At 43.3% G+C, this 71,542-nt stretch overlaps 6 non-coding genes across 6 annotated transcripts; all 6 read right to left on the bottom strand.

The window, feature by feature from the left end:
- Window positions 1-12,468: 12,468 nt before the first annotated feature.
- On the bottom strand, window positions 12,469-12,542 carry TRNAI-AAU (transfer RNA isoleucine (anticodon AAU)). Its single transcript has one exon. It is a non-coding gene; the product is annotated as a tRNA-Ile (tRNA).
- A 3,592-nt stretch (window positions 12,543-16,134) lies between these two features.
- Window positions 16,135-16,208, bottom strand: TRNAI-AAU (transfer RNA isoleucine (anticodon AAU)). Its single transcript has one exon. It is a non-coding gene; the product is annotated as a tRNA-Ile (tRNA).
- Window positions 16,209-41,786: 25,578 nt separating this feature from the next.
- Window positions 41,787-41,860, bottom strand: TRNAI-AAU (transfer RNA isoleucine (anticodon AAU)). The gene has a single exon. It is a non-coding gene; the product is annotated as a tRNA-Ile (tRNA).
- A 3,575-nt stretch (window positions 41,861-45,435) lies between these two features.
- TRNAI-AAU (transfer RNA isoleucine (anticodon AAU)) lies at window positions 45,436-45,509 on the bottom strand. Its single transcript has one exon. It is a non-coding gene; the product is annotated as a tRNA-Ile (tRNA).
- Window positions 45,510-49,103: 3,594 nt separating this feature from the next.
- TRNAI-AAU (transfer RNA isoleucine (anticodon AAU)) lies at window positions 49,104-49,177 on the bottom strand. Its single transcript has one exon. It is a non-coding gene; the product is annotated as a tRNA-Ile (tRNA).
- A 14,590-nt stretch (window positions 49,178-63,767) lies between these two features.
- TRNAI-AAU (transfer RNA isoleucine (anticodon AAU)) lies at window positions 63,768-63,841 on the bottom strand. The gene has a single exon. It is a non-coding gene; the product is annotated as a tRNA-Ile (tRNA).
- Between the last annotated feature and the right edge of the window lie 7,701 nt (window positions 63,842-71,542).

Raw genomic sequence — 71,542 nt, 5'->3', positions numbered from 1 at the left:
CAATTGGGGAGCTGGGAGCCTTAAAATGCTGTCCTCTCTTCATTTGATACTTTGGAAGATGGGGTAACTTTAAGGCCTAGCCTTACCTTTGCTGCAAAGGTTAAGTCTATTTTTGATAGATCTTAGGAAATAATTCTTCCTTCTTTCATTCCCTCTCCTTCCTCTCCGGAGGAACATTTGCTGAATACACTTGATGTTTAAAGAGCTCTTTTCATTTATGTCACCAGGCCTCTGCAGTTCAGGAAAACCGACTCCTTGTTTGTGACTTTTGGACAGCCTGGAAAAGACAAGAAGGTGACTTTTATGACTCTGAGTAGGTGGATTAAGTTGTCAATTTTTCTGGCTTTGCAAGGCTTTTTAGAATATCTTCCAGTTCAGGGATGGTCTACGAGAGGAATGGCCACCTCCTGGGTTGAATTCCAGTGAGTAATAATCTAGGAAATTCCTAGGGTGGCTACTTGGTCCTCAGAGCATACATTTGTCAAGCATTATGGCTTAATAATTTTTCTGTTTTGCATTTGAGTACCAATGTTTTGAACTCTAAATTACCCTTAGTCCATCTTGTCTTTGTCACAAACATTACATCCTGCCCACCTTCCCATCAGTCCTTTGGCAAAGGCTTGGCACCCAGGTTGGGTGCATGGGGCTAGCATTTAAGGATCTTCCTGTTCTTTCTTCCTGTTGGAAGGTGACATCACCTTACTTTGTAATGACTGTCACAAGGACGCAATGGCCTAAGGCTAATGAAGATTACCAATAAGTAACCAACGCATCACCACTCTTTCTGAATGTGCGTGGCTCATTCCGCAGGACTTGTTCTTTGAATAATTCCTGGATTTTCAGAAGCCCTTTGATGGCAGCACCCCCACACTGAAAATTGTTTCAGCACCACTGTACAAGGGTCAGTTGTCATGCTCATCTGCGGCGTAAATTTGCATTGAAGTAGTCTAACTCCCCAGGCCTTGTCTTTTGCTCAATTTGCCTTTGTGAGTTTTCTCTCAATCACTGTCTACTTCCTTTGATCTTTCTTTCTTCTTTCACTTCACCTTCGCCTTCAGTGTATCTTTCGGCCCTCTTAAGAGACACACACCCTTGTAGCCACTTCTATACTTCGTTCACCTAATTATTTTCCTATCCTTTCCCCTGTAATGTTGCCGATCCTAGCTATAGCATCACTATCCAGAATCTGTTCTCCTGAGTTATGTTCCTCTTATCCCCACGCATCTAATAATCAGCTCTTGGTCTCCCTCCACCTCTCACGAGACATAGTCTGACGCAGTGTCTCCATCTTGGAGAGACAATCCCTTGCACTTGTGTTGTTCTACTGGCGCTGCCTGCTTGAGCTTTGGTCAGCAGTGGCAAAAGAAGGACTAATGGAAAGTGAACGTATACTGGAGCAACAGAGTGTATGGATTTATAAGAGCTTGATTAAATGATAAAAAAAGAGTTTAGTTGAGAGAAAAAATGCAACCTGGCCTGAACGGGGATCGAACCCGCGACCTTGGCATTATTAGCACCACGCTCTAACCAACTGAGCTAACCGACCATGAGTACTACAGATATCCTTTTTCCATGAAATGCAGATAGATAGAAGAGTTGGTCTTACTATCGCAATTCCTTCATACTTTTCTCCTTCCGCCCCCTGTCTGGATTACAATAACAAGAGCTGTGGAGTGCTGCACGCCAGCCTCAGTGCCTCTTCTTTCACTCAATCTCACTGTGTGCTGTGATATCTTTGTAACATCGCTTGTTGCCGGAAAAAAAGGAAAGGATGGATAGTATTTTTATTCTTTTACAACAAAACCCAAAATGCATCGGCTTGCTTGCTCATTAAGTTTACAAGGCCAGCTGCTTTTGAGATATTATAATTATAGTGGTTATTCGGCGTTGGAGGTAAGAGAGTTTTTTTTAGGTCTGGCCGTTCCTTCTGCTTCAAATTACTTGAGCTCATGTCAACAAAGTAACAACAAAACATAGCCAACGGTTCGTTGCTCAAGCCTTCCCTACTGCGCCTTCCCATGTCTCTCCTGCCGACCACAGTGCAGGAAATCTGAGTTTGCATTTGCGCGAAGAGACGTACAACACAAGAAGGCGCGCTTTCGTGCGCAGGGCACCACCCGGCCTGTGCATTCCTCACTGTCGTGAGATCAGTTTACTCAGCAGAGCATGACGCTGCAATTGGTTAGTAGGGCAGGCCTGACCAGAATAGTATATTTGGGGTCATGTATTTGATTGCTTTTTTAAAACAGTAACAGAACTTAACTGCAATGTTTAAATAGGTCTAGACATATTTAAACATTGTCAATTTAATAGAAGAATTGTGGACAATTCAGAGGGGAGGCACCAATGTTTTTTTCCCCATTGGGTGGATGCGGCATTAAAGAGTTTGAAGACCACTGGTCTAAGTGGACACTAATACACCTGGATGCTCCTGAATTCCTCGCAACAGATGCCAGCAAACCTGGCTGGAGAGCTACTGTGTTTGACTGATCCTGTCGATTCAAGTGGTCTTTCCTAGAGAGTCGGAGGTCATGGAAATAGATGGAGTTGATGGCAATCTTCAAGGCTTTGAAGTTTTCCCATCATCATCTGTCTAAAAAAAATGTGCTAGTAAAGACAGAGAATAAGGTAGCTGTCTTTTACATTAACCAACAGTGAAGCATGCATTCAAAATCCCTCAATGCAATAGCAGAACAATTGGGTTATTGGGCAGAGATCAACCTGTTGCACACGTCGGCAGTACACATCAAGGGCACCGACAATGTGATGGCAGACAGCTGGAGGTTTCCAAATTTGCTGGAGTTGACGTTATCCAGGTCGTTGTTTTGAGAGATATGCCGAGAGTTTGTGAAACTCTTTCTGGATCTCTTTTCAAACAAGGACAATGCTCATCTTTGTCGATTCTGATCCAGGCTTCCGGAACAAGGAGCCTAGGTAGTGGACGTATTGGTGATAAAGTGGCTGAGAAGTCTCCTTTATACATTCCCCCACTTTTTATTGATCCAGATGGTTCTCTTAAAGTCTCAGCAGGGGGGAGGGAATTTTATTCTTGTGGGCCCTTATTGGCCAGAGATGTCATGGTTTCCTCTTCTGAACCCCTGGCTCTTCTACCTCCTTGGGTACTGCTCAAGTGTGTCTCTCTCAGAACGTCGTCCCTGACCTTCTTGCTCCAACTCACTCTATCGCTTTGGAGGTTGAGAAGTCTGGACTGCTAGCAAAGGGTCTTTCCTCTTCCTTAGTGGACTTAATTCAGCACTCCAGCAGGCCTTCTACTTCGAAGTCTTACTCAAAGAACTGGAAGTCTTTTGAGACGTGATGTTCTGCTCATGATCTTTTGGCACCTACCTGTAGTTTGTCTGCTATTTTGCATTTTCTTCTGAATGGGTTTCACTTGAATCTCTTTCCACTCTGAAAGCTCATTGCTTTGCGATAAAGGTTTTTATGGACTTTTCTGCACCTTCGTCGATGTTACAGTCTTTGGTGTCTAGACTGTTCTGATCTTTTGTCAATTAAAAGACCAGTTGAAAAATCCTTTTCTCCAACTCAGAATCTTCCTACTCTTTTATAGGCTTTGCAATTTTATCTCTTTGAGGATCTGGATACTGTAGACATAAAGATTGTTTCCTATAAAGTTATTTTCCTATTTCCTATCACCTTGCTGAGAACAATTGGTGAGCTGGGAGCCTTAAAATGCTGTCCTCTCTTCATTTGATACTTTGGAAGATGGGGTAACTTTAAGGCCTAGCCTTACCTTTGCTGCAAAGGTTAAGTCTATTTTTGATAGATCTTAGGCAATAATTCTTCCTTCTTTCATTCCCTCTCCTTCCTCTCAGGAGGAACATTTTCTGAATACACTTGATGTTTAAAGAGCTCTTTTCATTTATGTCACCAGGCCTCTGCAGTTCAGGAAAACCGACTCCTTGTTTGTGACTTTTGGACAGCCTGGAAAAGACAGGAAGGTGACTTTTATGACTCTGAGTAGGTGGATTAAGTTGTCAATTTTTCTGGCTTTGCAAGGCTTTTTAGAATATCTTCCAGTTCAGGGATGGACTACGAGAGGAAAGGCCACCTCCAGGGTTGAATTCCAGTGAGTAACAATCTAGGAAATTCCTAGGGTGGCTACTTGGTCCTCAGATCATACATTTGTAAAGCATTAGGGCTTAATAATTTTTCTGTTTTGCATTTGAGTACCAATGTTTTGAACTCTGCATTACCCTTAGTCCATCTTGTCTTTGTCACAAACATTACATCCTGCCCACCTTCCCATCAGTCCTTTGGCAAGGGCTTGGCACCCAGGTTGGGTGCATGGGGCTAGCATTTAAGGATCCTCCTGTTCTTTCTTCCTGTTGGAAGGTGACATCACCTTACTTTGTAATGACTGTCACAAGGACGCAATGGACTAAGGCTAATGAAGATTACCAATAAGTAACCAACGCATCACCATTCTTTCTGAATGTGCGTGGCTCATTCCGCAGGACTTGTTCTTTGTATGATTCCTGGATTTTCAGAAGCCCTTTGATGGCAGCACCCCCACACTGAAAATTGTTTCAGCACCACTGTACAAGGGTCAGTTGTCATGCTCATCTGCGGCGTAAATTTGCATTGAAGTAGTCTAACTCCCGAGGCCTTGTCTTTTGCTCAATTTGCCTTTGTGAGTTTTTTCTCAATCACTGTCGACTTCCTTTGATCTTTCTTTCTTCTTTTACTTCACCTTCGCCTTCAGTGTATCTTTCGGCCCTCTTAAGAGACACACCCCCTTGTAGCCACTTCTATACTTCTGTCACCTAATTATTTTCCTATCCTTTCCCCTGTAACGTTGCAGATCCTAGCTATAGCATCACTATCCAGAATCTGTTCACCTGAGTTATGTTCCTCTTATCCCCACGCATCTAATAATCAGCTCTTGGTCTCCCTCCACCTCTCACGAGACATAGTCTGAGGCAGGGTCTCCATCTTGGATAGACAATCCCTTGCACTTGTCTTGTTCTACTGGCGCTGCCGGCTTGAGCTTTGGTCAGTAGTGGCAAAAGAAGGACTAATGGAAAGTGAACGTATACTGGAGCAACAGAGTGTATGGATTTATAAGAGCTTGATTAAATGATAAAAAAAGAGTTTAGTTGAGAGAAAAAATGCAACCTGGCCTGAACGGGGATCGAACCCGCGACCTTGGCATTATTAGCACCACGCTCTAACCAACTGAGCTAACCGACCATGAGTACTACAGATATCCTTTTTCCATGAAATGCAGATAGATAGAAGAGTTGGTCTTACTATCGCAATTCCTTCATACTTTTCTCCATCCGCCCCCTGTCTGGATTACAATAACAAGAGCTGTGGAGTGCTGCACGCCAGCCTCAGTGCCTCTTCTTTCACTCAATCTCACTGTGTGCTGTGATATCTTTGTAACATCGCTTGTTGCCGGAAAAAAAGGAAAGGATGGATAGTATTTTTATTCTTTTACAACAAAACCCAAAATGCATCGGCTTGTTTGGTCATTAAGATTACAAGGCCAGCTGCTTTTGAGATATTATAATTATAGTGGTTATTCGGCGTTGGAGGTAAGAGAGTTTTTTTTAGGTCTGGCCGTTCCTTCTGCTTCAAATTACTTGAGCTCATGTCAACAAAGCAACAACAAAACATAGCCAACGGTTCGTTGCTCAAGCCTTCCCTACTGCACCTTCCCATGTCTCTCCTGCAAGCCACAGTGCAGGAAATCTGAGTTTGCATTTGCGCGAAGAGACGTACAACACAAGAAGGCGCGCTTTTGAGCGCCGGGCACCACCCGGCCTGTGCATTCCTCACTGTCGTGAGATCAGTTTACTCAGCAGAGCATGACGCTGCAATTGGTTAGTAGGGCAGGCCTGACCAGAATAGTATATTTGGGGTCATGTATTTGATTGCATTTTTAAAACAGTAACAGAACTTAACTGCAATGTTTAAATAGGTCTAGACATATTTAAACAGTGTCAATTTAATAGAAGAATTGTGGACAATTCAGAGGGGAGGCACCAATGTTTTTTTTTCCCATTGGGTGGATGCGGCATTAAAGAGTTTGAAGTCCACTGGTCTAAGTGGATACTAATACACCTGGATGCTCCTGAATTCCTCGCAACAGATGCCAGCAAACCTGGCTGGAGAGCTACTGTGTTGGACTGATCCTGTCGATTCAAGTGGTCTTTCCTAGAGAGTCGGATGTCATGGAAATAGATGGAGTTGATGGTAATCTTCAGGGCTTTGAAGTTTTCCCATCATCATCTGTCACAAAAAAATGTGCTAGTAAAGACAGAGAATAAGGTAGCTGTCTTTTACATTAACCAACTGTGAAGCATGCATTCAAAATCCCTCAATGCAATAGCAGAACAATTGGGTTATTGGGCAGAGATCAACCTGTTTCACACGTCGGCAGTACACATCAAGGGCACCGACAATCTGATGGCAGACAGCTGGAGGTTTCCAAATTTGCTGGAGTTGACGTTATCCAGGTCGTTGTTTTGAAAGATATGCCGAGAGTTTGTGAAACCCTTTCTGCATCTCTTTTCAAACAAGGACAATGCTCATCTTTGTCGATTCTGATCCAGGGTTCCGGAACAAGGAGCCTAGGTAGTGGACGTATTGGTGATAAAGTGGCTGAGAAATCTCCTTTATACATTCCCCCACTTTTTATTGATCCAGATGGTTCTCTTCAAGTCTCAGCAGGGGCGAGGGAACTTTATTCTTGTGGGCCCTTATTGGCCAGAGATGTCATGGTTTCCTCTTCTGAACCCTGGCTCTTCTACCTCATTGGGCACTGCTCAAGTGTGTCTCTCTCAGAACGTCGTCCCTGACCTTCTTCCTCCAACTCACTCTATCGCTTTGGAGGTTGAGAAGTCTGGACTGCTAGCAAAGGGTCTTTCCTCTTCCTTAGTGGAGTTAATTCAGCACTCCAGCAGGCCTTCTACTTCGATGTCTTACTCAAAGAACTGGAAGTCTTTTGAGACGTGATGTTCTGCTCATGATCTTTTGGCACCTAGCTGTAGTTTGTCTGCTAATTTGCATTTTCTTCTGAATGGGTTTCACTTGAATCTCTTTCCACTCTGAAAGCTCATTGCTTTGCGATAAAGGTTTTTAGGGACTTTTCTGTACCTTCGAAGATGTTACAATCTTTGGTGTGTAGACTGTTCTGATCTTTTGTCAATTGTAAGACCAGTTGAAAAATCCCTTTTCTCCAACTCAGAATCTTCCTACTCTTTTATAGGCTTTGCAATTTTATCTCTTTGAGGATCTGGATACTGTAGACATAAAGATTGTTTCCTATAAAGTTATTTTCCTATTTTCTATCACCTTGCTGAGAACAATTGGGGAGCTGGGAGCCTTAAAATGCTGTCCTCTCTTCATTTGATACTTTGGAAGATGGGGTAACTTTAAGGCCTAACCTTACCTTTGCTGCAAAGGTTAAGTCTATTTTTGATAGATCTTAGGAAATAATTCTTCCTTCTTTCATTCCCTCTCCTTCCTCTCCGGAGGAACATTTGCTAAATACACTTGATGTTTAAAGATCTCTTTTCATTTATGTCACCAGGCCTCTGCAGTTCAGGAAAACCGACTCCTTGTTTGTGACTTTTGGACAGCCTGGAAAAGACAAGAAGGTGACTTTTATGACTCTGAGTAGGTGGATTAAGTTGTCCATTTTTCTGGCTTTGCAAGGCTTTTTAGAATATCTTCCAGTTCAGGGATGGTCTACGAGAGGAATGGCCACCTCCTGGGTTGAATTCCAGTGAGTAACAATCTAGGAAATTCCTAGGGTGGCTACTTGGTCCTCAGAGCATACATTTGTCAAGCATTATGGCTTAATAATTTTTCTGTTTTGCATTTGAGTACCAATGTTTTGAACTCTGCATTACCCTTAGTCCATCTTGTCTTTGTCACAAACATTACATCCTGCCCACCTTCCCATCAGTCCTTTGGCAAGGGCTTGGCACCCAGGTTGGGTACATGGGGCTAGCATTTAAGGATCCTCCTGTTCTTTCTTCCTGTTGGAAGGTGACATCACCTTACTTTGTAATGACTGTCACAAGGACGCAATGGACTAAGGCTAATGAAGATTACCAATAAGTAACCAACGCATCACCACTCTTTCTGAATGTGCGTGGCTCATTCCGCAGGACTTGTTCTTTGTATAATTCCTGGATTTTCAGAAGCCCTTTGATGGCAGCACCCCCACACTGAAAAATGTTTCAGCACCACTGTACAAGGGTCAGTTGTCATGCTCATCTGCGGCGTAAATTTGCATTGAAGAAGTCTAACTCCCCAGGCCTTGTCTTTTGCTCAATTTGCCTTTGTGAGTTTTCTCTCAATCACTGTCGACTTCCTTTGATCTTTCTTTCTTCTTTCACTTCACCTTCGCCTTCAGTGTATCTTTCGTCCCTCTTAAGAGACACACCCCCTTGTAGCCACTTCTATACTTCTGTCACCTAATTATTTTCCTATCCTTTGCCCTGTAACGTTGCTGATCCTAGCTATAGCATCACTATCGAGAATCTGTTCACCTGAGTTATGTTCCTCTTATCCCCACGCATCTAATAATCAGCTCTTGGTCTCCCTCCACCTCTCACGAGACATAGTCTGAGGCAGTGTTTCCATCTTGGAGAAACAATCCCTTGCACTTGTGTTGTTCTACTTTCGCTGCCGGCTTGAGCTTTGGTCAGCAGTGGCAAAAGAAGGACTAATGGAAAGTGAACGTATACTGGAGCAACAGAGTGTATGGATTTATAAGAGCTTGATTAAATGATAAAAAAAGAGTTTAGTTGAGAGAAAAAATGCAACCTGGCCCGTACGGGGATCGAACCCCCGACCTTGGCGTTATTAGCACCACCCTCTAACCAACTGAGCTAACCAGCCATGAGTACTAAATATATCCTTTTTCCATGTAATGCAGATAGATAGAAGAGTTGGTCTCACTATCGCAATTCTTTCATACTTTTCTCCTTCCGCCCCCTGTCTGGATTACAATAACAAGAGCTGTGGAGTGCTGCACGCCAGCCTCAGTGCCTCTTCTTTCACTCAATCTCACTGTGTGCTGTGATATCTTTGTAACATCGCTTGATGCCGGAAAAAAAGGAAAGGATGGACAGTATTTTTATTCTTTTACAACAGAACCCAAAATGCATCGGCTTGCTTGCTCATTAAGTTTACAAGGCCAGCTGCTTTTGGGATATTATAATTATAGTGGTTATTCGGCGTTGGAGGTAAGAGAGTTTTTTTTAGGTCTGGCCGTTCCTTCTGCTTCAAATTACTTGAGCTCATGTCAACAAAGTAACAACAAAACATAGCCAACGGTTCGTTGCTCAAGCCTTCCCTACTGCGCCTTCCAATGTCTCTCCTGATGACCACAGTGCAGGAAATCTGAGTTTGCATTTGCGCGAAGAGACGTACAACACAAGAAGGCAAGCTTTTGTGTGCCGGGCACCACCCGGCCTGTGCATTCCTCACTGTCGTGAGATCAGTTTACTCAGCAGAGCATGACAGTGCAATTGGTTAGTAGGGCAGGCCTGACCAGAATAGTATATTTGGGGTCATGTATTTGATTGCATTTTTAAAACAGTAACAGAACTTAACTGCAATGTTTAAATATGTCTAGACATATTTAAACAGTGTCAATTTAATAGAAGAATTGTGGACAATTCAGAGGGGAGGCACCAATGTTTTTTTTTCCCATTGGGTGGATGCGGCATTAAAGAGTTTGAAGACCACTGGTCTAAGTGGACACTAATACACCTGGATGCTCCTGAATTCCTCGCAACAGATGCCAGCAAACCTGGCTGGAGAGCTACTGTGTTGCACTGATCCTGTCGATTCAAGTGGTCTTTCCTAGAGAGTCGGAGGTCATGGAAATAGATGGAGTTGATGGTAATTTTCAGGGCTTTGAAGTTTTCCCATCATCATCTGTCTCAAAAAAATGTGCTAGTAAAGACAGAGAATAAGGTAGCTGTCTTTTACATTAATCAACAGTGAAGCATGCATTCAAAATCCCTCAATGCAATAGCAGAACAATTGGGTTATTGGGCAGAGATCAACCTGTTGCACACGTCGGCAGTACACATCAAGGGCACCGACAATGTGATGGCAGACAGCTGGAGGTTTCCAAATTTGCTGGAGTTGACGTTATCCAGGTCGTTGTTTTGAGAGATATGCCGAGAGTTTGTGGAACCCTTTCTGGATCTCTTTTCAAACAAGGACAATGCTCATCTTTGTCGATTCTGATCCAGGCTTCCGGAACAAGGAGCCTAGGTAGTGGACGTATTGGTGATAAAGTGGCTGAGAAGTCTCCTTTATACATTCCCCCACTTTTTATTGATCCAGATGGTTCTCTTCAAGTCTCAGCAGGGGCGAGGGAACTTTATTCTTGTGGGCCCTTATTGGCAAGAGATGTCATGGTTTCCTATTCTGAACCCTGGCTCTTCTACCTCATTGGGTACTGCTCAAGTGTGTCTCTCTCAGAACGTCGTCCCTGACCTTCTTGCTCCAACTCACTCTATCGCTTTGGAGGTTGAGAAGTCTGGACTGCTAGCAAAGGGTCTTTCCTCTTCCTTAGTGGAGTTAATTCAGCACTCCAGCAGGCCTTCTACTTCGAAGTCTTACTCAAAGAACTGGAAGTCTTTTGAGATGTGATGTTCTGCTCATGATCTTTTGGCACCTACCTGTAGTTTGTCTGCTATTTTGCATTTTCTTCTGAATGGGTTTCACTTGAATCTCTTTCCACTCTGAAAGCTCATTGCTTTGCGAAAAAGGTTTTTAGGGACTTTTCTGTACCTTCGTCGATGTTACAGTCTATGGTGTCTAGACTGTTCTGATCTTTTGTCAATTGTAAGACCAGTTGAAAAATCCCTTTCTCCAACTCAGAATCTTCCTACTCTTTTATAGGCTTTGCAATTTTATCTCTTTGAGGATCTGGATACTGTAGACATAAAGATTGTTTCCTATAAAGTTATTTTCCTATTTCCTATCACCTTGCTGAGAACAATTGGGGAGCTGGGAGCCTCAAAATGCTGTCCTCTCTTCATTTGATACTTTGGAAGATGGGGTAACTTTAAGGCCTAGCCTTACCTTTGCTGCAAAGGTTAAGTCTATTTTTGATAGATCTTAGGAAATAATTCTTCCTTCTTTCATTCCCTCTCCTTCCTCTCCGGAGGAACATTTTCTGAATACACTTGATGTTTAAAGAGCTCTTTTCATTTATGTCACCAGGCCTCTGCAGTTCAGGAAAACCGACTCCTTGTTTGTGACTTTTGGACAGCCTGGAAAAGACAAGAAGGTGACTTTTATGACTCTGAGTAGGTGGATTAAGTTGTCCATTTTTCTGGCTTTGCAAGGCTTTTTAGAATATCTTCCAGTTGAGGGATGGTCTACGAGAGGAATGGCCACCTCCTGGGTTGAATTCCAGTGAGTAACAATCTAGGAAATTCCTAGGGTGGCTACTTGGTACTCAGAGCATACATTTGTCAAGCATTATGGCTTAATAATTTTTCTGTTTTGCATTTGAGTACCAATGTTTTGAACTCTGCATTACCCTTAGTCCATCTTGTCTTTGTCACAAACATTACATCCTGCCCACCTTCCCATCAGTCCTTTGGCAAGGGCTTGGCACCCAGGTTGGGTGCATGGGGCTAGCATTTAAGGATCCTCCTGTTCTTTCTTCCTGTTGGAAGGTGACATCACCTTACTTTGTAATGACTGTCACAAGGACGCAATGGACTAAGGCTAATGAAGATTACCAATAAGTAACCAACGCATCACCATTCTTTCTGAATGTGCGTGGCTCATTCCGCAGGACTTGTTCTTTGTATGATTCCTGGATTTTCAGAAGCCCTTTGATGGCAGCACCCCCACACTGAAAATTGTTTCAGCACCACTGTACAAGGGTCAGTTGTCATGCTCATCTGCGGCGTAAATTTGCATTGAAGTAGTCTAACTCCCCAGGCTTTGTCTTTTGCTCAATTTGCCTTTGTGAGTTTTCTCTCAATCACTGTCGACTTCCTTTGATCTTTCTTTCTTCTTTTACTTCACCTTCGCCTTCAGTGTATCTTTCGGCCCTCTTAAGAGACACACCCCCTTGTAGCCACTTCTATACTTCTGTCACCTAATTATTTTCCTATCCTTTCCCCTGTAACGTTGCTGATCCTAGCTATAGCATCACTATCCAGAATCTGTTCACCTGAGTTATGTTCCACTTATCCCCACGCATCTAATAATCAGCTCTTGGTCTCCCTCCACCTCTCACGAGACATAGTCTGAGGCAGTGTCTCCATCTTGGAGAGACAATCCCTTGCACTTGTGTTGTTCTACTGGCACTGCCGGCTTGAGCTTTGGTCATCAGTGGCAAAAGAAGGACTAATGGAAAGTGAACGTATACTGGAGCAACAGAGTGTATGGTTTTATAAGAGCTTGATTAAATGAGAAAAAAAGAGTTTAGTTGAGAGAAAAAATGCAACGTGGCCCGTACAGGGATTGAACCCACGACCTTGGCGTTATTAGCACCACGCTCTAACCAACTGAGCTAACCGGCCATAAGTACTAAATATATCCTTTTTCCATGTAATGCAGATAGATAGAAGAGTTGGTCTCACTATCGCAATTCCTTCATACTTTTCTCCTTCCGCCCCCTGTCTGGATTTCAATAACAAGAGCTGTGGAGTGCTGCACGCCAGCCTCAGTGCCTCGTCTTTCACTCAATCTCACTGTGTGCTGTGATATCTTTGTAACATCGCTTGTTGCCGGCAAAAAAGGAAAGGATGGATAGTATTTTTATTCTTTTACAACAAAACCCAAAATGCATCGGCTTGCTTGCTCATTAAGTTTACAAGGCCAGCTGCTTTTGAGATATTATAATTATAGTGGTTATTTGGCGTTGGAGGTAAGAGAGTTTTTTTTAGGTCTGGTCGTTCCTTCTGCTTCAAATTACTTGAGCTCCTGTCAACAAAGTAACAACAAAACATAGCCAACTGTTCGTTGCTCAAGCCTTCCCTACTGCGCCTTCCCATGTCTCTCCTACCGACCACAGTGCAAGAAATCTGAGTTTGCATTTGCGCGAAGAGACGAACAACACAAGAAGGCGCGCTTTTGTGCGCCGGGCACCACCCGGCCTGTGCATTCCTCACTGTCGTGAGATCAGTTTACTCAGCAGAGCATGACGCTGCAATTGGTTAGTAGGGCAGGCCTGACCAGAATAGTATATTTGGGGTCATGTATTTGATTGCATTTTTAAAACAGTAACAGAACTTAACTGCAATATTTAAATAGGTCTAGACATATTTAAACAGTGTCAATTTAATAGAAGAATTGTGGACAATTCAGAGGGGAGGCACCAATGTTTTTTTTTCCCATTGGGTGGATGCGGCATTAAAGAGTTTGAAGACCACTGGTCTAAGTGGACACTAATATACCTGGATGCTCCTGAATCCTCGCAACAGATGCCAGCAAACCTGGCTGTCGAGCTACTGTGTTGGACTGATCCTGTCGATTCAAGTGGTCTTTCCTAGAGAGTCGGAGGTCATGGAAATAGATGGAGTTGATGGTAATCTTCAGGGCTTTGAAGTTTTCCCATCATCATCTGTCTCAAAAAAATGTGCTAGTAAAGACAGAGAATAAGGTAGCTGTCTTTTACATTAACCAACAGTGAAGCATGCATTCAAAATCCCTCAATGCAATAGCAGAACAATTGGGTTATTGGGCAGAGATCAACCTGTTGCACACGTCGGCAGTACACATCAAGGGCACCGACAATGTGATGGCAGACAGCTGGAGGTTTCCAAATTTGCTGGAGTTGAAGTTATCCAGGTCGTTGTTTTGAGAGATATGCCGAGAGTTTGTGAAACCCTTTCTTGATCTCTTTTCAAACAAGGACAATGCTCATCTTTGTCGATTCTGATCCAGGCTTCCGGAACAAGGAGCCTAGGTAGTGGACGTATTGGTGATAAAGTGGCTGAGAAGTCTCCTTTATACATTCCCCCACTTTTTATTGATCCAGATGGTTCTCTTCAAGTCTCAGCAGGGGGGAGGGAACTTTATTCTTGTGGGCCCTTATTGGCCAAAGATGTCATGGTTTCCTCTTCTGAACCCCTGGCTCTTCTACCTCCTTGAGTACTGCTCAAGTGTGTCTCTCTCAGAACGTCGTCCCTGACCTTCTTGCTCCAACTCACTCTATCGCTTTGGAGGTTGAGAAGTCTGGACTGCTAGCAAAGGGTCTTTCCTCTTCCTTAGTGGAGTTAATTCAGCACTCCAGCAGGCCTTCTACTTCAAAGTCTTACTCAAGGAACTGGAAGTCTTTTGAGACGTGATGTTCTGCTCATGATCTTTTGGCACCTCCCTGTAGTTTGTCTGCTATTTTGCATTTTCTTCTGAATGGGTTTCACTTGAATCTCTTTCCACTCTGAAAGCTCATTGCTTTGCAATAAAGGTTTTTAGGGACTTTTCTGTACCTTCGTCGATGTTACAATCTTTGGTGTCTAGACTGTTCTGATCTTTTGTCAATTGTAAGACCAGTTGAAAAATCCCTTTTCCCCAACTCAGAATCTTCCTACTCTTTTATAGGCTTTGCAATTTTATCTCTTTGAGGATCTGGATACTGTAGACATAAAGATTGTTTCCTATAAAGTTATTTTCCTATTTCCTATTACCTTGCTGAGAACAATTGGGGAGCTGGGAGCCTTAAAATGCTGTCCTCTCTTCATTTGATACTTTGGAAGATGGGGTAACTTTAAGGCCTAGCCTTACCTTTGCTGCAAAGGTTAAGTCTATTTTTGATAGATCTTAGGAAATAATTCTTCCTTCTTTCATTCCCTCTCCTTCTTCTCCGGAGGAACATTTGCTGAATACACTTGATGTTTAAAGAGCTCTTTTCATTTATGTCACCAGGCCTCTGCAGTTCAGGAAAACCGACTCCTTGTTTGTGACTTTTGGACAGCCTGGAAAAGACAAGAAGGTGACTTTTATGACTCTGAGTAGGTGGATTAAGTTGTCCATTTTTCTGGCTTTGCAAGGCTTTTTAGAATATCTTCCAGTTCAGGGATGGTCTACGAGAGGAATGGCCACCTCCTGGGTTGAATTCCAGTGAGTAACAATCTAGGAAATTCCTAGGGTGGCTACTTGGTCCTCAGAGCATACATTTGTCAAGCATTATGGCTTAATAATTTTTCTGTTTTGCATTTGAGTACCAATGTTTTGAACTCTGCATTACCCTTAGTCCATCTTGTATTTGTCACAAACATTACATCCTGCCCACCTTCCCATCAGTCCTTTGGCAAGGGCTTGGCACCCAGGTTGGGTGCATGGGGCTAGCATTTAAGGATCCTCCTGTTCTTTCTTCCTGTTGGAAGGTGACATCACCTTACTTTGTAATGACTGTCACAAGGACGCAATGGACTAAGGCTAATGAAGATTACCAATAAGTAACCAACGCATCACCATTCTTTCTGAATGTGCGTGGCTCATTCCGCAGGACTTGTTCTTTGTATGATTCCTGGATTTTCAGAAGCCCTTTGATGGCAGCACCCCCACACTGAAAATTGTTTCAGCACCACTTTACAAGGGTCAGTTGTCATGCTCATCTGCGGCGTAAATTTGCATTGAATTAGTCTAACTCCCCAGGCCTTGTCTTTTGCTCAATTTGCCTTTGTGAGTTTTCTCTCAATCACTGTCGACTTCCTTTAATCTTTCTTTCTTCTTTTACTTCACCTTCGCCTTCAGTGTATCTTTCGGCCCTCTTAAGAGACACACCCCCTTGTAGCCACTTCCATACTTCTGTCACCTAAATATTTTCCTATCCTTTCCCCTGTAACGTTGCTGATCCTAGCTATAGCATCACTATCCAGAATCTGTTCACCTGAGTTATGTTCCTCTTATCCCCACGCATCTAATAATCAGCTCTTGGTCTCCCTCCACCTCTCACGAGACATAGTCTGAGGCAGTGTCTCCATCTTGGAGAGACAATCCCTTGCACTTGTGTTGTTCTACTGGCACTGCCGGCTTGAGCTTTGGTCAGCAGTGGCAAAAGAAGGACTAATGGAAAGTGAACGTATACTGGAGCAACAGAGTGTATGGATTTAAAAGAGCTTGATTAAATGAGAAAAAAAGAGTTTAGTTGAGAGAAAAAATGCAACCTGGCCCGTACGGGGATTGAACCCGCGACCTTGGCGTTATTAGCACCACACTCTAACCAACTGAGCTAACCGGCCATGAGTACTAAAGATATCCTTTTTCCATGTAATGCAGATAGATAGAAGAGTTGGTCTCCCTATTGCAATTCCTTCATACTTTTCTCCTTCCGCCCCCTGTCTGGATTTCAATAACAAGAGCTGTGGAGTGCTGCATGCCAGCCTCAGTGCCTCTTCTTTCACTCAATCTCACTGTGTGCTGTGATATCTTTGTAACATCGATTGTTGCCGGAAAAAAAGGAAAGGATGGATAGTATTTTTATTCTTTTACAACAAAACCCAAAATGCATCGGCTTGCTTGCTCATTAAGTTTACAAGGCCAGCTGCTTTTGAGATATTATAATTATAGTGGTTATTCGGCGTTGGAGGTAAGAGAGTTTTTTTTAGGTCTGGCCGTTCCTTCTGCTTCAAATTACTTGAGCTCATGTCAACAAAGTAACAACAAAACATAGCCAACGGTTCGTTGCTCAAGCCTTCCCTACTGCGCCTTCCCATGTCTCTCCTGCCGACCACAGTGCAGGAAATCTGAGTTTGCATTTGCGCGAAGAGACGTACAACACAAGAAGGCGCGCTTTTGTGCGCCGGGCACCACCCGGCCTGTGCATTCCTCACTGTCGTGAGATCAGTTTACTCAGCAGAGCATGACGCTGCAATTGATTAGTAGGGCAGGCCTGACCAGAATAGTATATTTGGGGTCATGTATTTGATAGCATTTTTAAAACAGTAACAGAACTTAACTGCAATGTTTAAATAGGTCTAGACATATTTAAACAGTGTCAATTTAATAGAAGAATTGTGGACAATTCAGAGGGGAGGCACCAATGTTTTTTTTTTCCCATTGGGTGGATGCGGCATTAAAGAGTTTGAAGACCACTGGTCTAAGTGGACACTAACATACCTGGATGCTCCTGAATCCTCGCAACAGATGGCAGCAAACCTGGCTGGAGAGCTACTGTGTTGGACTGATCCTGTCGATTCAAGTGGTCTTTCCTAGAGAGTCGGAGGTCATGGAAATAGATGGAGTTGATGGTAATCTTCAGGGCTTTGAAGTTTTCCCATCATCATCTGTCTCAAAAAAATGTGCTAGTAAAGACAGAGAATAAGGTAGCTGTCTTTTACATTAACCAACAGTGAAGCATGCATTCAAAATCCCTCAATGCAATAGCAGAACAATTGGGTTATTGGGCAGAAATCAACCTATTGCACACGTCGGCAGTACACATCAAGGGCACCGACAATGTGATGGCAGACAGCTGGATGTTTCCAAATTTGCTGGAGTTGACGTTATCCAGGTCGTTGTTTTGAGAGATATGCCGAGAGTTTGTGAAACCCTTTCTGGATCTCTTTTCAAACAAGGACAATGCTCATCTTTGTCGATTCTGATCCAGGCTTCCGGAACAAGGAGCCTAGGTAGTGGACGTATTGGTGATAAAGTGGCTGAGAAGTCTCCTTTATACATTCCCCCCCTTTTTATTGATCCAGATGGTTCTCTTCAAGTCTCAGCAGGGGGAGGGAACTTTATTCTTGTGGGCCCTTATTGGCCAGAGATGTCATGGTTTCCTCTTCTGAACCCCTGGCTCTTCTACCTCCTTGAGTACTGCTCAAGTGTGTCTCTCTCAGAACGTCGTCCCTGACCTTCTTGCTCCAACTCACTCTATCGCTTTGGAGGTTGAGAAGTCTGGACTGCTAGCAAAGGGTCTTTCCTCTTCCTTAGTGGAGTTAATTCAGCACTCCAGCAGGCCTTCTACTTCGAAGTCTTACTCAAAGAACTGGAAGTCTTTTGAGACGTGATGTTCTGCTCATGATCTTTTGGCACCTACCTGTAGTTTGTCTGCTAATTTGCATTTTCTTCTGAATGGGTTTCAGTTGAATCTCTTTCCACTCTGAAAGCTCATTGCTTTGCGATAAAGGTTTTTAGGGACTTTTCTGTACCTTCGTCGATGTTACAATCTTTGGTGTCTAGACTGTTCTGATCTTTTGTCAATTGTAAGACCACTTGAAAAATCCCTTTTCTCCAACTCAGAATCTTCCTACTCTTTTATAGGCTTTGCAATTTTATCTCTTTGAGGATCTGGACACTGTAGACATAAAGATTGTTTCCTATAAAGTTATTTTCCTATTTCCTATCACCTTCCTGAGAACAATTAGGGAGCTGGGAGCCTTAAAATGCTGTCCTCTCTTCAGTTGATACTTTGGAAGATGGGGTAACTTTAAAGCCTTACCTTTGCTGCAAAGGTTAAGTCTATTTTTGATAGAACTTAGGAAATAATTCTTCCTTCTTTCATTCCCTCTCCTTCCTCTCCGGAGGAACATTTGCTGAATACACTTGATGTTTAAAGATCTCTTTTCATTTATGTCACCAGGCCTCTGCAGTTCAGGAAAACCGACTCCTTGTTTGTGAATTTTGGACAGCCTGGAAAAGACAAGAAGGTGACTTTTATGACTCTGAGTAGGTGGATTAAGTTGTCAATTTGTCTGACTTTGCAATGCTTTTTAGAATATCTTCCAGTTCAGGGATGGTCTACGAGAGGAATGGCCATCTCCTGGGTTGAATTCCAGTGAGTAACAATCTAGAAAATTCCTAGGGTGGCTACTTGGTCCTCAGAGCATACATTTGTCAAGCATTATGGCTTAATAATTTTTCTGTTTTGCATTTGAGTACCAATGTTTTGAACTCTGCATTACCCTTAGTCCATCTTGTCTTTGTCACAAACATTACATCCTGCCCACCTTCCCATCAGTCCTTTGGCAAGGGCTTGGCACCCAGGTTGGGTGCATGGGGCTAGCATTTAAGGATCCTCCTGTTCTTTCTTCCTGTTGGAAGGTGACATCACCTTACTTTGTAATGACTGTCACAAGGACGCAATGGACTAAGGCTAATGAAGATTACAAATAAGTAACCAACGCATCACCATTCTTTCTGAATGTGCGTGGCTCATTCCGCAGGACTTGTTCTTTGTATGATTCCTGGATTTTCAGAAGCCCCTTGATGGCAGCACCCCCACACTGAAAATTGTTTCAGCACCACTGTACAAGGGTCAGTTGTCATGCTAATCTGCGGCGTAAATTTGCATTGAAGTAGTCTAACTCCCCAGGCTTTGTCTTTTGCTCAATTTGCCTTTGTGAGTTTTCTCTCAATCACTGTCGACTTCCTTTGATCTTTCTTTCTTCTTTTACTTCACCATCGCCTTCAGTGTATCTTTCGGCCCTCTTAAGAGACACACCCCCTTGTAGCCACTTCTATACTTCTGTCACCTAATTATTTTCCTATCCTTTCCCCTGTAACGTTGCTGATCCTAGCTATAGCATCACTATCCAGAATCTGTTCACCTGAGTTATGTTCCTCTTATCCCCACGCATCTAATAATCAGCTCTTGGTCTCCCTCCACCTCTCACGAGACATAGTCTGAGGCAGTGTCTCCATCTTGGAGAGACAATCCCTTGCACTTGTGTTGTTCTACTGGCACTGCCGGCTTGAGCTTTGGTCAGCAGTGGCAAAAGAAGGACTAATGGAAAGTGAACGTATACTGGAGCAACATAGTGTATGGATTTATAAGAGCTTGATTAAATGAGAAAAAAAGAGTTTAGTTGAGAGACAAAATGCAACCTGGCCCGTACGGGGATCCAACCCGCGACCTTGGCGTTATTAGCACCACGCTCTAAACAACTGAGCTAACCGGCCATGAGTCCTAAAGATATCCTTTTTCCATGTAATGCAGATAGATAGAAGAGTTGGTCTCCCTATTGCAATTCCTTCATACTTTTCTCCTTCCGCCCCCTGTCTGGATTTCAATAACAAGAGCTGTGGAGTGCTGCACGCCAGCCTCAGTGCCTCTTCTTTCACTCAATCTCACTGTGTGCTGTGATATCTTTGTAACATCGCTTGTTGCCGGAAAAAAAGGAAAGGATGGATAGTATTTTTATTCTTTTACAACAAAACCCATAATGCATTGGCTTGCTTGCTCATTAGGTTTACAAGGCCAGCTGCTTTTGAGATATTATAATTATAGTGGTTATTCGGCGTTGGAGGTAAGAGAGTTTTTTTTAGGTCTGGCCGTTCCTTCTGCTTCAAATTACTTGAGCTCATGTCAACAAAGTAACAACAAAACATAGCCAACGGTTCGTTGCTCAAGCCTTCCCTACTGCGCCTTCCCATGTCTCTCCTGCCGACCACAGTGCAGGAAATCTGAGTTTGCATTTGCGCGAAGAGACGTACAACACAAGAAGGCGCGCTTTTGTGCGCCGGGCACCACCCGGCCTGTGCATTCCTCACTGTCGTGAGATCAGTTTACTCAGCAGAGCATGATGCTGCAATTGGTTAGTAGGGCAGGCCTGACCAGAATAGTATATTTGGGGTCATGTATTTGATTGCATTTTTAAAACAGTAACAGAACTTAACTGCAATGTTTAAATAGGTCTAGACATATTTAAACAGTGTCAATTTAATAGAAGAATTGTGGACAATACAGAGAGGGAGGCACCAATGTTTTTTTTTCCCATTGGGTGGATGCGGCATTAAAGAGTTTGAAGACCACTGGTCTAAGTGGACACTAATATACCTGGATGCTCCTGAAATCTCGCAACAGATGGCAGCAAACCTGGCTGGAGAGCTACTGTGTTGGACTGATCCTGTCGATTCAAGTGGTCTTTCCTAGAGAGTCGGAGGTCATGGAAATAGATGGAGTTGATGGTAATCTTCAGGGCTTTGAAGTTTTCCCATCATCATCTGTCTCAAAAAAATGTGCTAGTAAAGACAGAGAATAAGGTAGCTGTCTTTTACATTAACCAACAGTGAAGCATGCATTCAAAATCCCTCAATGCAATAGCAGAACAATTGGGTTATTGGGCAGAGATCAACCTGTTGCACACGTCGGCAGTACACATCAAGGGCACCGACAATGTGATGGCAGACAGCTGGAGGTTTCCAAATTTGCTGGAGTTGACGTTATCCAGGTCGTTGTTTTGAGAGATATGCCGAGAGTTTGTGAAACCCTTTCTGGATCTCTTTTCAAACAAGGACAATGCTCATCTTTGTCGATTCTGATCCAGGCTTCCGGAACAAGGAGCCTAGGTAGTGAACGTATTGGTGATAAAGTGGCTGAGAAGTCTCCTTTATACATTCCCCCACTTTTTATTGATCTAGATGGTTCTCTTCAAGTCTCAGCAGGGGGAGGGAACTTTATTCTTGTGGGCCCTTATTGGCCAGAGATGTCATGGTTTCCTCTTCTGAACCCCTGGCTCTTCTACCTCCTTGAGTACTGCTCAAGTGTGTCTCTCTCAGAACGTCGTCCCTGACCTTCTTGCTCCAACTCACTCTATCGCTTTGGAGGTTGAGAAGTCTGGACTGCTAGCAAAGGGTCATTCCTCTTCCTTAGTGGAGTTAATTCAGCACTCCAGCAGGCCTTCTACTTCGAAGTCTTACTCAAAGAACTGGAAGTCTTTTGAGACGTGATGTTCTGCTCATGATCTTTTGGCACCTACCTGTAGTTTGTCTGCTATTTTGCATTTTCTTCTGAATAGGTTTCAGTTGAATCTCTTTCCACTCTGAAAGCTCATTGCTTTGCGATAAAGGTTTTTAGGGACTTTTCTGTACCTTCGTCGATGTTACAATCTTTGGTGTCTAGACTGTTCTGATCTTTTGTCAATTGTAAGACCAGTTGAAAAATCCCTTTTCTCCAACTCAGAATCTTCCTACTCTTTTATAGGCTTTGCAATTTTATCTCTTTGAGGATCTGGACACTGTAGACATAAAGATTGTTTCCTATAAAGTTATTTTCCTATTTCCTATCACCTTCCTGAGAACAATTGGGGAGCTGGGAGCCTTAAATTGCTGTCCTCTCTTCAGTTGATACTTTGGAAGATGGGGTAACTTTAAGGCCTAGCCTTACCTTTGCTGCAAAGGTTAAGTCTATTTTTGATAGATCTTATGAAATAATTCTTCCTTCTTTCATTCCCTCTCCTTCCTCTCCGGAGGAACATTTGCTGAATACACGATGTTTAAAGATCTCTTTTCATTTATGTCACCAGGCCTCTGCAGTTCAGGAAAACCGACTCCTTGTTTGTGACTTTTGGACAGCCTGGAAAAGACAAGAAGGTGACTTTTATGACTCTGAGTAGGTGGATTAAGTTGTCAATTTTTCTGGCTTTGCAAGGCTTTTTAGAATATCTTCCAGTTCAGGGATGGTCTACGAGAGGAATGGCCACCTCCTGGGTTGAATTCCAGTGAGTAACAATCTAGGAAATTCCTAGGGTGGCTACTTGGTCCTCAGAGCATACATTTGTCAAGCATTATGGCTTAATAATTTTTCTGTTTTGCATTTGAGTACCAATGTTTTGAACTCTGCATTACCCTTAGTCCATCTTGTCTTTGTCACAAACATTACATCCTGCCCACCTTCCCATCAGTCCTTTGGCAAGGGCTTGGCACCCAGGTTGGGTGCATGGGGCTAGCATTTAAGGATCCTCCTGTTCTTTCTTCCTGTTGGAAGGTGACATCACCTTACTTTGTAATGACTGTCACAAGGACGCAATGGACTAAGGCTAATGAAGATTACCAATAAGTAACCAAAGCATCACCATTCTTTCTGAATGTGCGTGGCTCATTCCGCAGGACTTGTTCTTTGTATGATTCCTGGATTTTCAGAAGCCCTTTGATGGCAGCACCCCCACACTGAAAATTGTTTCAGCACCACTGTACAAGGGTCAGTTGTCATGCTCATCTGCGGCGTAAATTTGCATTGAAGTAGTCTAACTCCCCAGGCTTTGTCTTTTGCTCAATTTGCCTTTGTGAGTTTTCTCTCAATCACTGTCGACTTCCTTTGATCTTTCTTTCTTCTTTCACTTCACCTTCGCCTTCAGTGTATCTTTCGGCCCTCTTAAGAGACACACCCCCTTGTAGCCACTTCTATACTTCTGTCACCTAAATATTTTCCTATCCTTTCCCCTGTAACGTTGCTGATCCTAGCTATAGCATCACTATCCAGAATCTGTTCACCTGAGTTATGTTCCTCTTATCCCCACGCATCTAATAATCAGCTCTTGGTCTCCCTCCACCTCTCACGAGACATAGTCTGAGGCAGTGTCTCCATCTTGGAGAGACAATCCCTTGCACTTGTGTTGTTCTACTGGCACTGCCGGCTTGAGCTTTGGTCAGCAGTGGCAAAAGAAGGACTAATGGAAAGTGAACGTATACTGGAGCAACAGAGTGTATGGATTTATAAGAGCTTGATTAAATGAGAAAAAAGAGTTTAGAGAGAGAAAAAATGCAACCTGGCCCGTACGGGGATTGAACCCGCGACCGTGGCGTTATTAGCACCACGCTCTTAACAACTGAGCTAACCTGCCATGAGTACTAAATCTTTCCTTTTTCCATGTAATGCAGATAGATAGAAGAGTTGGTCTCACTATCGCAATTCCTTCATACTTTTCTCCTTCCGCCCCCTGTCTGGATTTCAATAACAAGAGCTGTGGAGTGCTGCACGCCAGCCTCAGTGCCTCTTCTTTCACTCAATCTCACTGTGTGCTGTGATATCTTTTTAACATCGCTTGTTGCCGGAAAAAAAGGAAAGGATGGATAGTATTTTTATTCTTTTACAACAAAACCCAAAATGCATCGGCTTGCTTGCTCATTAAGTTTACAAGGCCAGCTGCTTTTGAGATATTATAATTATAGTGGTTATTCGGCGTTGGAGGTAAGAGAGTTTTTTTTAGGTCTGGCCGTTCCTTCTGCTTCAAATTACTTGAGCTCATGTCAACAAAGTAACAACAAAACATAGCCAACGGTTCGTTGCTCAAGCCTTCCCTACTGCGCCTTCCCATGTCTCTCCTGCCGACCACAGTGCAGGAAATCTGAGTTTGCATTTGCGCGAAGAGACGTACAACACAAGAAGGCGCGCTTTTGTGCGCCGGGCACCACCCGGCCTGTGCATTCCTCACTGTCGTGAGATAAGTTTACTCAGCAGAGCATGATGCTGCAATTGGTTAGTAGGGCAGGCCTGACCAGAATAGTATATTTGGGGTCATGTATTTGATTGCATTTTTAAAACAGTAACATAACTTAACTGCAATGTTTAAATAGGTCTAGACATATTTAAACAGTGTCAATTTAATAGAAGAATTGTGGACAATTCAGAGGGGAGGCACCAATGTTTTTTTTCCCCATAGGGTGGATGCGGCATTAAAGAGTTTGAAGACCACTGGTCTAAGTGGACACTAATATACCTGGATGCTCCTGAATCCTCGCAACAGATGGCAGCAAACCTGGCTGGAGAGCTACTGTGTTGGACTGATCCTGTCGATTCAAGTGGTCTTTCCTAGAGAGTCGGAGGTCATGGAAATAGATGGAGTTGATGGTAATCTTCAGGGCTTTGAAGTTTTCCCATCATCATCTGTCTCAAAAAAATGTGCTAGTAAAGACAGAGAATAAGGTAGCTGTCTTTTACATTAACCAACAGTGAAGCATGCATTCAAAATCCCTCAATGCAATAGCAGAACAATTGGGTTATTGGGCAGAGATCAACCTGTTGCACACGTCGGCAGTACACATCAAGGGCACCGACAATGTGATGGCAGACAGCTGGAGGTTTTCCAATTTTGCTGGAGTTGACGTTATCTAGGTCGTTGTTTTGAGAGATATGCCGAGAGTTTGTGAAACCCTTTCTGGATCTCTTTTCAAACAAGGACAATGCTCATCTTTGTCGATTCTGATCCAGGCTTCCGGAACCAGGAGCCTAGGTAGTGGACGTATTGGTGATAAAGTGGCTGAGAAGTCTCCTTTATACATTCCCCCACTTTTTATTGATCCAGATGGATCTCTTCAAGTCTCAGCAGGGGGGAGGGAACTTTATTCTTGTGGGCCCTTATTGGCCAGAGATGTCATGGTTTCCTCTTCTGAACCCCTGGCTCTTCTACCTCCTTGAGTACTGCTCACGTGTGTCTCTCTCAGAACGTCGTCCCTGACCTTCTTGCTCCAACTCACTCTATCGCTTTGGAGGTTGAGAAGTCTGGACTGCTAGCAAAGGGTCTTTCCTCTTCCTTAGTGGAGTTAATTCAGCACTCCAGCAGGCCTTCTACTTCGAAGTCTTACTCAAAGAACTGGAAGTCTTTTGAGACGTGATGTTCTGCTCATGATTTTTTGGCACCTACCTGTAGTTTTTCTGCTATTTTGCATTTCCTTCCGAATGGGTTTCAGTTGAATCTCTTTCCACTCTGAAAGCTCATTGCTTTGCGATAAAGGTTTTTCAGGGACTTTTCTGTACCTTCGTCGATATTACAATCTTTGGTGTCTAGACTGTTCTGATCTTTTGTCAATTGTAAGACCAGTTGAAAAATCCCATTTCTCCAACTCAGAATCTTCCTACTCTTTTATAGGCTTTGCAATTTTATCTCTTTGAGGATCTGGACACTGTAGACATAAAGATTGTTTCCTATAAAGTTATTTTCCTATTTCCTATCACCTTCCTGAGAACAATTGGGGAGCTGGGAGCCTTAAAATGCTGTCCTCTCTTCAGTTGATACTTTGGAAGATGGGGTAACTTTAAGGCCTAGCCTTACCTTTCCTGCAAAGGTTAAGTCTATTTTTGATAGATCTTAGGAAATAATTCTTCCTTCTTTCATTCCCTCTCTTTCCTCTCCGGAGGAACATTTGCTGAATACACTTGATGTTTAAAGAGCTCTTTTCATTTATGTCACCAGGCCTCTGCAGTTCAGGAAAACCGACTCCTTGTTTGTGACTTTTGGACAGCCTGGAAAAGACAAGAAGGTGACTTTTATGACTCTGAGTAGGTGGATTAAGTTGTCAATTTTTCTGGCTTTGCAAGGCTTTTTAGAATATCTTCCAGTTCAGGGATGGTCTACGAGAGGAATGGCCACCTCCTGGGTTGAATTCCAGTGAGTAACAATCTAGGAAATTCCTAGGGTGGCTACTTGGTCCTCAGAGCATACATTTGTCAAGCATTATGGCTTAATAATTTTTCTGTTTTGCATTTGAGTACCAATGTTTTGAACTCTGCATTACCCTTAGTCCATCTTGTCTTTGTCACAAACATTACATCCTGCCCACCTTCCCATCAGTCCTTTGGCAAGGGCTTGGCACCCAGGTTGGGTGCATGGGGCTAGCATTTAAGGATCCTCCTGTTCTTTCTTCCTGTTGGAAGGTGACATCACCTTACTTTGTAATGACTGTCACAAGGACGCAATGGACTAAGGCTAATGAAGATTACCAATAAGTAACCAAAGCATCACCATTCTTTCTGAATGTGCGTGGCTCATTACGCAGGACTTGTTCTTTGTATGATTCCTGGATTTTCAGAAGCCCTTTGATGGCAGCACCCCCACACTGAAAATTGTTTCAGCACCACTGTACAAGGGTCAGTTGTCATGCTCATCTGCGGCGTAAATTTGCATTGAAGTAGTCTAACTCCCCAGGCTTTGTCTTTTGCTCAATTTGCCTTTGTGAGTTTTCTCTCAATCACTGTCGACTTCCTTTGATCTTTCTTTCTTCTTTCACTTCACCTTCGCCTTCAGTGTATCTTTCGGCCCTCTTAAGAGACACACCCCCTTGTAGCCACTTCTATACTTCTGTCACCTAATTATTTTCCTATCCTTTCCCCTGTAACGTTGCTGATCCTAGCTATAGCATCACTATCCAGAATCTGTTCACCTGAGTTATGTTCCACTTATCCCCACGCATCTAATAATCAGCTCTTGGCCTCCCTCCACCTCTCACGAGACATAGTCTGAGGCAGTGTCTCCATCTTGGAGAGACAATCCCTTGCACTTGTGTTGTTCTACTGGCACTGCCGGCTTGAGCTTTGGTCAGCAGTGGCAAAAGAAGGACTAATGGAAAGTGAACGTATACTGGAGCAACAGAGTGTATGGATTTATAAGAGCTTGATTAAATGAGAAAAAAAGAGTTTAGTTGAGAGAAAAAATGCAACCTGGCCCGTACAGGGATTGAACCCGCGACCTTGGCGTTATTAGCACCGCGCTCTAACCAACTGAGCTACCCGGCCATGAGTACTAAATATATCCTTTTTCCATATAATGCAGATAGATAGAAGAGTTGGTCTCACTATCGCAATTCCTTCATACTTTTCTCCTTCCGCCTCCTGTCTGGATTTCAATAACAAGAGTTGTGGAGTGCTGCACGCCAGCCTCAGTGCCTCGTCTTTCACTCAATCTCACTGTGTGCTGTGATATCTTTGTAACATCGCTTGTTGCCGGAAAAAAAGGAAAGGATGGATAGTATTTTTATTCTTTTACAACAAAACCCATAATGCATTGGCTTGCTTGCTCATTAGGTTTACAAGGCCAGCTGCTTTTGAGATATTATAATTATAGTGGTTATTCGGCGTTGGAGGTAAGAGAGTTTTTTTTAGGTCTGGCCGTTCCTTCTGCTTCAAATTACTTGAGCTCATGTCAACAAAGTAACAACAAAACATAGCCAACGGTTCGTTGCTCAAGCCTTCCCTACTGCGCCTTCCCATGTCTCTCCTGCCGACCACAGTGCAGGAAATCTGAGTTTGCATTTGCGCGAAGAGACGTTCAACACAAGAAGGCGCGCTTTTGTGCGCCGGGCACCACCCGGCCTGTGCATTCCTCACTGTCGTGAGATCAGTTTACTCAGCAGAGCATGATGCTGCAATTGGTTAGTAGGGCAGGCCTGACCAGAATAGTATATTTGGGGTCATGTATTTGATTGCATTTTTAAAACAGTAACAGAACTTAACTGCAATGTTTAAATAGGTCTAGACATATTTAAACAGTGTCAATTTAATAGAAGAATTGTGGACAATTCAGAGAGGGAGGCACCAATGTTTTTTTTTTCCCATTGGGTGGATGCGGCATTAAAGAGTTTGAAGACCACTGGTCTAAGTGGACACTAATATACCTGGATGCTCCTGAAATCTCGCAACAGATGGCAGCAAACCTGGCTGGAGAGCTACTGTGTTGGACTGATCCTGTCGATTCAAGTGGTCTTTCCTAGAGAGTCGGAGGTCATGGAAATAGATGGAGTTGATGGTAATCTTCAGGGCTTTGAAGTTTTCCCATCATCATCTGTCTCAAAAAAATGTGCTAGTAAAGACAGAGAATAAGGTAGCTGTCTTTTACATTAACCAACAGTGAAGCATGCATTCAAAATCCCTCAATGCAATAGCAGAACAATTGGGTTATTGGGCAGAGATCAACCTGTTGCACACGTCGGCAGTACACATCAAGGGCACCGACAATGTGATGGCAGACAGCTGGAGGTTTCCAAATTTGCTGGAGTTGACGTTATCCAGGTCGTTGTTTTGAGAGATATGCCGAGAGTTTGTGAAACCCTTTCTGGATCTCTTTTCAAACAAGGACAATGCTCATCTTTGTCGATTCTGATCCAGGCTTCCGGAACAAGGAGCCTAGGTAGTGAACGTATTGGTGATAAAGTGGCTGAGAAGTCTCCTTTATACATTCCCCCACTTTTTATTGATCTAGATGGTTCTCTTCAAGTCTCAGCAGGGGGAGGGAACTTTATTCTTGTGGGCCCTTATTGGCCAGAGATGTCATGGTTTCCTCTTCTGAACCCCTGGCTCTTCTACCTCCTTGAGTACTGCTCAAGTGTGTCTCTCTCAGAACGTCGTCCCTGACCTTCTTGCTCCAACTCACTCTATCGCTTTGGAGGTTGAGAAGTCTGGACTGCTAGCAAAGGGTCTTTCCTCTTCCTTAGTGGAGTTAATTCAGCACTCCAGCAGGCCTTCTACTTCGAAGTCTTACTCAAAGAACTGGAAGTCTTTTGAGACGTGATGTTCTGCTCATGATCTTTTGGCACCTACCTGTAGTTTGTCTGCTATTTTGCATTTTCTTCTGAATAGGTTTCAGTTGAATCTCTTTCCACTCTGAAAGCTCATTGCTTTGCGATAAAGGTTTTTAGGGACTTTTCTGTACCTTCGTCGATGTTACAATCTTTGGTGTCTAGACTGTTCTGATCTTTTGTCAATTGTAAGACCAGTTGAAAAATCCCTTTTCTCCAACTCAGAATCTTCCTACTCTTTTATAGGCTTTGCAATTTTATCTCTTTGAGGATCTGGACACTGTAGACATAAAGATTGTTTCCTATAAAGTTATTTTCCTATTTCCTATCACCTTCCTGAGAACAATTGGGGAGCTGGGAGCCTTAAATTGCTGTCCTCTCTTCAGTTGATACTTTGGAAGATGGGGTAACTTTAAGGCCTAGCCTTACCTTTGCTGCAAAGGTTAAGTCTATTTTTGATAGATCTTATGAAATAATTCTTCCTTCTTTCATTCCCTCTCCTTCCTCTCCGGAGGAACATTTGCTGAATACACGATGTTTAAAGATCTCTTTTCATTTATGTCACCAGGCCTCTGCAGTTCAGGAAAACCGACTCCTTGTTTGTGACTTTTGGACAGCCTGGAAAAGACAAGAAGGTGACTTTTATGACTCTGAGTAGGTGGATTAAGTTGTCAATTTTTCTGGCTTTGCAAGGCTTTTTAGAATATCTTCCAGTTCAGGGATGGTCTACGAGAGGAATGGCCACCTCCTGGGTTGAATTCCAGTGAGTAACAATCTAGGAAATTCCTAGGGTGGCTACTTGGTCCTCAGAGCATACATTTGTCAAGCATTATGGCTTAATAATTTTTCTGTTTTGCATTTGAGTACCAATGTTTTGAACTCTGCATTACCCTTAGTCCATCTTGTCTTTGTCACAAACATTACATCCTGCCCACCTTCCCATCAGTCCTTTGGCAAGGGCTTGGCACCCAGGTTGGGTGCATGGGGCTAGCATTTAAGGATCCTCCTGTTCTTTCTTCCTGTTGGAAGGTGACATCACCTTACTTTGTAATGACTGTCACAAGGACGCAATGGACTAAGGCTAATGAAGATTACCAATAAGTAACCAAAGCATCACCATTCTTTCTGAATGTGCGTGGCTCATTCCGCAGGACTTGTTCTTTGTATGATTCCTGGATTTTCAGAAGCCCTTTGATGGCAGCACCCCCACACTGAAAATTGTTTCAGCACCACTGTACAAGGGTCAGTTGTCATGCTCATCTGCGGCGTAAATTTGCATTGAAGTAGTCTAACTCCCCAGGCTTTGTCTTTTGCTCAATTTGCCTTTGTGAGTTTTCTCTCAATCACTGTCGACTTCCTTGATCTTTCTTTCTTCTTTCACTTCACCTTCGCCTTCAGTGTATCTTTCGGCCCTCTTAAGAGACACACCCCCTTGTAGCCACTTCTATACTTCTGTCACCTAAATATTTTCCTATCCTTTCCCCTGTAACGTTGCTGATCCTAGCTATAGCATCACTATCCAGAATCTGTTCACCTGAGTTATGTTCCTCTTATCCCCACGCATCTAATAATCAGCTCTTGGTCTCCCTCCACCTCTCACGAGACATAGTCTGAGGCAGTGTCTCCATCTTGGAGAGACAATCCCTTGCACTTGTGTTGTTCTACTGGCACTGCCGGCTTGAGCTTTGGTCAGCAGTGGCAAAAGAAGGACTAATGGAAAGTGAACGTATACTGGAGCAACAGAGTGTATGGATTTATAAGAGCTTGATTAAATGAGAAAAAAGAGTTTAGAGAGAGAAAAAATGCAACCTGGCCTGTACGGGGATTGAACCCGCGACCGTGGCGTTATTAGCACCACACTCTAAACAACTGAGCTAACCGGCCATGAGTACTAAATCTTTCCTTTTTCCATGTAATGCAGATAGATAGAAGAGTTGGTCTCACTATCGCAATTCCTTCATACTTTTCTCCTTCCGCCCCCTGTCTGGATTTCAATAACAAGAGCTGTGGAGTGCTGCACGCCAGCCTCAGTGCCTCTTCTTTCACTCAATCTCACTGTGTGCTGTGATATCTTTTTAACATCGCTTGTTGCCGGAAAAAAAGGAAAGGATGGATAGTATTTTTATTCTTTTACAACAAAACCCAAAATGCATCGGCTTGCTTGCTCATTAAGTTTACAAGGCCAGCTGCTTTTGAGATATTATAATTATAGTGGTTATTCGGCGTTGGAGGTAAGAGAGTTTTTTTTAGGTCTGGCCGTTCCTTCTGCTTCAAATTACTTGAGCTCATGTCAACAAAGTAACAACAAAACATAGCCAACGGTTCGTTGCTCAAGCCTTCCCTACTGCGCCTTCCCATGTCTCTCCTGCCGACCACAGTGCAGGAAATCTGAGTTTGCATTTGCGCGAAGAGACGTACAACACAAGAAGGCGCGCTTTTGTGCGCCGGGCACCACCCGGCCTGTGCATTCCTCACTGTCGTGAGATAAGTTTACTCAGCAGAGCATGACGCTGCAATTGGTTAGTAGGGCAGGCCTGACCAGAATAGTATATTTGGGGTCATGTATTTGATTGCATTTTTAAAACAGTAACATAACTTAACTGCAATGTTTAAATAGGTCTAGACATATTTAAACAGTGTCAATTTAATAGAAGAATTGTGGACAATTCAGAGGGGAGGCACCAATGTTTTTTTTCCCCATTGGGTGGATGCGGCATTAAAGAGTTTGAAGACCACTGGTCTAAGTGGACACTAATATACCTGGATGCTCCTGAATCCTCGCAACAGATGGCAGCAAACCTGGCTGGAGAGCTACTGTGTTGGACTGATCCTGTCGATTCAAGTGGTCTTTCCTAGAGAGTCGGAGGTCATGGAAATAGATGGAGTTGATGGTAATCTTCAGGGCTTTGAAGTTTTCCCATCATCATCTGTCTCAAAAAAATGTGCTAGTAAAGACAGAGAATAAGGTAGCTGTCTTTTACATTAACCAACAGTGAAGCATGCATTCAAAATCCCTCAATGCAATAGCAGAACAATTGGGTTATTGGGCAGAGATCAACCTGTTGCACACGTCGGCAGTACACATCAAGGGCACCGACAATGTGATGGCAGACAGCTGGAGGTTTTCCAATTTTGCTGGAGTTGACGTTATCTAGGTCGTTGTTTTGAGAGATATGCCGAGAGTTTGTGAAACCCTTTCTGGATCTCTTTTCAAACAAGGACAATGCTCATCTTTGTCGATTCTGATCCAGGCTTCCGGAACCAGGAGCCTAGGTAGTGGACGTATTGGTGATAAAGTGGCTGAGAAGTCTCCTTTATACATTCCCCCACTTTTTATTGATCCAGATGGATCTCTTCAAGTCTCAGCAGGGGGGAGGGAACTTTATTCTTGTGGGCCCTTATTGGCCAGAGATGTCATGGTTTCCTCTTCTGAACCCCTGGCTCTTCTACCTCCTTGAGAACTGCTCACGTGTGTCTCTCTCAGAACGTCGTCCCTGACCTTCTTGCTCCAACTCACTCTATCGCTTTGGAGGTTGAGAAGTCTGGACTGCTAGCAAAGGGTCTTTCCTCTTCCTTAGTGGAGTTAATTCAGCACTCCAGCAGGCCTTCTACTTCGAAGTCTTACTCAAAGAACTGGAAGTCTTTTGAGACGTGATGTTCTGCTCATGATTTTTTGGCACCTACCTGTAGTTTTTCTGCTATTTTGCATTTTCTTCCGAATGGGTTTCAGTTGAATCTCTTTCCACTCTGAAAGCTCATTGCTTTGCGATAAAGGTTTTTCAGGGACTTTTCTGTACCTTCGTCGATATTACAATCTTTGGTGTCTAGACTGTTCTGATCTTTTGTCAATTGTAAGACCAGTTGAAAAATCCCATTTCTCCAACTCAGAATCTTCCTACTCTTTTATAGGCTTTGCAATTTTATCTCTTTGAGGATCTGGACACTGTAGACATAAAGATTGTTTCCTATAAAGTTATTTTCCTATTTCCTATCACCTTCCTGAGAACAATTGGGGAGCTGGGAGCCTTAAAATGCTGTCCTCTCTTCAGTTGATACTTTGGAAGATGGGGTAACTTTAAGGCCTAGCCTTACCTTTCCTGCAAAGGTTAAGTCTATTTTTGATAGATCTTAGGAAATAATTCTTCCTTCTTTCATTCCCTCTCTTTCCTCTCCGGAGGAACATTTGCTGAATACACTTGATGTTTAAAGAGCTCTTTTCATTTATGTCACCAGGCCTCTGCAGTTCAGGAAAACCGACTCCTTGTTTGTGACTTTTGGACAGCCTGGAAAAGACAAGAAGGTGACTTTTATGACTCTGAGTAGGTGGATTAAGTTGTCAATTTTTCTGGCTTTGCAAGGCTTTTTAGAATATCTTCCAGTTCAGGGATGGTCTACGAGAGGAATGGCCACCTCCTGGGTTGAATTCCAGTGAGTAACAATCTAGGAAATTCCTAGGGTGGCTACTTGGTCCTCAGAGCATACATTTGTCAAGCATTATGGCTTAATAATTTTTCTGTTTTGCATTTGAGTACCAATGTTTTGAACTCTGCATTACCCTTAGTCCATCTTGTCTTTGTCACAAACATTACATCCTGCCCACCTTCCCATCAGTCCTTTGGCAAGGGCTTGGCACCCAGGTTGGGTGCATGGGGCTAGCATTTAAGGATCCTCCTGTTCTTTCTTCCTGTTGGAAGGTGACATCACCTTACTTTGTAATGACTGTCACAAGGACGCAATGGACTAAGGCTAATGAAGATTACCAATAAGTAACCAAAGCATCACCATTCTTTCTGAATGTGCGTGGCTCATTACGCAGGACTTGTTCTTTGTATGATTCCTGGATTTTCAGAAGCCCTTTGATGGCAGCACCCCCACACTGAAAATTGTTTCAGCACCACTGTACAAGGGTCAGTTGTCATGCTCATCTGCGGCGTAAATTTGCATTGAAGTAGTCTAACTCCCCAGGCTTTGTCTTTTGCTCAATTTGCCTTTGTGAGTTTTCTCTCAATCACTGTCGACTTCCTTTGATCTTTCTTTCTTCTTTCACTTCACCTTCGCCTTCAGTGTATCTTTCGGCCCTCTTAAGAGACACACCCCCTTGTAGCCACTTCTATACTTCTGTCACCTAATTATTTTCCTATCCTTTCCCCTGTAACGTTGCTGATCCTAGCTATAGCATCACTATCCAGAATCTGTTCACCTGAGTTATGTTCCACTTATCCCCACGCATCTAATAATCAGCTCTTGGCCTCCCTCCACCTCTCACGAGACATAGTCTGAGGCAGTGTCTCCATCTTGGAGAGACAATCCCTTGCACTTGTGTTGTTCTACTGGCACTGCCGGCTTGAGCTTTGGTCAGCAGTGGCAAAAGAAGGACTAATGGAAAGTGAACGTATACTGGAGCAACAGAGTGTATGGATTTATAAGAGCTTGATTAAATGAGAAAAAAAGAGTCTAGTTGAGAGAAAAAATGCAACCTGGCCCGTACAGGGATTGAACCCGCGACCTTGGCGTTATTAGCACCGCGCTCTAACCAACTGAGCTACCCGGACATGAGTACTAAATATATCCTTTTTCCATATAATGCAGATAGATAGAAGAGTTGGTCTCACTATCGCAATTCCTTCATACTTTTCTCCTTCCGCCTCCTGTCTGGATTTCAATAACAAGAGTTGTGGAGTGCTGCACGCCAGCCTCAGTGCCTCGTCTTTCACTCAATCTCACTGTGTGCTGTGATATCTTTGTAACATCGCTTGTTGCCGGAAAAAAAGGAAAGGATGGATAGTATTTTTATTCTTTTACAACAAAACCCAAAATGCATCGGCTTGCTTGCTCATTAAGTTTACAAGGCCAGCTGCTTTTGAGATATTATAATTATAGTGGTTATTTGGCGTTGGAGGTAAGAGAGTTTTTTTTAGGTCTGGTCGTTCCTTCTGCTTCAAATTACTTGAGCTCCTGTCAACAAAGTAACAACAAAACATAGCCAACGGTTCGTTGCTCAAGCCTTCCCTACTGCGCCTTCCCATGTCTCTCCTGCCGACCACAGTGCAGGAAATCTGAGTTTGCATTTGCGCGAAGAGACGTACAACACAAGGAGGCGCGCTTTTGTGCGCCGGGCACCACCCTGCCTGTGCATTCCTCACTGTCGTGAGATCAGTTTACTCAGCAGAGCATGACGCTGCAATTGGTTAGTAGGGCAGGCCTGACCAGAATAGTATATTTGGGGTCATGTATTTGATTGCATTTTTAAAACAGTAACAGAACTTAACTGCAATGTTTAAATAGGTCTAGACATATTTAAACAGTGTCAATTTAATAGAAGAATTGTGGACAATTCAGAGGGGAGGCACCAATGTTTTTTTTTCCCATTGGGTGGATGCGGCATTAAAGAGTTTGAAGACCACTGGTCTAAGTGGACACTAATATACCTGGATGCTCCTGAATCCTCGCAACAGATGGCAGCAAACCTGGCTGGAGAGCTACTGTGTTGGACTGATCCTGTCGATTCAAGTGGTCTTTCCTAGAGAGTCGGAGGTCATGGAAATAGATGGAGTTGATGGTAATCTTCAGGGCTTTGAAGTTTTCCCATCATCATCTGTCTCAAAAAAATGTGCTAGTAAAGACAGAGAATAAGGTAGCTGTCTTTTACATTAACCAACAGTGAAGCATGCATTCAAAATCCCTCAATGCAATAGCAGAACAATTGGGTTATTGGGCAGAGATCAACCTGTTGCACACGTCGGCAGTACACATCAAGGGCACCGACAATGTGATGGCAGACAGCTGGAGGTTTCCAAATTTGCTGGAGTTGACGTTATCCAGGTCGTTGTTTTGAGAGATATGCCGAGAGTTTGTGAAACCCTTTCTGGATCTCTTTTCAAACAAGGACAATGGTCATCTTTGTCGATTCTGATCCAGGCTTCCGGAACCAGGAGCCTAGGTAGTGGACGTATTGGTGATAAAGTGGCTGAGAAGTCTCCTTTATACATTTCCCCACTTTTTATTGATCCAGATGGATCTCTTCAAGTCTCAGCAGGGGGGAGGGAACTTTATTCTTGTGGGCCCTTATTGGCCAGAGATGTCATGGTTTCCTCTTCTGAACCCCTGGCTCTTCTACCTCCTTGAGTACTGCTCACGTGTGTCTCTCTCAGAACGTCGTCCCTGACCTTCTTGCTCCAACTCACTCTATCGCTTTGGAGGTTGAGAAGACTGGACTGCTAGCAAAGGGTCTTTCCTCTTCCTTAGTGGAGTTAATTCAGCACTCCAGCAGGCCTTCTACTTCGAAGTCTTACTCAAAGAACTGGAAGTCTTTTGAGACGTGATGTTCTGCTCATGATTTTTTGGCACCTACCTGTAGTTTTTCTGCTATTTTGCATTTTCTTCTGAATGGGTTTCAGTTGAATCTCTTTCCACTCTGAAAGCTCATTGCTTTGCGATAAAGGTTTTTCAGGGACTTTTCTGTACCTTCGTCGATATTACAATCTTTGGTGTCTAGACTGTTCTGATCTTTTGTCAATTGTAAGACCAGTTGAAAAATCCCATTTCTCCAACTCAGAATCTTCCTACTCTTTTATAGGCTTTGCAATTTTATCTCTTTGAGGATCTGGACACTGTAGACATAAAGATTGTTTCCTATAAAGTTATTTTCCTATTTCCTATCACCTTCCTAAGAACAATTGGGGAGCTGGGAGCCTTAAAATGCTGTCCTCTCTTCAGTTGATACTTTGGAAGATGGGGTAACTTTAAGGCCTAGCCTTACCTTTCCTGCAAAGGTTAAGTCTATTTTTGATAGATCTTAGGAAATAATTCTTCCTTCTTTCATTCCCTCTCTTTCCTCTCCGGAGGAACATTTGCTGAATACACTTGATGTTTAAAGAGCTCTTTTCATTTATGTCACCAGGCCTCTGCAGTTCAGGAAAACCGACTCCTTGTTTGTGACTTTTGGACAGCCTGGAAAAGACAAGAAGGTGACTTTTATGACTCTGAGTAGGTGGATTAAGTTGTCAATTTTTCTGGCTTTGCAAGGCTTTTTAGAATATCTTCCAGTTCAGGGATGGTCTACGAGAGGAATGGCCACCTCCTGGGTTGAATTCCAGTGAGTAACAATCTAGGAAATTCCTAGGGTGGCTACTTGGTCCTCAGAGCATACATTTGTCAAGCATTATGGCTTAATAATTTTTCTGTTTTGCATTTGAGTACCAATGTTTTGAACTCTGCATTACCCTTAGTCCATCTTGTCTTTGTCACAAACATTACATCCTGCCCACCTTCCCATCAGTCCTTTGGCAAGGGCTTGGCACCCAGGTTGGGTGCATGGGGCTAGCATTTAAGGATCCTCCTGTTCTTTCTTCCTGTTGGAAGGTGACATCACCTTACTTTGTAATGACTGTCACAAGGACGCAATGGACTAAGGCTAATGAAGATTACCAATAAGTAACCAAAGCATCACCATTCTTTCTGAATGTGCGTGGCTCATTACGCAGGACTTGTTCTTTGTATGATTCCTGGATTTTCAGAAGCCCTTTGATGGCAGCACACCCACACTGAAAATTGTTTCAGCACCACTGTACAAGGGTCAGTTGTCATGCTCATCTGCGGCGTAAATTTGCATTGAAGTAGTCTAACTCCCCAGGCTTTGTCTTTTGCTCAATTTGCCTTTGTGAGTTTTCTCTCAATCACTGTCGACTTCCTTTGATCTTTCTTTCTTCTTTCACTTCACCTTCGCCTTCAGTGGATCTTTCGGCCCTCTTAAGAGACACACCCCCTTGTAGCCACTTCTATACTTCTGTCACCTAATTATTTTCCTATCCTTTCCCCTGTAACGTTGCTGATCCTAGCTATAGCATCACTATCCAGAATCTGTTCACCTGAGTTATGTTCCACTTATCCCCACGCATCTAATAATCAGCTCTTGGCCTCCCTCCACCTCTCACGAGACATAGTCTGAGGCAGTGTCTCCATCTTGGAGAGACAATCCCTTGCACTTGTGTTGTTCTACTGGCACTGCCGGCTTGAGCTTTGGTCAGCAGTGGCAAAAGAAGGACTAATGGAAAGTGAACGTATACTGGAGCAACAGAGTGTATGGATTTATAAGAGCTTGATTAAATGAGAAAAAAAGAGTTTAGTTGAGAGAAAAAATGCAACCTGGCCCGTACAGGGATTGAACCCGCGACCTTGGCGTTATTAGCACCGCGCTCTAACCAACTGAGCTACCCGGCCATGAGTACTAAATATATCCTTTTTCCATATAATGCAGATAGATAGAAGAGTTGGTCTCACTATCGCAATTCCTTCATACTTTTCTCCTTCCGCCTCCTGTCTGGATTTCAATAACAAGAGTTGTGGAGTGCTGCACGCCAGCCTCAGTGCCTCGTCTTTCACTCAATCTCACTGTGTGCTGTGATATCTTTGTAACATCGCTTGTTGCCGGAAAAAAAGGAAAGGATGGATAGTATTTTTATTCTTTTACAACAAAACCCAAAATGCATCGGCTTGCTTGCTCATTAAGTTTACAAGGCCAGCTGCTTTTGAGATATTATAATTATAGTGGTTATTTGGCGTTGGAGGTAAGAGAGTTTTTTTTAGGTCTGGTCGTTCCTTCTGCTTCAAATTACTTGAGCTCCTGTCAACAAAGTAACAACAAAACATAGCCAACGGTTCGTTGCTCAAGCCTTCCCTACTGCGCCTTCCCATGTCTCTCCTGCCGACCACAGTGCAGGAAATCTGAGTTTGCATTTGCGCGAAGAGACGTACAACACAAGGAGGCGCGCTTTTGTGCGCCGGGCACCACCCGGCCTGTGCATTCCTCACTGTCGTGAGATCAGTTTACTCAGCAGAGCATGACGCTGCAATTGGTTAGTAGGGCAGGCCTGACCAGAATAGTATATTTGGGGTCATGTATTTGATTGCATTTTTAAAACAGTAACAGAACTTAACTGCAATGTTTAAATAGGTCTAGACATATTTAAACAGTGTCAATTTAATAGAAGAATTGTGGACAATTCAGAGGGGAGGCACCAATGTTTTTTTTTCCCATTGGGTGGATGCAGCATTAAAGAGTTTGAAGACCACTGGTCTAAGTGGACACTAATATACCTGGATGCTCCTGAATCCTCGCAACAGATGGCAGCAAACCTGGCTGGAGAGCTACTGTGTTGGACTGATCCTGTCGATTCAAGTGGTCTTTCCTAGAGAGTCGGAGGTCATGGAAATAGATGGAGTTGATGGTAATCTTCAGGGCTTTGAAGTTTTCCCATCATCATCTGTCTCAAAAAAATGTGCTAGTAAAGACAGAGAATAAGGTAGCTGTCTTTTACATTAACCAACAGTGAAGCATGCATTCAAAATCCCTCAATGCAATAGCAGAACAATTGGGTTATTGGGCAGAGATCAACCTGTTGCACACGTCGGCAGTACACATCAAGGGCACCGACAATGTGATGGCAGACAGCTGGAGGTTTCCAAATTTGCTGGAGTTGACGTTATCCAGGTCGTTGTTTTGAGAGATATGCCGAGAGTTTGTGAAACCCTTTCTGGATCTCTTTTCAAACAAGGACAATGCTCATCTTTGTCGATTCTGATCCAGGCTTCCGGAACAAGGAGCTTAGGTAGTGGACGTATTGGTGATAAAGTGGCTGAGAAGTCTCCTTTATACATTCCCCCACTTTTTATTGATCCAGATGGTTCTCTTCAAGTCTCAGCAGGGGGGAGGGAACTTTATTCTTGTGGGCCCTTATTGGCCAAAGATGTCATGGTTTCCTCTTCTGAACCCCTGGCTCTTCTACCTCCTTGAGTACTGCTCAAGTGTGTCTGTCTCAGAACGTTGTCCCTGACCTTCTTGCTCCAACTCACTCTATCGCTTTGGAGGTTGAGAAGTCTGGACTGCTAGCAAAGGGTCTTTCCTCTTCCTTAGTGGAGTTAATTCAGCACTCCAGCAGGCCTTCTACTTCGAAGTCTTACTCAAGGAAATGGAAGTCTTTTGAGACGTGATGTTCTGCTCATGATCTTTTGGCACCTACCTGTAGTTTGTCTGCTATTTTGCATTTTCTTCTGAATGGGTTTCACTTGAATCTCTTTCCACTCTGAAAGCTCATTGCTTTGCAATAAAGGTTTTTAGGGACTTTTCTGTACCTTTGTCGATGTTACAATCTTTGGTGTCTAGACTGTTCTGATCTTTTGTCAATTGTAAGACCAGTTGAAAAATCCCTTTTCCCCAATTCAGAATCTTCCTACTCTTTTATAGGCTTTGCAATTTTATCTCTTTGAGGATCTGGATACTGTAGACATAAAGATTGTTTCCTATAAAGTTATTTTCCTATTTCCTATCACCTTGCTGAGAACAATTGGGGAGCTGGGAGCCTTAAAATGCTGTCCTCTCTTCATTTGATACTTTGGAAGATGGGGTAACTTTAAGGCCTAGCCTTACCTTTGCTGCAAAGGTTAAGTCTATTTTTGATAGATCTTAGGAAATAATTCTTCCTTCTTTCATTTCCTCTCCTTCTTCTCCGGAGGAACATTTGCTGAATACACTTGATGTTTAAAGAGCTCTTTTCATTTATGTCACCAGGCCTCTGCAGTTCAGGAAAACCGACTCCTTGTTTGTGACTTTTGGACAGCCTGGAAAAGACAAGAAGGTGACTTTTATGACTCTGAGTAGGTGGATTAAGTTGTCAATTTTTCTGGCTTTGCAAGGCTTTTTAGAATATCTTCCAGTTCAGGGATGGTCTACGAGAGGAATGGCCACCTCCTGGGTTGAATTCCAGTGAGTAACAATCTAGGAAATTCCTAGGGTGGCTACTTGGTCCTCAGAGCATACATTTGTCAAGCATTATGGCTTAATAATTTTTCTGTTTTGCATTTGAGTACCAATGTTTTGAACTCTGCATTACCCTTAGTCCATCTTGTCTTTGTCACAAACATTACATCCTGCCCACCTTCCCATCAGTCCTTTGGCAAGGGCTTGGCACCCAGGTTGGGTGCATGGGGCTAGCATTTAAGGATCCTCCTGTTCTTTCTTCCTGTTGGAAGGTGACATCACCTTACTTTGTAATGACTGTCACAAGGACGCAATGGACTAAGGCTAATGAAGATTACCAATAAGTAACCAACGCATCACCATTCTTTCTGAATGTGCGTGGCTCATTCCGCAGGACTTGTTCTTTGTATGATTCCTGGATTTTCAGAAGCCCTTTGATGGCAGCACCCCCACACTGAAAATTGTTTCAGCACCACTGTACAAGGGTCAGTTGTCATGCTAATCTGCGGCGTAAATTTGCATTGAAGTATTCTAACTCCCCAGGCTTTGTCTTTTGCTCAATTTGCCTTTGTGAGTTTTCTCTCAATCACTGTCGACTTCCTTTGATCTTTCTTTCTTCTTTTACTTCACCTTCGCCTTCAGTGTATCTTTCGGCCCTCTTAAGAGACACACCCCCTTGTAGCCACTTCTATACTTCTGTCACCTAATTATTTTCCTATCCTTTCCCCTGTAACGTTGCTGATCCTAGCTATAGCATCACTATCCAGAATCTGTTCACCTGAGTTATGTTCCTCTTATCCCCACGCATCTAATAATCAGCTCTTGGTCTCCCTCCACCTCTCACGAGACATAGTCTGAGGCAGTGTCTCCATCTTGGAGAGACAATCCCTTGCACTTGTGTTGTTCTACTGGCACTGCCGGCTTGAGCTTTGGTCAGCAGTGGCAAAAGAAGGACTAATGGAAAGTGAACGTATACTGGAGCAACAGAGTGTATGGATTTATAAGAGCTTGATTAAATGAGAAAAAAGAGTTTAGAGAGAGAAAAAATGCAACCTGGCCCGTACGGGAATTGAACCCGCGACCGTGGCGTTATTAGCACCACGCTCTAAACAACTGAGCTAACCGGCCATGAGTACTAAATCTTTCCTTTTTCCATGTAATGCAGATAGATAGAAGAGTTGGTCTCACTATCGCAATTCCTTCATACTTTTCTCCTTCCGCCCCCTGTCTGGATTTCAATAACAAGAGCTGTGGAGTGCCTCTTCTTTCACTCAATCTCACTGTGTGCTGTGATATCTTTGTAACATCGCTTGTTGCCGGAAAAAAAGGAAAGGATGGATAGTATTTTTATTCTTTTACAACAAATCCCAAAATGCATCGGCTTGCTTGCTCATTAAGTTTACAAGGCCAGCTGCTTTTGAGATATTATAATTATAGTGGTTATTCGGCGTTGGAGGTAAGAGAGTTTTTTTTAGGTCTGGCCGTTCCTTCTGCTTCAAATTACTTGAGCTCATGTCAACAAAGTAACAACAAAACATAGCCAACGGTTCGTTGCTCAAGCCTTCCCTACTGCGCCTTCCCATGTCTCTCCTGCCGACCACAGTGCAGGAAATCTGAGTTTGCATTTGCGCGAAGAGACGTACAACACAAGAAGGCGCGCTTTTGTGCGCCGGGCACCACCCGGCCTATGCATTCCTCACTGTCGTGAGATCAGTTTACTCAGCAGAGCATGACGCTGCAATTGGTTAGTAGGGCAGGCCTGACCAGAATAGTATATTTGGGGTCATGTATTTGATTGTATTTTTAAAACAGTAACAGAACTTAACTGCAATGTTTAAATAGGTCTAGAGATATTTAAACAGTGTCAATTTAATAGAAGAATTGTGGACAATTCAGAGGGGAGGCACCAATTTTTTTTTTTCCCCATTGGGTGGATGCGGCATTAAAGAGTTTGAAGACCACTGGTCTAAGTGGACACTAATATACCTGGATGCTCCTGAATCCTCGCAACAGATGGCAGCAAACCTGGCTGGAGAGCTACTGTGTTGGACTGATCCTGTCGATTCAAGTGGTCTTTCCTAGAGAGTCGGAGGTCATGGAAATAGATGGAGTTGATGGTAATCTTCAGGGCTTTGAAGTTTTCCCATCATCATCTGTCTCAAAAAAATGTGCTAGTAAAGACAGAGAATAAGGTAGCTGTCTTTTACATTAACCAACAGTGAAGCATGCATTCAAAATCCCTCAATGCAATAGCAGAACAATTGGGTTATTGGGCAGAGATCAACCTGTTGCACACGTCGGCAGTACACATCAAGGGCACCGACAATGTGATGGCAGACAGCTGGAGGTTTTCCAATTTTGCTGGAGTTGACGTTATCTAGGTCGTTGTTTTGAGAGATATGCCGAGAGTTTGTGAAACCCTTTCTGGATCTCTTTTCAAACAAGGACAATGCTCATCTTTGTCGATTCTGATCCAGGCTTCCGGAACAAGGAGCCTAGGTAGTGGACGTATTGGTGATAAAGTGGCTGAGAAGTCTCCTTTATACATTCCCCCACTTTTTATTGATCCAGATGGTTCTCTTCAAGTCTCAGCAGGGGGGAGGGAACTTTATTCTTGTGGGCCCTTATTGGCCAAAGATGTCATGGTTTCCTCTTCTGAACCCCTGGCTCTTCTACCTCCTTGAGTACTGCTCAAGTGTGTCTCTCTCAGAACGTCGTCCCTGACCTTCTTGCTCCAACTCACTCTATCGCTTTGGAGGTTGAGAAGTCTGGACTACTAGCAAAGGGTCTTTCCTCTTCCTTAGTGGAGTTAATTCAGCACTCCAGCAGGCCTTCTACTTCGAAGTCTTACTCAAGGAACTGGAAGTCTTTTGAGACGTGATGTTCTGCTCATGATCTTTTGGCACCTACCTGTAGTTTGTCTGCTATTTTGCATTTTCTTCTGAATGGGTTTCACTTGAATCTCTTTCCACTCTGAAAGCTCATTGCTTTGCGATAAAGGTTTTTAGGGACTTTTCTGTACCTTCGTCGATGTTACAATCTTTGGTGTCTAGACTGTTCTGATCTTTTGTCAATTGTAAGACCAGTTGAAAAATCCCTTTTCTCCAACTCAGAATCTTCCTACTCTTTTATAGGCTTTGCAATTTTATCTCTTTGAGGATCTGGATACTGTAGACATAAAGGTTGTTTCCTATAAAGTTATTTTCCTATTTCCTATCACCTTGCTGAGAACAATTGGGGAGCTGGGAGCCTTAAAATGCTGTCCTCTCTTCATTTGATACTTTGGAAGATGGGGTAACTTTAAGGCCTAGCCTTACCTTTGCTGCAAAGGTTAAGTCTATTTTTGATAGATCTTAGGAAATAATTCTTCCTTCTTTCATTCCCTCTCCTTCTTCTCCGGAGGAACATTTGCTGAATACACTTGATGTTTAAAGAGCTCTTTTCATTTATGTCACCAGGCCTCTGCAGTTCAGGAAAACCGACTCCTTGTTTGTGATTTTTTGACAGCCTGGAAAAGACAAGAAGGTGACTTTTATGACTCTGAGTAGGTGGATTAAGTTGTCAATTTTTCTGGCTTTGCAAGGCTTTTTAGAATATCTTCCAGTTCAGGGATGATCTACAAGAGGAATGGCCACCTCCTGGGTTGAATTCCAGTGAGTAACAATCTAGGAAATTCCTAGGGTGGCTACTTGGTCCTCAGAGCATACATTTGTCAAGCATTATGGCTTAATAATTTTTCTGTTTTGCATTTGAGTACCAATGTTTTGAACTCTGCATTACCCTTAGTCCATCTTGTCTTTGTCACAAACATTACATCCTGCCCACCTTCCCATCAGTCCTTTGGCAAGGGCTTGGCACCCAGGTTGGGTGCATGGGGCTAGCATTTAAGGATCCTCCTGTTGTTTCTTCCTGTTGGAAGGTGACATCACCTTACTTTGTAATGACTGTCACAAGGACGCAATGAACTAAGGCTAATGAAGATTACCAATAAGTAACCAACGCATCACCATTCTTTCTGAATGTGCGTGGCTCATTCCGCAGGACTTGTTCTTTGTATGATTCCTGGATTTTCAGAAGCCCTTTGATGGCAGCACCCCCACACTGAAAATTGTTTCAGCACCACTGTACAAGGGTCAGTTGTCATGCTCATCTGTGGCGTAAATTTGCATTGAAGTAGTCTAACTCCCCAGGCCTTGTCTTTTGCTCAATTTGCCTTTGTGAGTTTTCTCTCAATCACTGTCGACTTCCTTTGATCTTTCTTTCTTCTTTTACTTCACCTTCGCCTTCAGTGTATCTTTCGGCCCTCTTAAGAGACACACCCCCTTGTAGCCACTTCTATACTTCTGTCACCTAATTATTTTCCTATCCTTTCCCCTGTAACGTTGCTGATCCTAGCTATAGCATCACTATCCAGAATCTGTTCACCTGAGTTATGTTCCTCTTATCCCCACGCATCTAATAATCAGCTCTTGGTATCCCTCCACCTCTCATGAGACATAGTCTGAGGCAGTGTCTCCATCTTGGAGAGACAATCCCTTGCACTTGTGTTGTTCTACTGGCACTGCCGGCTTGAGCTGTGGTCAGCAGTGGCAAAAGAAGGACTAATGGAAAGTGAACGTATACTGGAGCAACAGAGTGTATGGATTTATAAGAGCTTGATTAAATGAGAAAAAAGGAGTTTAGTTGAGAGACAAAATGCAACCTGGCCCGTACGGGGATCGAACCCGCGACCTTGGCGTTATTAGCACCACGCTCTAACCAACTGAGCTAACCAGCCATGAGTCCTAAAGATATCCTTTTTCCATGTAATGCAGATAGATAGAAGAGTTGGTCTCTCTATTGCAATTCCTTCATACTTTTCTCCTTCCGCCCCCTGTCTGGATTTCAATAACAAGAGCTGTGGAGTGCTGCACGCCAGCCTCAGTGCCTCTTCTTTCACTCAATCTCACTGTGTGCTGTGATATCTTTGTAACATCGCTTGTTGCCGGAAAAAAAGGAAAGGATGGATAGTATTTTTATTCTTTTACAACAAAACCCAAAATGCATCGGCTTGCTTGCTCATTAAGTTTACAAGGCCAGCTGCTTTTGAGATATTATAATTATAGTGGTTATTCGGCGTTGGAGGTAAGAGAGTTTTTTTTAGGTCTGGCCGTTCCTTCTGCTTCAAATTACTTGAGCTCATGTCAACAAAGTAACAACAAAACATAGCCAACGGTTCGTTGCTCAAGCCTTCCCTACTGCGCCTTCCCATGTCTCTCCTGCCGACCACAGTGCAGGAAATCTGAGTTTGCATTTGCGCGAAGAGACGTACAACACAAGAAGGCGCGCTTTTGTGCGCCGGGCACCACCCGGCCTGTGCATTCCTCACTGTCGTGAGATCAGTTTACTCAGCAGAGCATGACGCTGCAATTGGTTAGTAGGGCAGGCCTGACCAGAATAGTATATTTGGGGTCATGTATTTGATTGCATTTTTAAAACAGTAACAGAACTTAACTGCAATGTTTAAATAGGTCTACACATATTTAAACAGTGTCAATTTAATAGAAGAATTGTGGACAATTCAGAGAGGGAGGCACCAATGTTTTTTTTTTCCCATTGGGTGGATGCGGCATTAAAGAGTTTGAAGACCACTGGTCTAAGTGGACACTAATATACCTGGATGCTCCTGAATCCTCGCAACAGATGGCAGCAAACCTGGCTGGAGAGCTACTGTGTTGGACTGATCCTGTCGATTCAAGTGGTCTTTCCTAGAGAGTCGGAGGTCATGGAAATAGATGGAGTTGATGGTAATCTTCAGGGCTTTGAAGTTTTCCCATCATCATCTGTCTCAAAAAAATGTGCTAGTAAAGACAGAGAATAAGGTAGCTGTCTTTTACATTAACCAACAGTGAAGCATGCATTCAAAATCCCTCAATGCAATAGCAGAACAATTGGGTTATTGGGCAGAGATCAACCTGTTGCACACGTCGGCAGTACACATCAAGGGCACCGACAATGTGATGGCAGACAGCTGGAGGTTTCCAAATTTGCTGGAGTTGACGTTATCCAGGTCGTTGTTTTGAGAGATATGCCGAGAGTTTGTGAAACCCTTTCTGGATCTCTTTTCAAACAAGGACAATGCTCATCTTTGTCGATTCTGATCCAGGCTTCCGGAACAAGGAGCCTAGGTAGTGAACGTATTGGTGATAAAGTGGCTGAGAAGTCTCATTTATACATTCCCCCACTTTTTATTGATCTAGATGGTTCTCTTCAAGTCTCAGCAGGGGGGAGGGAACTTTATTCTTGTGGGCCCTTATTGGCCAGAGATGTCATGGTTTCCTCTTCTGAACCCCTGGCTCTTCTACCTCCTTGAGTACTGCTCAAGTGTGTCTCTCTCAGAACGTCGTCCCTGACCTTCTTGCTCCAACTCACTCTATCGCTTTGGAGGTTGAGAAGTCTGGACTGCTAGCAAAGGGTCTTTTCTCTTCCTTAGTGGAGTTAATTCAGCACTCCAGCAGGCCTTCTACTTCGAAGTCTTACTCAAAGAACTGGAAGTCTTTTGAGACGTGATGTTCTGCTCATGATCTTTTGGCACCTACCTGTAGTTTGTCTGCTATTTTGCATTTTCTTCTGAATGGGTTTCAGTTGAATCTCTTTCCACTCTGAAAGCTCATTGCTTTGCGATAAAGGTTTTTAGGGACTTTTCTGTACCTTCGTCGATGTTACAATCTTTGGTGTCTAGACTGTTCTGATCTTTTGTCAATTGTAAGACCAGTTGAAAAATCCCTTTTCTCCAACTCAGAATATTCCTACTCTTTTATAGGCTTTGCAATTTTATCTCTTTGAGGATCTGGACACTGTAGACATAAAGATTGTTTCCTATAAAGTTATTTTCCTATTTCCTATCACCTTCCTGAGTACAATTGGGGAGCTGGGAGCCTTAAAATGCTGTCCTCTCTTCAGTTGATACTTTGGAAGATGGGGTAACTTTAAGGCCTAGCCTTACCTTTGCTGCAAAGGTTAAGTCTATTTTTGATAGATCTTAGGAAATAATTCTTCCTTCTTTCATTCCCTCTCCTTCTTCTCCGGAGGAACATTTGCTGAATACACTTGATGTTTAAAGAGCTCTTTTCATTTATGTCACCAGGCCTCTGCAGTTCAGGAAAACCGACTCCTTGTTTGTGATTTTTTGACAGCCTGGAAAAGACAAGAAGGTGACTTTTATGACTCTGAGTAGGTGGATTAAGTTGTCAATTTTTCTGGCTTTGCAAGGCTTTTTAGAATATCTTCCAGTTCAGGGATGGTCTACGAGAGGAATGGCCACCTCCTGGGTTGAATTCCAGTGAGTAACAATCTAGGAAATTCCTAGGGTGGCTACTTGGTCCTCAGAGCATACATTTGTCAAGCATTATGGCTTAATAATGTTTCTGTTTTGCATTTGAGTACCAATGTTTTGAACTCTGCATTACCCTTAGTCCATCTTGTCTTTGTCACAAACATTACATCCTGCCCACCTTCCCATCAGTCCTTTGGCAAGGGCTTGGCACCCAGGTTGGGTGCATGGGGCTAGCATTTAAGGATCCTTCTGTTCTTTCTTCCTGTTGGAAGGTGACATCACCTTACTTTGTAATGACTGTCACAAGGACGCAATGGACTAAGGCTAATGAAGATTACCAATAAGTAACCAACGCATCACCACTCTTTCTGAATGTGCGTGGCTCATTCCGCAGGACTAGTTCTTTGTATGATTCCTGGATTTTCAGAAGCCCTTTGATGGCAGCACCCCCACACTGAAAATTGTTTCAGCACCACTGTACAAGGGTCAGTTGTCATGCTCATCTGCGGCGTAAATTTGCATTGAAGTAGTCTAACTCCCCAGGCCTTGTCTTTTGCTCAATTTGCCTTTGTGAGTTTTCTCTCAATCACTGTCGACTTCCTATGATCTTTCTTTCTTCTTTCACTTCACCTTCGCCTTCAGTGTATCTTTCGGCCCTCTTAAGAGACACACCCACTTGTAGCCACTTCTATACTTCTGTCACCTAATTATTTTCCTATCCTTTCCCCTGTAACGTTGCTGATCCTAGCTATAGCATCACTATCCAGAATCTGTTCACCTGAGTTATGTTCCTCTTATCCCCACGCACCTAATAATCAGATCTTGGTCTCCCTCCACCTCTCACGAGACATAGTCTGAGGCAGTGTCTCCATCTTGGAGAGACAATCGCTTGCACTTGTGTTGTTCTACTGGCACTGCCGGCTTGAGCTTTGGTCAGCAGTGGCAAAAGAAGGACTAATGGAAAGTGAACGTATACTGGAGCAACAGAGTGTATGGATTTATAAGAGCTTGATTAAATGAGAAAAAAAGAGTTTAGTTGAGAGACAAAATGCAACCTGGCCCGTACGGGGATCGAACCCGCAACCTTGGCGTTATTAGCACCACGCTCTAACCAACTGAGCTAACCGGCCATGAGTCCTAACGATATCCTATTTCCATGTAATGCAGATAGATAGAAGAGGTGGTCTCCCTATTGCAATTCCTTCATACTTTTCTCCTTCCGCCCCCTGTCTGGATTTCAATAACAAGAGCTGTGGAGTGCTGCACGCCAGCCTCAGTGCCTCTTCTTTCACTCAATCTGACTGTGTGCTGTGATATCTTTGTAACATCGCTTGTTGCCGGAAAAAAAGGAAAGGATAGATAGTATTTTTATTCTTTTACAACAAAACCCAAAATGCATCGGCTTGCTTGCTCATTAAGTTTACAAGGCCAGCTGCTTTTGAGATATTATAATTATAGTGGTTATTCGGCGTTGGAGGTAAGAGAGTTTTTTTTAGGTCTGGCCGTTCCTTCTGCTTCAAATTACTTGAGCTCATGTCAACAAAGTAACAACAAAACATAGCCAACGGTTCGTTGCTCAAGCCTTCCCTACTGCGCCTTCCATGTCTCTCCTGCCGACCACAGTGCAGGAAATCTGAGTTTGCATTTGCGTGAAGAGACGTACAACACAAGAAGGCGCACTTTTGTGCGCCGGGCACCACCCGGCCTGTGCATTCCTCACTGTCGTGAGATCACTTTACTCAGCAGAGCATGACGCTGCAATTGGTTAGTACGGCAGGCCTGACCAGAATAGTATATTTGGGGTCATGTATTTGATTGCATTTTTAAAACAGTAACAGAACTTAACTGCAATGTTTAAATAGGTCTAGACATATTTAAACAGTGTCAATTTAATAGAAGAATTGTGGACAATTCAGAGAGGGAGGCACCAATGTTTTTTTTTCCCCATTGGGTGGATGCGGCATTAAAGAGTTTGAAGACCACTGGTCTAAGTGGACACTAATATACCTGGATGCTCCTGAATCCTCGCAACAGATGGCAGCAAACCTGGCTGGAGAGCTACTGTGTTGGACTGATCCTGTCGATTCAAGTGGTCTTTCCTAGAGAGTCGGAGGTCATGGAAATAGATGGAGTTGATGGTAATCTTCAGGGCTTTGAAGTTTTCCCATCATCATCTGTCTCAAAAAAATGTGCTAGTAAAGACAAAGAATAAGGTAGCTGTCTTTTACATTAACCAACAGTGAAGCATGCATTCAAAATCCCTCAATGCAATAGCAGAACAATTGGGTTATTGGGCAGAGATCAACCTGTTGCACACGTCGGCAGTACACATCAAGGGCACCGACAATGTGATGGCAGACAGCTGGAGGTTTCCAAATTTGCTGGAGTTGACGTTATCCAGGTCGGCGTTTTGAGAGATATGCCGAGAGTTTGTGAAACCCTTTCTGGATCTCTTTTCAAACAAGGACAATGCTCATCTTTGTCGATTCTGATCCAGGCTTCCGGAACAAGGAGCCTAGGTAGTGGACGTATTGGTGATAAAGTGGCTGAGAAGTCTCCTTTATACATTCCCCCACTTTTTATTGATCCAGATGGTTCTCTTCAAGTCTCAGCAGGGGGGAGGGAACTTTATTCTTGTGGGCCCTTATTGGCCAGAGATGTCATGGTTTCCTCTTCTGAACCCCTGTCTCTTCTACCTCCTTGAGTACTGCTCAAGTGTGTCTCTCTCAGAACGTCGTCCCTGACCTTCTTGCTCCAACTCACTCTATCGCTTTGGAGGTTGAGAAGTCTGGACTGCTAGCAAAGGGTCTTTCCTCTTCCTTAGTGGAGTTAATTCAGCACTCCAGCAGGCCTTCTACTTCGAAGTCTTACTCAAAGAACTGGAAGTCTTTTGAGACGTGATGTTCTGCTCATGATCTTTTGGCACCTACCTGTAGTTTGTCTGCTATTTTGCATTTTCTTCTGAATGGGTTTCAGTTGAATCTCTTTCCACTCTGAAAGCTCATTGCTTTGCGATAAAGGTTTTTAGGGACTTTTCTGTACCTTCGTCGATGTTACAATCTTTGGTGTCTAGACTGTTCTGATCTTTTGTCATTGTAAGACCAGTTGAAAAATCCCTTTTCTCCAACTCAGAATCTTCCTACTCTTTTATAGGCTTTGCAATTTTATCTCTTTGAGGATCTGGACACTGTAGACATAAAGATTGTTTCCTATAAAGTTATTTTCCTATTTGCTATCACCTTGCTGAGAACAATTGGGGAGCTGGGAGCCTTAAAATGCTGTCCTCTCTTCAGTTGATACTTTGGAAGATGGGGTAACTTTAAGGCCTAGCCTTACCTTTGCTGCAAAGGTTAAGTCTAGTTTTGATTGATCTTAGGAAATAATTCTTCCTTCTTTCATTCCCTCTCCTTCCTCTCCGGAGGAACATTTGCTGAATACACTTGATGTTTAAAGATCTCTTTTCATTAATGTCACCAGGCCTCTGCAGTTCAGGAAAACCGACTCCTTGTTTGTGACTTTTGGACAGCCTGGAAAAGACAAGAAGGTGACTTTTATGACTCTGAGTAGGTGGATTAAGTTGTCAATTTTTCTGACTTTGCAAGGCTTTTTAGAATATCTTCCAGTTCAGGGATGGTCTACGAGAGGAATGGTCATCTCCTGGGTTGAATTCCAGTGAGTAACAATCTAGAAAATTCCTAGGGTGGCTACTTGGTCCTCAGAGCATACATTTGTCAAGCATTATGGCTTAATAATTTGTCTGTTTTGCATTTGAGTACCAATGTTTTGAACTCTGCATTACCCTTAGTCCATCTTGTCTTTGTCACAAACATTACATCCTGCCCACCTTCCCATCAGTCCTTTGGCAAGGGCTTGGCACCCAGGTTGGGTGCATGGGGCTAGCATTTAAGGATCCTCCTGTTCTTTCTTCCTGTTGGAAGGTGACATCACCTTACTTTGTAATGACTGTCACAAGGACGCAATGGACTAAGGCTAATGAAGATTACCAATAAGTAACCAACGCATCACCATTCTTTCTGAATGTGCGTGGCTCATTCCGCAGGACTTGTTCTTTGTATGATTCCTGAATTTTCAGAAGCCCTTTGATGGCAGCACCCCCACACTGAAAATTGTTTCAGCACCACTGTACAAGGGTCAGTTGTCATGCTAATCTGCGGCGTAAATTTGCATTGAAGTAGTCTAACTCCCCAGGCTTTGTCTTTTGCTCAATTTGCCTTTGTGAGTTTTCTCTCAATCACTGTCGACTTCCTTTGATCTTTCTTTCTTCTTTTACTTCACCTTCGCCTTCAGTGTATCTTCCGGCCCTCTTAAGAGACACACCCCCTTGTAGCCACTTCTATACTTCTGTCACCTAATTATTTTCCTATCCTTTCCCCTGTAACGTTGCTGATCCTAGCTATAGCATCACTATCCAGAATCTGTTCACCTGAGTTATGTCCCTCTTATCCCCACGCATCTAATAATCAGCTCTTGGTCTCCCTCCACCTCTCACGAGACATAGTCTGAGGCAGTGTCTCCATCTTGGAGAGACAATCCCTTGCACTTGTGTTGTTCTACTGGCACTGCCGGCTTGAGCTTTGGTCAGCAGTGGCAAAAGAAGGACTAATGGAAAGTGAACGTATACTGGAGCAACAGAGTTTATGGATTTATAAGAGCTTGATTAAATGAGAAAAAAAGAGTTTAGTTGAGAGAAAAAATGCAACCTGGCCCGTACAGGGATTGAACCCGCGACCTTGGCATTATTAGCACCATGCTCTAACCAACTGAACTAACCGGCCATGAGTACTAAATATATCCTTTTTCCATGTAATGCAGATAGATAGAAGAGTTGGTCTCACTATCGCAATTCCTTCATACTTTTCTCCTTCCGCCCCCTGTCTGGATTTCAATAACAAGAGCTGTGGAGTGCTGCACGCCAGCCTCAGTGCCTCTTCTTTCACTCAATCTCACTGTGTGCTGTGATATCTTTGTAACATTGCTTGTTGCCGGAAAAAAAGGAAAGGATGGATAGTATTTTTATTCTTTTACAACAAAACCCAAAATGCATCGGCTTGCTTGCTCATTAAGTTTACAAGGCCAGCTGCTTTTGAGATATTATAATTATAGTGGTTATTCGGCGTTGGAGGTAAGAGAGTTTTTTTTAGGTCTGGCCGTTCCTTCTGCTTCAAATTACTTGAGCTCATGTCAACAAAGTAACAACAAAACATAGCCAACGGTTTGTTGCTCAAGCCTTCCCTACTGCGCCTTCCCATGTCTCTCCTGCCGACCACAGTGCAGGAAATCTGAGTTTGCATTTGCGCGAAGAGACGTACAACACAAGAAGGCGCGCTTTTGTGCGCCGGGCACCACCCGGCCTGTGCATTCTTCACTGTCGTGAGATCAGTTTACTCAGCAGAGCATGATGCTGCAATTGGTTAGTAGGGCAGGCCTGACCAGAATAGTATATTTGGGGTCATGTATTTGATTGCATTTTTAAAACAGTAACAGAACTTAACTGCAATGTTTAAATAGGTCTAGACATATTTAAACAGTGTCAATTTAATAGAAGAATTGTGGACAATTCAGAGGGGAGGCACCAATGTTTTTTTTCCCCATTGGGTGGATGCGGCATTAAAGAGTTTGAAGACCACTGGTCTAAGTGGACACTAATATACCTGGATGCTCCTGAATCCTCGCAACAGATGCCAGCAAACCTGGCTGGAGAGCTACTGTGTTGGACTGATCCTGTCGATTCAAGTGGTCTTTCCTAGAGAGTCGGAGGTCATGGAAATAGATGGAGTTGATGGTAATCTTCAGGGCTTTGAAGTTTTCCCATCATCATCTGTCTCAAAAAAATGTGCTAGTAAAGACAGAGAATAAGGTAGCTGTCTTTTACATTAACCAACAGTGAAGCATGCATTCAAAATCCCTCAATGCAATAGCAGAACAATTGGGTTATTGGGCAGAGATCAACCTGTTGCACACGTCGGCAGTACACATCAAGGGCACCGACAATGTGATGGCAGACAGCTGGAGGTTTCCAAATTTGCTGGAGTTGACGTTATCCAGGTCGTTGTTTTGAGAGATATGCCGAGAGTTTGTGAAACCCTTTCTGGATCTCTTTTCAAACAAGGACAATGCTCATCTTTGTCGATTCTGATCCAGGCTTCCGGAACAAGGAGCCTAGGTAGTGGACGTATTGGTGATAAAGTGGCTGAGAAGTCTCCTTTATACATTCCCCCACTTTTTATTGATCCAGATGGTTCTCTTCAAGTCTCAGCAGGGGGGAGGGAACTTTATTCTTGTGGGCCCTTATTGGCCAGAGATGTCATGGTTTCCTCTTCTGAACCCCTGGCTCTTCTACCTCCTTGAGTACTGCTCAAGTGTGTCTCTCTCAGAACGTTGTCCCTGACCTTCTTGCTCCAACTCACTCTATCGCTTTGGAGGTTGAGAAGTCTGGACTGCTAGCAAAGGGTCTTTCCTCTTCCTTAGTGGAGTTAATTCAGCACTCCAGCAGGCCTTCTACTTCGAAGTCTTACTCAAAGAACTGGAAGTCTTTTGAGACGTGATGTTCTGCTCATGATTTTTTGGCACCTATCTGTAGTTTGTCTGCTATTTTGCATTTTCTTCTGAATGGGTTTCAGTTGAATCTCTTTCCACTCTGAAAGCTCATTGCTTTGCGATAAAGGTTTTTAGGGACTTTTCTGTACCTTCGTCGATGTTACAATCTTTGGTGTCTAGACTGTTCTGATCTTTTGTCAATTGTAAGACCAGTTGAAAAATCCCTTTTCTCCAACTCAGAATATTCCTACTCTTTTATAGGCTTTGCAATTTTATCTCTTTGAGGATCTGGACACTGTAGACATAAAGATTGTTTCCTATAAAGTTATTTTCCTATTTCCTATCACCTTCCTGAGAACAATTGGGGAGCTGGGAGCCTTAAAATGCTGTCCTCTCTTCAGTTGATACTTTGGAAGATGGGGTAACTTTAAGGCCTAGCCTTACCTTTGCTGCAAAGGTTAAGTCTATTTTTGATAGATCTTAGGAAATAATTCTTCCTTCTTTCATTCCCTCTCCTTCTTCTCCGGAGGAACATTTGCTGAATACACTTGATGTTTAAAGAGCTCTTTTCATTTATGTCACCAGGCCTCTGCAGTTCAGGAAAACCGACTCCTTGTTTGTGATTTTTTGACAGCCTGGAAAAGACAAGAATGTGACTTTTATGACTCTGAGTAGGTGGATTAAGTTGTCAATTTTTCTGGCTTTGCAAGGCTTTTTAGAATATCTTCCAGTTCAGGGATGGTCTACGAGAGGAATGGCCACCTCCTGGGTTGAATTCCAGTGAGTAACAATCTAGGAAATTCCTAGGGTGGCTACTTGGTCCTCAGAGCATACATTTGTCAAGCATTATGGCTTAATAATGTTTCTGTTTTGCATTTGAGTACCAATGTTTTGAACTCTGCATTACCCTTAGTCCATCTTGTCTTTGTCACATACATTACATCCTGCCCACCTTCCCATCAGTCCTTTGGCAAGGGCTTGGCACCCAGGTTGGGTGCATGGGGCTAGCATTTAAGGATCCTTCTGTTCTTTCTTCCTGTTGGAAGGTGACATCACCTTACTTTGTAATGACTGTCACAAGGACGCAATGGACTAAGGCTAATGAAGATTACCAATAAGTAACCAACGCATCACCACTCTTTCTGAATGTGCGTGGCTCATTCCGCAGGACTAGTTCTTTGTATGATTCCTGGATTTTCAGAAGCCCTTTGATGGCAGCACCCCCACACTGAAAATTGTTTCAGCACCACTGTACAAGGGTCAGTTGTCATGCTCATCTGCGGCGTAAATTTGCATTGAAGTAGTCTAACTCCCCAGGCCTTGTCTTTTGCTCAATTTGCCTTTGTGAGTTTTCTCTCAATCACTGTCGACTTCCTTTGATCTTTCTTTCTTCTTTCACTTCACCTTCGCCTTCAGTGTATCTTTCGGCCCTCTTAAGAGACACACCCCCTTGTAGCCAATTCTATACTTCTGTCACCTAATTATTTTCCTATCCTTTCCCCTGTAACGTTGCTGATCCTAGCTATAGCATCACTATCCAGAATCTGTTCACCTGAGTTATGTTCCTCTTATCCCCACGCATCTAATAATCAGCTCTTGGTCTCCCTCCACCTCTCACGAGACATAGTCTGAGGCAGTGTCTCCATCTTGGAGAGACAATCCCTTGCACTTGTGTTGTTCTACTGGCACTGCCGGCTTGAGCTTTGGTCAGCAGTGGCAAAAGAAGGACTAATGGAAAGTGAACGTATACTGGAGCAACAGAGTGTATGGATTTATAAGAGCTTGATTAAATGAGAAAAAAAGAGTTTAGTTGAGAGAAAAAATGCAACCTGGCCCATACAGGGATTGAACCCACGACCTTGGCATTATTAGCACCATGCTCTAACCAACTGAGCTAACCGGCCATGAGTACTAAATATATCCTTTTTCCATGTAATGCAGATAGATAGAAGAGTTGGTCTCACTATCGCAATTCCTTCATACTTTTCTCCTTCCACCCCCTGTCTGGATTTCAATAACAAGAGCTGTGGAGTGCTGCACGCCAGCCTCAGTGCCTCTTCTTTCACTCAATCTCACTGTGTGCTGTGATATCTTTGTAACATCGCTTGTTGCCGGAAAAAAAGGAAAGGATGGATAGTATTTTTATTCTTTTACAACAAAACACAAAATGCATCGGCTTGCTTGCTCATTAAGTTTACAAGGCCAGCTGCTTTTGAGATATTATAATTATAGTGGTTATTCGGCGTTGGAGGTAAGAGAGTTTTTTTTAGGTCTGGCCGTTCCTTCTGCTTCAAATTACTTGAGCTCATGTCAACAAAGTAACAACAAAACATAGCCAACGGTTCGTTGCTCAAGCCTTCCCTACTGCGCCTTCCCATGTCTCTCCTGCCGACCACAGTGCAGGAAATCTGAGTTTGCATTTGCGCGAAGAGACGTACAACACAAGAAGGCGCGCTTTTGTGCGCCGGGCACCACCCGGCCTGTGCATTCCTCACTGTCGTGAGATCAGTTTACTCAGCAGAGCATGATGCTGCAATTGGTTAGTAGGGCAGGCCTGACCAGAATAGTATATTTGGGGTCATGTATTTGATTGCATTTTTAAAACAGTAACAGAACTTAACTGCAATGTTTAAATAGGTCTAGACATATTTAAACAGTGTCAATTTAATAGAAGAATTGTGGACAAATCAGAGGGGAGGCACCAATGTTTTTTTTCCCCATTGGGTGGATGCGGCATTAAAGAGTTTGAAGACCACTGGTCTAAGTGGACACTAATATACCTGGATGCTCCTGAATCCTCGCAACAGATGCCAGCAAACCTGGCTGGAGAGCTACTGTGTTGGACTGATCCTGTCGATTCAAGTGGTCTTTCCTAGAGAGTCGGAGGTCATGGAAATAGATGGAGTTGATGGTAATCTTCAGGGCTTTGAAGTTTTCCCATCATCATCTGTCTCAAAAAAATGTGCTAGTAAAGACAGAGAATAAGGTAGCTGTCTTTTACATTAACCAACAGTGAAGCATGCATTCAAAATCCCTCAATGCAATAGCAGAACAATTGGGTTATTGGGCAGAGATCAACCTGTTGCACACGTCGGCAGTACACATCAAGGGCACCGACAATGTGATGGCAGACAGCTGGAGGTTTCCAAATTTGCTGGAGTTGACGTTATCCAGGTCGTTGTTTTGAGAGATATGCCGAGAGTTTGTGAAACCCTTTCTGGATCTCTTTTCAAACAAGGACAATGCTCATCTTTGTCGATTCTGATCCAGGCTTCCGGAACAAGGAGCCTAGGTAGTGGACGTATTGGTGATAAAGTGGCTGAGAAGTCTCCTTTATACATTCCCCCACTTTTTATTGATCCAGATGGTTCTCTTCAAGTCTCAGCAGGGGGGAGGGAACTTTATTCTTGTGGGCCCTTATTGGCCAGAGATGTCATGGTTTCCTCTTCTGAACCCCTGGCTCTTCTACCTCCTTGAGTACTGCTCAAGTGTGTCTCTCTCAGAACGTCGTCCCTGACCTTCTTGCTCCAACTCACTCTATCGCTTTGGAGGTTGAGAAGTCTGGACTGCTAGCAAAGGGTCTTTCCTCTTCCTTAGTGGAGTTAATTCAGCACTCCAGCAGGCCTTCTACTTCGAAGTCTTACTCAAAGAACTGGAAGTCTTTTGAGACGTGATGTTCTGCTCATGATTTTTTGGCACCTACCTGTAGTTTGTCTGCTATTTAGCATTTTCTTCTGAATGGGTTTCAGTTGAATCTCTTTCCACTCTGAAAGCTCATTGCTTTGTGATAAAGGTTTTTAGGGACTTTTCTGTACCTTCGTCGATGTTACAATCTTTGGTGTCTAGACTGTTCTGATCTTTTGTCAATTGTAAGACCAGTTGAAAAATCCCTTTTCTCCAACTCAGAATATTCCTACTCTTTTATAGGCTTTGCAATTTTATCTCTTTGAGGATCTAGACACTGTAGACATAAAGATTGTTTCCTATAAAGTTATTTTCCTATTTCCTATCACCTTCCTGAGAACAATTGGGGAGCTGGGAGCCTTAAAATGCTGTCCTCTCTTCAGTTGATACTTTGGAAGATGGGGTAACTTTAAGGCCTAGCCTTACCTTTGCTGCAAAGGTTAAGTCTATTTTTGATAGATCTTAGGAAATAATTCTTCCTTCTTTCATTCCCTCTCCTTCTTCTCCGGAGGAACATTTGCTGAATACACTTGATGTTTAAAGAGCTCTTTTCATTTATGTCACCAGGCCTCTGCAGTTCAGGAAAACCGACTCCTTGTTTGTGATTTTTTGACAGCCTGGAAAAGACAAGAATGTGACTTTTATGACTCTGAGTAGGTGGATTAAGTTGTCAATTTTTCTGGCTTTGCAAGGCTTTTTAGAATATCTTCCAGTTCAGGGATGGTCTACGAGAGGAATGGCCACCTCCTGGGTTGAATTCCAGTGAGTAACAATCTAGGAAATTCCTAGGGTGGCTACTTGGTCCTCAGAGCATACATTTGTCAAGCATTATGGCTTAATAATGTTTCTGTTTTGCATTTGAGTACCAATGTTTTGAACTCTGCATTACCCTTAGTCCATCTTGTCTTTGTCACAAACATTACATCCTGCCCACCTTCCCATCAGTCCTTTGGCAAGGGCTTGGCACCCAGGTTGGGTGCATGGGGCTAGCATTTAAGGATCCTTCTGTTCTTTCTTCCTGTTGGAAGGTGACATCACCTTACTTTGTAATGACTGTCACAAGGACGCAATGGACTAAGGCTAATGAAGATTACCAATAAGTAACCAACGCATCACCACTCTTTCTGAATGTGCGTGGCTCATTCCGCAGGACTAGTTCTTTGTATGATTCCTGGATTTTCAGAAGCCCTTTGATGGCAGCACCCCCACACTGAAAATTGTTTCAGCACCACTGTACAAGGGTCAGTTGTCATGCTCATCTGCGGCGTAAATTTGCATTGAAGTAGTCTAACTCCCCAGGCCTTGTCTTTTGCTCAATTTGCCTTTGTGAGTTTTCTCTCAATCACTGTCGACTTCCTTTGATCTTTCTTTCTTCTTTCACTTCACCTTCGCCTTCAGTGTATCTTTCGGCCCTCTTAAGAGACACACCCCCTTGTAGCCAATTCTATACTTCTGTCACCTAATTATTTTCCTATCCTTTCCCCTGTAACGTTGCTGATCCTAGCTATAGCATCACTATCCAGAATCTGTTCACCTGAGTTATGTTCCTCTTATCCCCACGCATCTAATAATCAGCTCTTGGTCTCCCTCCACCTCTCACGAGACATAGTCTGAGGCAGTGTCTCCATCTTGGAGAGACAATCCCTTGCACTTGTGTTGTTCTACTGGCACTGCCGGCTTGAGCTTTGGTCATCAGTGGCAAAAGAAGGACTAATGGAAAGTGAACGTATACTGGAGCAACAGAGTGTATGGATTTATAAGAGCTTGATTAAATGAGAAAAAAAGAGTTTAGTTGAGAGAAAAAATGCAACCTGGCCCGTACAGGGATTGAACCCACGACCTTGGCATTATTAGCACCATGCTCTAACCAACTGAGCTAACCGGCCATGAGTACTAAATATATCCTTTTTCCATGTAATGCAGATAGATAGAAGAGTTGGTCTCACTATCGCAATTCCTTCATACTTTTCTCCTTCCACCCCCTGTCTGGATTTCAATAACAAGAGCTGTGGAGTGCTGCACGCCAGCCTCAGTGCCTCTTCTTTCACTCAATCTCACTGTGTGCTGTGATATCTTTGTAACATCGCTTGTTGCCGGAAAAAAAGGAAAGGATGGATAGTATTTTTATTCTTTTACAACAAAACCCAAAATGCATCGGCTTGCTTGCTCATTAAGTTTACAAGGCCAGCTGCTTTTGAGATATTATAATTATAGTGGTTATTCGGCGTTGGAGGTAAGAGAGTTTTTTTTAGGTCTGGCCGTTCCTTCTGCTTCAAATTACTTGAGCTCATGTCAACAAAGTAACAACAAAACATAGCCAACGGTTCGTTGCTCAAGCCTTCCCTACTGCGCCTTCCCATGTCTCTCCTGCCGACCACAGTGCAGGAAATCTGAGTTTGCATTTGCGCGAAGAGACGTACAACACAAGAAGGCGCGCTTTTGTGCGCCGGGCACCACCCGGCCTGTGCATTCCTCACTGTCGTGAGATCAGTTTACTCAGCAGAGCATGATGCTGCAATTGGTTAGTAGGGCAGGCCTGACCAGAATAGTATATTTGGGGTCATGTATTTGATTGCATTTTTAAAACAGTAACAGAACTTAACTGCAATGTTTAAATAGGTCTAGACATATTTAAACAGTGTCAATTTAATAGAAGAATTGTGGACAAATCAGAGGGGAGGCACCAATGTTTTTTTTCCCCATTGGGTGGATGCGGCATTAAAGAGTTTGAAGACCACTGGTCTAAGTGGACACTAATATACCTGGATGCTCCTGAATCCTCGCAACAGATGCCAGCAAACCTGGCTGGAGAGCTACTGTGTTGGACTGATCCTGTCGATTCAAGTGGTCTTTCCTAGAGAGTCGGAGGTCATGGAAATAGATGGAGTTGATGGTAATCTTCAGGGCTTTGAAGTTTTCCCATCATCATCTGTCTCAAAAAAATGTGCTAGTAAAGACAGAGAATAAGGTAGCTGTCTTTTACATTAACCAACAGTGAAGCATGCATTCAAAATCCCTCAATGCAATAGCAGAACAATTGGGTTATTGGGCAGAGATCAACCTGTTGCACACGTCGGCAGTACACATCAAGGGCACCGACAATGTGATGGCAGACAGCTGGAGGTTTCCAAATTTGCTGGAGTTGACGTTATCCAGGTCGTTGTTTTGAGAGATATGCCGAGAGTTTGTGAAACCCTTTCTGGATCTCTTTTCAAACAAGGACAATGCTCATCTTTGTCGATTCTGATCCAGGCTTCCGGAACAAGGAGCCTAGGTAGTGGACGTATTGGTGATAAAGTGGCTGAGAAGTCTCCTTTATACATTCCCCCACTTTTTATTGATCCAGATGGTTCTCTTCAAGTCTCAGCAGGGGGGAGGGAACTTTATTCTTGTGGGCCCTTATTGGCCAGAGATGTCATGGTTTCCTCTTCTGAACCCCTGGCTCTTCTACCTCCTTGAGTACTGCTCAAGTGTGTCTCTCTCAGAACGTCGTCCCTGACCTTCTTGCTCCAACTCACTCTATCGCTTTGGAGGTTGAGAAGTCTGGACTGCTAGCAAAGGGTCTTTCCTCTTCCTTAGTGGAGTTAATTCAGCACTCCAGCAGGCCTTCTACTTCGAAGTCTTACTCAAAGAACTGGAAGTCTTTTGAGACGTGATGTTCTGCTCATGATTTTTTGGCACCTACCTGTAGTTTGTCTGCTATTTAGCATTTTCTTCTGAATGGGTTTCAGTTGAATCTCTTTCCACTCTGAAAGCTCATTGCTTTGCGATAAAGGTTTTTAGGGACTTTTCTGTACCTTCGTCGATGTTACAATCTTTGGTGTCTAGACTGTTCTGATCTTTTGTCAATTGTAAGACCAGTTGAAAAATCCCTTTTCTCCAACTCAGAATATTCCTACTCTTTTATAGGCTTTGCAATTTTATCTCTTTGAGGATCTGGACACTGTAGACATAAAGATTGTTTCCTATAAAGTTATTTTCCTATTTCCTATCACCTTCCTGAGAACAATTGGGGAGCTGGGAGCCTTAAAATGCTGTCCTCTCTTCAGTTGATACTTTGGAAGATGGGGTAACTTTAAGGCCTAGCCTTACCTTTGCTGCAAAGGTTAAGTCTATTTTTGATAGATCTTAGGAAATAATTCTTCCTTCTTTCATTCCCTCTCCTTCTTCTCCGGAGGAACATTTGCTGAATACACTTGATGTTTAAAGAGCTCTTTTCATTTATGTCACCAGGCCTCTGCAGTTCAGGAAAACCGACTCCTTGTTTGTGATTTTTTGACAGCCTGGAAAAGACAAGAATGTGACTTTTATGACTCTGAGTAGGTGGATTAAGTTGTCAATTTTTCTGGCTTTGCAAGGCTTTTTAGAATATCTTCCAGTTCAGGGATGGTCTACGAGAGGAATGGCCACCTCCTGGGTTGAATTCCAGTGAGTAACAATCTAGGAAATTCCTAGGGTGGCTACTTGGTCCTCAGAGCATACATTTGTCAAGCATTATGGCTTAATAATGTTTCTGTTTTGCATTTGAGTACCAATGTTTTGAACTCTGCATTACCCTTAGTCCATCTTGTCTTTGTCACAAACATTACATCCTGCCCACCTTCCCATCAGTCCTTTGGCAAGGGCTTGGCACCCAGGTTGGGTGCATGGGGCTAGCATTTAAGGATCCTTCTGTTCTTTCTTCCTGTTGGAAGGTGACATCACCTTACTTTGTAATGACTGTCACAAGGACGCAATGGACTAAGGCTAATGAAGATTACCAATAAGTAACCAACGCATCACCACTCTTTCTGAATGTGCGTGGCTCATTCCGCAGGACTAGTTCTTTGTATGATTCCTGGATTTTCAGAAGCCCTTTGATGGCAGCACCCCCACACTGAAAATTGTTTCAGCACCACTGTACAAGGGTCAGTTGTCATGCTCATCTGCGGCGTAAATTTGCATTGAAGTAGTCTAACTCCCCAGGCCTTGTCTTTTGCTCAATTTGCCTTTGTGAGTTTTCTCTCAATCACTGTCGACTTCCTTTGATCTTTCTTTCTTCTTTCACTTCACCTTCGCCTTCAGTGTATCTTTCGGCCCTCTTAAGAGACACACCCCCTTGTAGCCAATTCTATACTTCTGTCACCTAATTATTTTCCTATCCTTTCCCCTGTAACGTTGCTGATCCTAGCTATAGCATCACTATCCAGAATCTGTTCACCTGAGTTATTTTCCTCTTATCCCCACGCATCTAATAATCAGCTCTTGGTCTCCCTCCACCTCTCATGAGACATAGTCTGAGGCAGTGTCTCCATCTTGGAGAGACAATCCCTTGCACTTGTGTTGTTCTACTGGCACTGCCGGCTTGAGCTGTGGTCAGCAGTGGCAAAAGAAGGACTAATGGAAAGTGAACGTTTACTGGAGCAACAGAGTGTATGGATTTATAAGAGCTTGATTAAATGAGAAAAAAAGAGTTTAGTTGAGAGACAAAATGCAACCTGGCCCGTACGGGGATCAAACCCGCGACCTTGGCGTTATTAGCACCACGCTCTAACCAACTGAGCTAACCAGCCATGAGTCCTAAAGATATCCTTTTTCCATATAATGCAGATAGATAGAAGAGTTGGTCTCCCTATTGCAATTCCTTCATACTTTTCTCCTTCCGCCCCCTATCTGGATTTCAATAACAAGAGCTGTGGAGTGCTGCACGCCAGCCTCAGTGCCTCTTCTTTCACTCAATCTCACTGTGTGCTGTGATATCTTTGTAACATCGCTTGTTGCCGGAAAAAAAGGAAAGGATGGATAGTATTTTTATTCTTTTACAACAAAACCCAAAATGCATCGGCTTGCTTGCTCATTAAGTTTACAAGGCCAGCTGCTTTTGAGATATTATAATTATAGTGGTTATTCGGCGTTGGAGGTAAGAGAGTTTTTTTTAGGTCTGGCCATTCCTTCTGCTTCAAATTACTTGAGCTCATGTCAACAAAGTAACAACAAAACATAGCCAACGGTTCGTTGCTCAAGCCTTCCCTACTGCGCCTTCCCATGTCTCTCCTGCTGACCACAGTGCAGGAAATCTGAGTTTGCATTTGCGCGAAGAGACGTACAACACAAGAAGGCGCGCTTTTGTGCGCCGGGCACCACCCGGCCTGTGCATTCCTCACTGTCGTGAGATCAGTTTACTCAGCAGAGCATGACGCTGCAATTGGTTAGTAGGGCAGGCCTGACCAGAATAGTATATTTGGGGTCATGTATTTGATTGCATTTTTAAAACAGTAACAGAACTTAACTGCAATGTTTAAATAGGTCTAGACATATTTAAACAGTGTCAATTTAATAGAAGAATTGTGGACAATTCAGAGAGGGAGGCACCAATGTTTTTTTTTTCCCATTGGGTGGATGCGGCATTAAAGAGTTTGAAGACCACTGGTCTAAGTGGACACTAATATACCTGGATGCTCCTGAATCCTCGCAACAGATGGCAGCAAACCTGGCTGGAGAGCTACTGTGTTGGACTGATCCTGTCGATTCAAGTGGTCTTTCCTAGAGAGTCGGAGGTCATGGAAATAGATGGAGTTGATGGTAATCTTCAGGGCTTTGAAGTTTTCCCATCATCATCTGTCTCAAAAAAATGTGCTAGTAAAGACAGAGAATAAGGTAGCTGTCTTTTACATTAACCAACAGTGAAGCATGCATTCAAAATCCCTCAATGCAATAGCAGAACAATTGGGTTATTGGGCAGAGATCAACCTGTTGCACACGTCGGCAGTACACATCAAGGGCACCGACAATGTGATGGCAGACAGCTGGAGGTTTCCAAATTTGCTGGAGTTGACGTTATCCAGGTCGTTGTTTTGAGAGATATGCCGAGAGTTTGTGAAACCCTTTCTGGATCTCTTTTCAAACAAGGTCAATGCTCATCTTTGTCGATTCTGATCCAGGCTTCCGGAACAAGGAGCCTAGGTAGTGAACGTATTGGTGATAAAGTGGCTGAGAAGTCTCATTTATACATTCCCCCACTTTTTATTGATCTAGATGGTTCTCTTCAAGTCTCAGCAGGGGGGAGGGAACTTTATTCTTGTGGGCCCTTATTGGCCAGAGATGTCATGGTTTCCTCTTCTGAACCCCTGGCTCTTCTACCTCCTTGAGTACTGCTCAAGTGTGTCTCTCTCAGAACGTCGTCCCTGACCTTCTTGCTCCAACTCACTCTATCGCTTTGGAGGTTGAGAAGTCTGGACTGCTAGCAAAGGGTCTTTCCTCTTCCTTAGTGGAGTTAATTCAGCACTCCAGCAGGCCTTCTACTTCGAAGTCTTACTCAAAGAACTGGAAGTCTTTTGAGACGTGATGTTCTGCTCATGATCTTTTGGCACCTACCTGTAGTTTGCCTGCTATTTTGCATTTTCTTTTGAATGGGTTTCACTTGAATCTCTTTCCACTCTGAAAGCTCATTGCTTTGCGATAAAGGTTTTTAGGGACTTTTCTGTACCTTCGTCGATGTTACAGTCTTTGGTGTCTAGACTGTTCTGATCTTTTGTCAATTGTAAGACCAGTTGAAAAATCCCTTTTCTCCAACTCAGAATCTTCCTACTCTTTTATAGGCTTTGCAATTTTATCTCTTTGAGGATCTGGATACTGTAGACATAAAGATTGTTTCCTATAAAGTTATTTTCCTATTTCCTATCACCTTGCTGAGAACAATTGGGGAGCTGGGAGCCTTAAAATGCTGTCCTCTCTTCATTTGATACTTTGGAAGATATGGTAACTTTAAGGCCTAGCCTTACCTTTGCTGCAAAGGTTAAGTCTATTTTTGATAGATCTTAGGAAATAATTCTTCCTTCTTTCATTCCCTCTCCTTCCTCTCCGGAGGAACATTTTCTGAATACACTTGATGTTTAAAGAGCTCTTTTCATTTATGTCACCAGGCCTCTGCAGTTCAGGAAAACCGACTCCTTGTTTGTGACTTTTGGACAGCCTGGAAAAGACAAGAAGGTGACTTTTATGACTCTGAGTAGGTGGATTAAGTTGTCAATTTTTCTGGCTTTGCAAGGCTTTTTAGAATATCTTCCAGTTCAGGGATGGTCTACGAGAGGAATGGCCACCTCCTGGGTTGAATTCCAGTGAGTAACAATCTAGAAAATTCCTAGTGTGGCTACTTGGTCCTCAGAGCATACATTTGTCAAGCATTATGGCTTAATAATTTTTCTGTTTTGCATTTGAGTACCAATGTTTTGAACTCTGCATTACCCTTAGTCCATCTTGTCTTTGTCACAAACATTACATCCTGCCCACCTTCCCATCAGTCCTTTGGCAAGGGCTTGGCACCCAGGTTGGGTGCATGGGGCTAGCATTTAAGGATCCTCCTGTTCTTTCTTCCTGTTGGAAGGTGACATCACCTTACTTTGTAATGACTGTCACAAGGACGCAATGGACTAAGGCTAATGAAGATTACCAATAAGTAACCAACGCATCACCATTCTTTCTGAATGTGCGTGGCTCATTCCGCAGGACTTGTTCTTTGTATGATTCCTGGATTTTCAGAAGCCCTTTGATGGCAGCACCCCCACACTGAAAATTGTTTCAGCACCACTGTACAAGGGTCAGTTGTCATGCTAATCTTCGGCGTAAATTTGCATTGAAGTAGTCTAACTCCCCAGGCTTTGTCTTTTGCTCAATTTGCCTTTGTGAGTTTTCTCTCAATCACTGTCGACTTCCTTTGATCTTTCTTTCTTCTTTTACTTCACCTTCGCCTTCAGTGTATCTTTCGGCCCTCTTAAGAGACACACCCCCTTGTAGCCACTTCTATACTTCTGTCACCTAATTATTTTCCTATCCTTTCCCCTGTAACGTTGCTGATCCTAGCTATAGCATCACTATCCAGAATCTGTTCACCTGAGTTATGTTCCTCTTATCCCCACGCATCTAATAATCAGCTCTTGGTCTCCCTCCACCTCTCACGAGACATAGTCTGAGGCAGTGTCTCCATCTTGGAGAGACAATCCCTTGCACTTGTGTTGTTCTACTGGCACTGCCGGCTTGAGCTTTGGTCAGCAGTGGCAAAAGAAGGACTAATGGAAAGTGAACGTATACTGGAGCAACAGAGTGTATGGATTTATAAGAGCTTGATTAAATGAGAAAAAAAGAGTTTAGTTGAGAGAAAAAATGCAACCTGGCCCGTACGTGGATTGAACCTGCGACCTTGGCATTATTAGCACCATGCTCTAACCAACTGAGCTAACCGGCCATGAGTACTAAATATATCCTTTTTCCATGTAATGCAGATAGATAGAAGAGTTGGTCTCACTATCGCAATTCCTTCATACTTTTCTCCTTCCGCCCCCTGTCTGGATTTCAATAACAAGAGCTGTGGAGTGCTGCACGCCAGCCTCAGTGCCTCTTCTTTCACTCAATCTCACTGTGTGCTGTGATATCTTTGTAACATCGCTTGTTGCCGGAAAAAAAGGAAAGGATGGATAGTATTTTTATTCTTTTACAACAAAACCCAAAATGCATCGGCTTGCTTGCTCATTAAGATTACAAGGCCAGCTGCTTTTGAGATATTATAATTATAGTGGTTATTCGGCGTTGGAGGTAAGAGAGTTTTTTTTAGGTCTGGCCGTTCCTTCTGCTTCAAATTACTTGAGCTCATGTCAACAAAGTAACAACAAAACATAGCCAACGGTTCGTTGCTCAAGCCTTCCCTACTGCGCCTTCCCATGTCTCTCCTGCCGACCACAGTGCAGGAAATCTGAGTTTGCATTTGCGCGAAGAGACGTACAACACAAGAAGGCGCGCTTTTGTGCGCCGGGCACCACCCGGCCTGTGCATTCCTCACTGTCGTGAGATCAGTTTACTCAGCAGAGCATGACGCTGCAATTGGTTAGTAAGGCAGGCCTGACCAGAATAGTATATTTGGGGTCATGTATTTGATTGCATTTTTAAAACAGTAACAGAACTTAACTGCAATGTTTAAATAGGTCTAGACATATTTAAACAGTGTCAATTTAATAGAAGAATTGTGGACAATTCAGAGGGGAGTCACCAATGTTTTTTTTCCCCATTGGGTGAATGCGGCATTAAAGAGTTTGAAGACCACTGGTCTAAGTGGACACTAATATACCTGGATGCTCCTGAATCCTCGCAACAGATGCCAGCAAACCTGGCTGGAGAGCTACTGTGTTGGACTGATCCTGTCGATTCAAGTGGTCTTTCCTAGAGAGTCGGAGATCATGGAAATAGATGGAGTTGATGGTAATCTTCAGGGCTTTGAAGTTTTCCCATCATCATCTGTCTCAAAAAAATGTGCTAGTAAAGACAGAGAATAAGGTAGCTGTCTTTTACATTAACCAACAGTGAAGCATGCATTCAAAATCCCTCAATGCAATAGCAGAACAATTGGGTTATTGGGCAGAGATCAACCTGTGGCACACGTCGGCAGTACACATCAAGGGCACCGACAATGTGATGGCAGACAGCTGGAGGTTTCCAAATTTGCTGGAGTTGACGTTATCCAGGTCGGTGTTTTGAGAGATATGCCGAGAGTTTGTGAAACCCTTTCTGGATCTCTTTTCAAACAAGGCCAATGCTCATCTTTGTCGATTCTGATCCAGACTTCCGGAACAAGGAGCCTAGGTAGTGGACGTATTGGTGATAAAGTGGCTGAGAAGTCTCCTTTATACATTCCCCCACTTTTTATTGATCCAGATGGTTCTCTTCATGTCTCAGCAGGGGGGAGGGAACTTTATTCTTGTGGGCCCTTATTGGCCAGAGATGTCATGGTTTCCTCTTCTGAACCCCTGGCTCTTCTACCTCCTTGAGTACTGCTCAAGTGTGTCTCTCTCAGAACGTCGTCCCTGACCTTCTTGCTCCAACTCACTCTATTGCTTTGGAGGTTGAGAAGTCTGGACTGCTAGCAAAGGGTCTTTCCTCTTCCTTAGTGGAGTTAATTCAGCACTCCAGCAGGCCTTCTACTTCGAAGTCTTACTCAAAGAACTGGAAGTCTTTTGAGACGTGATGTTCTGCTCATGATCTTTTGGCACCTACCTGTAGTTTGTCTGCTATTTTGCATTTTCTTCTGAATGGGTTTCACTTGAATCTCTTTCCACTCTGAAAGCTCATTGCTTTGCGATAAAGGTTTTTAGGGACTTTTCTGTACCTTCGAAGATGTTACAATCTTTGGTGTCTAGACTGTTCTGATCTTTTGTCAATTGTAAGACCAGTCGAAAAATCCCTTTTCTCCAACTCAGAATCTTCCTACTCTTTTATAGGCTTTGCAATTTTATCTCTTTGAGGATCTGGATACTGTAGACATAAAGATTGTTTCCTATAAAGGTATTTTCCTATTTCCTATCACCTTGCTGAGAACAATTGGGGAGCTGGGAGCCTTAAAATGCTGTCCTCTCTTCATTTGATACTTTGGAAGATGGGGTAACTTTAAGGCCTAGCCTTACCTTTGCTGCAAAGGTTAAGTCTATTTTTGATAGATCTTAGGAAATAATTCTTCCTTCTTTCATTCCCTCTCCTTCCTCTCCGGAGGAACATTTTCTGAATACACTTGATGTTTGAAGAGCTCTTTTCATTTATGTCACCAGGCCTCTGCAGTTCAGGAAAACCGACTCCTTGTTTGTGACTTTTGGACAGCCTGGAAAAGACAAGAAGGTGACTTTTATGACTCTGAGTAGGTGGATTAAGTTGTCAATTTTTCTGGCTTTGCAAGGCTTTTTAGAATATCTTCCAGTTCAGGGATGGTCTACGAGAGGAATGGCCACCTCCTGGGTTGAATTCCAGTGAGTAACAATCTAGGAAATTCCTAGGGTGGCTACTTGGTCCTCAGAGCATACATTTGTCAAGCATTATGGCTTAATAATTTTTCTGTTTTGCATTTGAGTACCAATGTTTTGAACTCTGCATTACCATTAGTCCATCTTGTCTTTGTCACAAACATTACATCCTGCCCACCTTCCCATCAGTCCTTTGGCAAGGGCTTGGCACCCAGGTTGGGTGCATGGGGCTAGCATTTAAGGATCCTCCTGTTCTTTCTTCCTGTTGGAAGGTGACATCACCTTACTTTGTAATGACTGTCACAAGGACGCAATGGACTAAGGCTAATGAAGATTACCAATAAGTAACCAACGCATCACCACTCTTTCTGAATGTGCGTGGCTCATTCCGCAGGACTTGTTCTTTGTATGATTCCTGGATTTTCAGAAGCCCTTTGATGGCAGCACCCCCACACTGAAAATTGTTTCAGCACCACTGTACAAGGGTCAGTTGTCATGCTCATCTGCGGCGTAAATTTGCATTGAAGTAGTCTAACTCCACAGGCCTTGTCTTTTGCTCAATTTGCCTTTGTGAGTTTTCTCTCAATCACTGTCGACTTCCTTTGATCTTTCTTTCTTCTTTTACTTCACCTTCGCCTTCAGTGTATCTTTCGGCCCTCTTAAGAGACACACCCCCTTGTAGCCACTTCTATACTTCTGTCACCTAATTATTTTCCTATCCTTTCCCCTGTAACGTTGCTGATCCTAGCTACAGCATCACTATCCAGAATCTGTTCACCTGAGTTATGTTCCTCTTATCCCCACGCATCTATTAATCAGCTCTTGGTCTCCCTCCACCTCTCACGAGACATAGTCTGAGGCAGTGTCACCATCTTGGAGAGACAATCCCTTGCACTTGTGTTGTTCTACTGGCGCTGCCGGCTTGAGCTTTGGTCAGCAGTGGCAAAAGAAGGACTAATGGAAAGTGAACGTATACTGGAGCAACAGAGTGTATGGATTTATAAGAGCTTGATTAAATGAGAAAAAAAGAGTTTAGTTGAGGGAAAAAATGCAACCTGGCCCGTACGGGGATCGAACCCACGACCTTGGCGTTATTAGCACCACGCTCTAACCAACTGAGCTAACCCACCATGAGCACTACAGATATCCCTTTTCCAGGAAATGCATATAGATATAAGAGGCGGTCTCACTATCGCAATTCCTTCATACTTTTCTCCTTCCACCCCCTGTCTGGATTACAATAACAAGAGCTGTGGAGTGCTGCACGCCAGCCTCAGTGCCTCTTCTTTCACTCAATCTCACTGTGTGCTGTGATATCTTTGTAACATCGCTTGTTGCCGGAAAAAAAGGAAAGGATGGATAGTATTTTTATTCTTTTACAGCAAAACACAAAATGCATCGGCTTGCTTGCTCATTAAGTTTACAAGGCCAGCTGCTTTTGAGATATTATAATTATAGTGGTTATTCGGCGTTGGAGGTAAGAGAGTTTTTTTTAGG

This window comes from Pleurodeles waltl, chromosome 12 (assembly GCF_031143425.1).
Source record: "Pleurodeles waltl isolate 20211129_DDA chromosome 12, aPleWal1.hap1.20221129, whole genome shotgun sequence".
Taxonomy (NCBI): domain Eukaryota; kingdom Metazoa; phylum Chordata; class Amphibia; order Caudata; family Salamandridae; genus Pleurodeles; species Pleurodeles waltl.
The sequence above is the reverse complement of the archived record's forward strand: the minus strand, read 5'-3'. Positions and strand labels throughout refer to the sequence as shown.